The sequence below is a fragment of the Cornus florida genome, unplaced genomic scaffold, assembly GCF_030987335.1.
Source record: "Cornus florida cultivar Cherokee Brave unplaced genomic scaffold, ASM3098733v1 CherokeeBrave_3.0.0_Hap2_Chr08, whole genome shotgun sequence".
Taxonomy (NCBI): domain Eukaryota; kingdom Viridiplantae; phylum Streptophyta; class Magnoliopsida; order Cornales; family Cornaceae; genus Cornus; species Cornus florida.
Window position 1 is genome coordinate 35,163,422 of NW_026775578.1, and position 72,089 is coordinate 35,235,510.

The window sequence follows — 72,089 nt, forward strand, 5'->3', positions numbered from 1 at the left end:
TTCCCATTAAGAATTTGTGATTTCAGAGAAGCGAATGCGAAAGATTGGTTTGGAATGCCAGACTCTGATTCCAATTTGGTTGCAAACTTGCAATTCTACTGTAGCCTAAAGAATGAAGAGCTTGTATGATCACTCTTTCAAGTTCAGGTCTTTTAATTAGGCCTTTGGAACCCAACATCATTCTTTGATCATCCTCCATGTGTTCTTGGATTTCTTGAAAGATTGAAATTCATCAAACCAGTGATTCAGAGAGATTTTCCAAGACCCAGATGAGAAAAATCACTGATTTTTATCGAATTGAGCTAATCAACGCAAAGAACCAAAAAATCTTTAGAACCCTTGTAAGAAAAGGGTCTCAAAAAGCTGTGAGAGAAAAAAGGAAACAGGAAAACAAAACAAAAAGAAGAGAAAGAAGAAGATGCAGAGAAAAAGAGAGAAGAAACAAAGGCAAACAAAAAACAAAAAGAAGGAGGAGCAGAAGATGAAGGAAATCCTCAAAGTAGTTGCAGAGAATGAGAATGACAAAGAAGAAGAGTAAGAAATGCATGAATTGGGGAGTAAATAGTCGCAGAAAAATGGCACAAGGTGAATGAAAAAAGCTGAAAGAAAGCAAAAAGAAGCTGAAATAAAGCAGAAAACAAATTAGGGGCGAAGATTCTCAAAATATAACTGGTTCTTATAACATTGGTAATGGCCCACTCCCCAACGTATACACATGGCATGATATTATTGTTTTGGGCACGAGCTTACACGATTTTACTCTTAAATTTTATTCCAAAAGGTCTCATACTAATTGAAAATAACACCACCACCACACATATAATTACTTCACCTTTCCTTTTTTCTTTTTCAGACGATGTGTGATTATGCACCTGTAACTTGTCCAGTGTGGTAGCATGCTGATGTCTCGTATCTGCCCACGGCACACCTGCCTACAGGGTCATCACAATACATTGTGGTGACCTTGTGGGAGGGTGTGTGTGAGTGTGTGCAGGAAGCACCAGTAAGCTATCACACTGGGCAAACTACAAGTACATAATCCCACATTGCCTGGATGTGGATGGGGCAAGTACTATATGTAAATTTAACACTCTTCTATGACATAACGCTTTTTAAAGCCATGATGGCCGTGAACCCATCAGAACTCCAGAGTTAAGCGTGCTTAACCTAGAGTAATACCAGGATGGGTGACCCCCTAAGAAGTTTCTGTTCTGAGGTAGCCAAAAGCGGACAATATTATGTCTAGTTAAGGTGATGGTCGTTACAAGTGGTATCAGAGCCTGACCCAGCCGGAAGTGTGGCCAACTAGGACGTTGGGCCTAGAAGGGGGGTGATTGTGTGACATTGTGGGCAGGTGTGTGTGAGACTGTGCAAGAGGCACCAGTAGGCTATTACACTAGGCGAGTTACAGGTGCATAATCCCACATCGTCTGGACGTGGATCGTGCTTAACTTGGAGTAGTACCAGGATAAGTGACCCCATGGGAAGTCTCTGGTCTGGGGTAGCCAAAAATGGACAATATTGTGTCTGGCTAGTGTGAGGGTCGTTACAAGATTATTGTTACGACCTTATGGGCGAGTGTGCCGTGGGCGGGTACAAGACACTAGTAGGCTACCACACTAGGCGAGCTATGGGTGCACAATCCCACATCGCCTGGGTAAGAAAAAGGTGAAATGCTTATTTGTGGTGGTGTTATCTCCAATTAGTATGAGGCTTTTTGAGGTAAAGTCTAAGAGTAAAACAGTGGAGGCTTAGGCCCAAAGCGAACAGTATCATACCATATGGTGGAGTGGGTCGTTACAAATGGTATTAAAGCCTGACCCAGCCGGAAGTGTGCTGATGGGGACGTCGGGCCTCCTAGGGGGTGGATTGTGATGACCTTATGGGCGGGTGTGCCATGGGCGAGTGCGAGACTTTGGCAAGTGTAATACCCCTAATTTTAAACGGATAGTCTCGGCATTTATTTATTATTTTTATTGTATTTTTGCATGATTATTTGGTTTAATTATTTTATTTAATTGTTTACCTGTGTGACGTGTATTTAATTGGTTGCATTCTATTTATTTAATTGATTATTCGTGTATTTAATTGGTATCTATTTATTTGTTTAAATTGGTTGTATGTGCATTATTTGGTTTAATTAATTGCTTAATGGTTTATTTGTTTAATCAGTCATGTTACTTAATATGTTTTTGGTAACTGTTTATATAATTTTATTTATTTATTTAATTGTGTTTATTTAATTGTTTAATCAATTTTATGTAATGAAAATTTAAATTTAAGGGAATTTAGTTTTCTGGTTCTTTACGTGAATTTAGGGTTGCAATTTTACATAAGGTGGCCGACGTAGGTATTTATCTTAGGTCGGTTTATGGGCCGAGATGGGCTCTGGCTTTAAGGTTACATGGATTAGGGTTTAATCACTAAGCCTATAAGTATGTGTGTCACGGTGGTTTAGGGTTTGAAAAGAATTAAACGTAATTTCTGTAAAAACAACAGAGACCGTGAGATACAGAGAGAGAGAAACAGAGAGCAGTTGTGGGAAAATAGAGTGAGGCTTAAGAGGATTTGTACAGAGAGGACCAAGGAGGTTGAGTAAGGATTAGAGACAGAGTTATAGGAAGCTTGGCGGCGTTCAGAATTGCAGGAAAACTTAGAGACGACACAGGGATTTCATAATTGAAATCACAGGCAAGTTCTTTTCTTTCTCCTTCCCTTTGGCTCGTGTTCTGTGCACTTAGATAGTCTCTAGGGATTAACTAATTAGTAAATGAAACTTATGTGTTCAATGTATGCTTGTTGATGATTTGTTTGCATTGAATCCAAATCTGTTTATAGTTCGTGTATTGTTGCTTCCTGTTCTGTTCATTAAAGCATATTAAAAATCTGTTGAGTTTTGGTTATGATTCTTGCCTCTATCTTCTGTAAACAAACCCTAGGGATGTTGGTGGGATGTTATAAGACTCCTAAGATCAGTTTGTGAAGAGAAACAGAGAGGTTGGAATAGAATTATAATTTCAGTTTTGTTCCTAACGCAGGTTAGTTCGGTAGCAAATTTAGTCTCTGTAATTGTTTTTAATTGTTGTTATCAAGCCATTGGGATGCTACTGGGTATTAATAGGACACCTAAGTTTGGTTTTAAAAACTAACAGAGGGTTAGGAATAAGCCGGAGAAAGAGCACAAGAGCTGAAACACGCACCGGGGACGAAGGCTCACACAGGAGGTGAGAGCCGGCTCCATGGAAGTGGGAGCCGGCTCCCACAACAAAGTGGAGCCGGCTCTAGGAAGTCCTAGAGCCGGCTCTAGGCTGGAAAAGAGCCTGCTCCAAATTCTGGAGCAGGCTCCCTTGTTATTTTTAATTTCTTTTACGATTTTTTTTTATTTTCTACATACTATGTTCACTGTTGGAGCATGGAGACTGTTTGAATGAATTTGGAACTTTACAGAGGGATCAAGGAATGAATTTTGAGTGTTATTAAGACCCTAAATTGAGTAAAGTTTAATTCTAAGTTGTTGGGACAAACAGTGTAAAAATTAAGGCACTTAACACATGGAAGTTGAATTAATTGTTGAATTAAAATTCAGCAATTTGATGGAACATAATGTGTTTATAAAACTTGTTTTAGAATGCATTCAAGTGCATGATAAGGTCATTTAATTATTAATTTTGATCTATGCATGCTTAGGAGGCTAGTTGCTGAATTATTAATTTGTTTACTGCAACTATATGGTTAATGCTTGGATTTAAACTGCTGAAATATTTAAACAATCTTCTGAATTGTTTTAGCAATTTATTGGTTAATAATAGGATTATTTAACCTATTCACATGCATGATGGAGTCCCTGACATATTAAATTTGGTCTATGCATGCTCTGGATGTTAGTGTTGATTTGTTAAATCGTCTCCTGCAACTATATGGTTAAATGCTTGGAGTTAAATTGCTGAAGTTTTAAATAGTTTTCTGCAATTGTTTGGATGGTAGTTTTTGGTCTGTAAATTATTGAACTGTTATATATGTTGTAATTTACATGGATATGGAGGATGGTATGTACCGGCATGGGACGGTGACATACTAGGGACGGTTTAGCTCAAAACGCGTAAACCTAACCTAATGGATTAATGGAATGGATTGAAAGATATTAAATCCTAATTGTGACTAAGTCAGATCAGCTGTAAACAAGTTGGATGACTTCCTGGATTAACGGATGGTAGTTAAGTCATATCAACTGAATAAGTTGAATGACTAACTAGTTGGTTTATTGTATGACAGTTTAATAAATAGTTGAACTGCATATCCTGGATTTGGACGGACTTTATATATATGGTTATGGTACCACGAGTTGAGCTTGAGTCTCAGACTCGTTGGTTAGGGTGCGTATATGCAGTGGATGCGTAGCTGGTTATAATAGGTTGAGGTGTACCCTGTTAGGTCTAGGTACTCATGCCCACCTTTGGGTGCGTATTCGCATGTTGCCTTCTATTCAGGTTGAGACCCCTATTATAGACTGGTGAATGTCCCTTAGTGTGGATATATTTATACGTATGGACTAGATAGATATTGTGAGGTGTCTACGGTGTATCTGCGTATCGGGTCACTGTATGGATTGCAGTTAGATTAGAACTTGCTCGTGGGTCTGACCCACTCCTTTATTATTCTTTTCAGGTACAGGACGGTTCCAGCCTTAGAGCTTGATCGTGCTTGTCGAGGACAGTCTCACCTTCGTCTGATTACGTAGGACTTCTCTCGATATTTCTAGCATTATCTATTTTCAGTTTTCAGTTTCAGTTGAACTTTTGGTTAGGGGTCCATCAGTGGATTCCCAAGTTGTAACCTTGAAGTTTTGGAGGATTGGATTTTCAATTTTCAGTTATACATGGAGGATATTATAATTAATGTTACTTTCAGTTTTATTCCATCACTTTTGTTTCATTTTGTCATCTGTGTTCGCTTTAAAATACTTTAATTGTTTGATATTCCCTCGGGTTTGGGCCTGGGCCTGATCAACCCGTATCTCGGATCCGAGGGGTATCACAGCAAGGTACCACACTAGGCGAGCTACAGGTGCACAATTCTATATCACCTGGGTAAGGGAAAGGTGAAGTACTTATATGTGATAGTATTATCTCTAATTGAAGCCTTTTGGGGTATAGCCCAAGAGTAAAATCGTGCGAGTTCGGGCCCAAAGCGAACAATATCATACCATGTGGTGGAGTGGGTTGTTACAAATGTGGCGACCTTGTGGGTGGGTGCGAGGCACTGGTAGGCTACCACACTGAACGAGTTACTAGTGCACAATCCCACATCACCTGGGTAAGGGAAAGGTGAAATGCTTATACGTGGTGGTGTTATCTTCAATTGGTATGAGGTCTTTTGGGGTAAAGCTCAAGAATAAAATCGTGCGAGCTCAGGCCCAAAACGGATAATATTATACCATGTGATAGAGTGGGTCATTACAAATGGTATCAGAGCATGACCCAGCAGGAAGTGTGGCCAACGAGAACGTTGGGCCCAAAGAAGGGGTTATTGTGGCGACCTTGTGGGCGGGTGCAAGGCACTAACAGGCTACTACACTGAGCGAACTACGGGTGCACAATCACACATCACCTGGGTAAAGGAAATATGAAGTGCTTATATATGGTAGTGTTATCTCCAATTGGTGTGACGCCTTTTGGGGTAAAGTCCAAGAGTAAAACTGTGCGCGCTCATGCTCAAAACGGACAATATCATATCATGTGGTGGACTAGGTTATTACAAATGGTATCAAAGTCTGACCTAGCCAAAAGTGTGGCTAACGAGGACGTTGGGCCCCAAAGAGGGGGTGATGAGTGGGTCGTTACAAATGGTCTCAAAGCATGACCTAGTCGGAAGTGTGTCGACAGGGACGTCGAGCCTCATACGGGGTGAATTGTGACGACCTTATGAGCAGGTGTACCGTGGGCAGGTGTGAGACACTAGCAGGCTACCACACTGGGCGAGTTACGGGTGCATAATCCTACATCGTCTGGATAAGGGAAAGGTAAAGTGCTTATATGTGGTGGTGTTATCTCTAATTGGTATGAGGCCTTTTGGGGTAAAGCCCAAAAGTAAAACTGTGCAGGCTCAGGCCCAAAGCGGACAATATCATACCATGTGGTGGAGTGGATCTTTACAAGACGAGTAAGAAATGCATGAATTGGGGAGTAAATAGTAACAGAAAAATGGCACAGAGTGAATGAAAAAGAAGCTGAAATAAAGTAAAAAACAAATTCGGGTTTGCAGAGAAGATTCTCTAAATATAAACTGAATCGGACGCTTGAATCATTGAGCATGTAATGTCTAACAAACCCATATATATACAAACAACTATATATATATATGTGTGTGTGTGTGTGTATGTGTGTCATTGTGTATGTGTGTGTATATAAGCGATTTACAGAGAAAGCTATAGATGAATTTAAAGCATCCACAAAGCAACAAACCCTTTATAGAGAAAATGGGAAAAATGAGAAGGAAATGTTATACTAATATTATTATATTATATGTATTACATACATATATATATATATATATATATATATATAATATTTGTTTATTTTTTTCCATTAAATTCTATAATTTGGGGGGAACATCAAATGAGACAGATTGGACCTGTGAATTGTTCCCAAACCCACTATAATAAAATGAAGGGTAAATTACACTCAGACCTCTAAAGTTAGGTCAGTTTTCAGCTAGATTAACATTTTGGTTTTAAATTTCACTTTTGAGATATAATATGTATAGATAGATAGATATATACACACACATATAAAACAACTATATATATATATATATATAATATATACGCACACATACAAAACGGTCAAATAGGGGTCGCCTTGATCGATGATGGGGTTTAGGTTGTGGATTGTAAGTGGCGGTGGCCAGGCGAGCTCGGAATGGCGGCGACATCAACTCAGTCGACGAGGTCGAAGAGGTGTAGTCATCGACACTCAACTCGCCGAACTCCCAACCTCTCCGATTCACCTCCTAATCGACATCGATCTCAAGACCCAACTCACCTGATCTCTTCGATTCACCTCCTAACCCTCTCTGACTCGTTCTCTCTTTCTCAAAATCCCTCCACGATAGCGCTGTTCTTCGGTCGCCGTCAAAGACGAAGTCTGTACAAGTCAAGATTGGGACAATTGGGACGAAGAACTCAGCGATGGTGCAGCACGGGATCGTTCTGGTGCTTATAGATTCGAGCTCCTCACTGGTGGTTTATGTGTGGGTATGACGGTAGTTGTGGTGGTGCGTGTGTGGGTGTGACTGGTTGTGGCGGTGTCTTCTTTGACCCAGAGGCGGCGTCTTTTATGTGGCGGGATTGTGTGGGTGGTTATGGCGTGTTTGATGTGGCGACAGTGTGTGGGTGTTACGGTGTGGCACCATGTGGTTGAGGCGGCGTGTGGGTGTTGCAGTGTGTGGTTGTGGCGACGTCTTCTTTGACCCAGAGGCCGTGTGCTTGACATGGCGGCGTTGCGTGGGTGGTGTATGGCGTGGTTGCGTTGTGGCAGCGGTGTGTGGTGGTTGCATTGTGGCGGCGGTGTATGGTGGTTGTGTTGTGGCGGTAGTGTGTTGGTGGTTGTGCAATGAGGATTACGGTGGTGGTTGGAGGGGTGGGTGAGAGAGACCGCAGAGATGAAACTCAAAATTATAGAGAGGCGTTTTTGTCATTTAAGATGAAAGATATTTTGTATTAAAATTTTGAGGGTAAAAGAGTCAATTTGCATGTGTTTGAGGCCAAAAAGTAAATTGGGGTGTAAGTGAAAGTTAAAACCAAAATCTTCATTTAGTTAAAAAATGACCTAACCTCAAGGGGTGTCTGTATAATTTACCCTAAAATGAATCATTCCTAAAGCTAAAGAACTAAATAAATCAATTCTCCATGGGCTCTGTTTGGAACCAAATTCTTTTGGAATTGAAATAAGAATTGGGTTGTAATTAAAATAGGATTATATTTGTCCTTTGGAATAAAATGGAATTTTTAAAAAGAAATTTTAACAAATATAAATTTTGCACAATTTTAGGCTAAGAGACATTAAAGATGTGAATGAGGTGGTTTGCAGTGGAAGAGACATTAAAGCGGTTTCTAGAAGGGTAATTTTGGTAAGTAGTTAGTTGTCAAATTTCTTCAAAATTTTCCGAATTTTTCAGACAAAGTGAAATTCCTTTTGAAAGCCAATTCTCATGAAATCCTGTGTCCAACACAGTGTAACTCTCTACTTATAAATAAATAAATAAAAAGGCAAAATTGATATTAAATGTATATATTTTTTATACATGGAAAAAAATCAAATATATTGGAAAGCGATTTATAGCACAACAACAATTATTATGATATGGTCACGGACACTGTGGATTATTCCCAGGCCCACCATAGTAAAAATGTGTGCCCCATTCCTTGTTGTAGGTGCTCTTGATATTGTAACAATTGGTGTTCTCAGCAAGGGTTAATATGTCTTGGGCCGAGGTGAGGCTGTTATCCGAGTCCACAACCTCTAGGTTCCGAAAGTAGCACGCCTTCCCGAACCCGTCTTCGGCAAAGTGGCCCGAGCCCATTTGGGTGGACGTGTGCTCCCCGTTGACCCTTGAATTCACCACCTCACCTCCCCACTCTACCATGGTGGCGCGGTCCGCCAAATGCGTGAAAATCTCCGCTGGCCAATAACCGATTAATGTGTTATCTCCCAAGCCCAACCACCAATTTCCTAACTTTGGATCCTACATTCACAGAATTGTAAGTGTTATTGTGACGTATCTTGAAGAGGAATGCTAAGTGCAATTGTGACTCCACAATTAATGTCTTTGGATTAGTGACCCTCACTGTGGGACCCATAAGATCAAAAAGTTGTGCTTTTAAGATCGCGATATTGCTTAGCGCATCTTAATATTAAAGATTACTCAATAACTTTGAATAAAAAAACTTAAAAGAACCTTCCAAATGAGAATTGTAATGTCATATTGATTGCCGCCAAATGATGAAACCGGAGAAATTGCAGCTCCTATGGCTATTCTACTATTGGTTTGTACAAATCCTGAACATAAAAGGTTGTAACATCCTGTTGCTTGATATGAATCGCTCTGTAATATATAATAAAAAAACATAAATATGTTACTATTGGTTATAGTGATCATAATGAATGTTGAAATAAGATTAAAGATGATTATATACAAATAATATCATATAAAATGTGTCTAGCTGATTCAAATGAGTTTAGCTTAAGTGAGTTAATTAGAGAGCAATGAACACCTTCAGATTGAAGGGAGGTCGGAGGGTAACTATGCGAGTGGAATATGAGCCCACCACCTAATCTCAATGTGATGGGTTCACACCCGCCTACATCACCTTCATTTGATATTTTCGAAATTTGAGGATATACTATTTTCTCGGATCAAATATAAAATAAATGTAAGATCATGGAAATTTAAAAAAATTATTTTATTTATTTATTTTTGGCTGACACCAAAACTCACCTGGGCACCTCAGTCTACAAATCAAGAATGTTGTCGACTGCTCCCACACCTCAACAAAAATTATTTTATTTTCTTATATTATTTTTATTCAAAAAAAAATGTCTCTTTTAGAATGAGAATGTGAGTCACGATTCCCTAGAAAAAACATTTTTTTGAAACAGTGGAAGTAAATGCTAATCACGTGAAAAAATCAAAATCAATATTTTTTTTCGCTACACTTTCACATCATACAACATGCCATGATCACCTCAACAGAATGATACAATTAATTTTCAATATTACACACAATTAGATGATATATTTGAATAATCATATTATTTAAATCAAAGAATCGAGGGACACTAACTAAAGAAGAGAGAGATCTGACCGTCCAATAAGTGAATAATCTGGGCCTGCTATCACCATAAAGCTCCGGACTAACCTGACTAGTAAAAGGATCAAAGCTTCAGAAAATCCAACTTTCGCAAAATATATACATATACATATATACATATTTATAAACTATAAAGAGGTGTTGAATTCAATGAATATATTTTTATAATTTTTCTCGAAAAAATTTGAATTCAATGAATTATAATTTTATTGAAAAAATAATATAAAAAGATGTTGGATTGTGTGTGTGAGAGAGCAGAAAATGGAGGAAGTACCTGCCAGCCAGCTTCTATGCTGTTGAGATCAGAGCCGTCGAATGATCCCGAAAGAATCCAAATCTGGGAGAGACTGAACTCGTTGACTACTTGGATCAATGGGTCCCACACATTCAATGTCGCTTTTGCCCCGTACACCTCTTGCGATGTTCCCGTGTATGCTATCGCATGCTATATAATGATATGTATATTTCATATTATAAAAATAAAAATTAATCACTTGGTCTATATATGGAACAATATTTTTGCACTAAAATTTTGCACGTACTTTCCCCTTTTTTTTTTTTTTTTTTTCTTTATAAAAAGAAAATAATTTCAAAGTAATCCTACAATTGAAATAATAATAAAATTACTTTTTTTATTAAAGAAGTCAAGAAGATTGTAGTAGGTGTACAAAAGTAAATATTGGCAATAAATAAGTCAGTGACTTATCATGTTTCCAACCAATAAGCTTCTAACACGTGGAGGTCAATGGACTAGGAAAATTCATTGCTTTACCCATTTTAATTGATGATTCACCAATTTTCTCTATTAAACACATTTACTAATTTAAGGATATACCAATTGAGTAGGCTTGTGAAAAAATAAAAATGCAGCTAAGCTTTATTATTATTATTTTTTAATGATGTGAGAACCTTCACAATCACGGAGGTACGGACTTTTGGACTTGGGGTTATTAGGTAAATTTCGAATATATATAACCGCTCAACACATTTATCAGCTAGACAATTCAAAAAGAGTCAAACACAAGACCTCCTATGCATAGAACTCATGTGTCCAGCTCCTGAACCATTGGATCGAAGCTAACCCGTACAATCTAAAATGCAGCTACGTTTCAATCTAAAGACTCCAAACACTTGTAACGAACTTTTTCACTCCACTTTATTGCATTAGACAATTGTAAGTGATTCGACTTTAACGTAATATCTCTATGTATCAATATTTAATCTAATGATTATACCATATCATCGAATTTTCAAGAACATTAAAGTAATTTTTTTTATTTTTTTTGGTAGTAATTTGGTAGTTGTGGTGATATATATATCTGTCATGGGATGGGAAATGATAGCATACCTCATGGCCATTTTGGCTGACTACATCCGGTGCATCACTGCGTCTTGCAAGAGACGCTGATTTTCTCTGTTTCTTTCCAAAGTCATACAAAGACTTGGCCCTCAAAACATCATGCAGTGTGCTCCGCCGCAGAGGAACGGTGCCCTTCGGACACTGTTTTTCATCTTGTTGCCACGTTTGCCATGCACCACTACTTGGTACTCCCTCACCACCACTCCCATTGAATTTTCTCTCTACATTTTCTTCCATCACTCTCATCTTGGGCCTTTCTGGTGGAACCTTCTGTTACATATAAACCAAACACAACTAATATCATCATTAACACCAAACATAGCCCATATATAATATATATATACACATATAAACCAAACACAACTAATATCATCATTAACACCAAACATAGCCCATATATATATATATACATATGATAGAAGTTTGGATCGATTTTTGTTACTAAATCGTGTGTTGACAAAGATAAATAATTCCAAATTCTATTTTTATGTAGCATTATTCATATATATATATATAGAAGTGTACATATTTGTTGTTGGAGAAATTAATTAAGAAGTTGGTCGTTGAAAATTAAAACCATGCATGAACCATGTATTTAGATTTGCAGTTAGACTTCCTACATAAAAGAAAATGTAACAATACTTACCCAAAAAAAAGAAGAAAATGTAACAATTTTGTGTGTGTGTGTGAGAGAGAGAGAGTGAAGTTTGTTTATGGTTTAATTGTGTACCTGGATCTTGTGATTCTTTAGGAGGGGATGATCTAAAGCTGGTTGTTTTCTCTTATGGACACAATCTATGATATCTCCATCTGGGCTCTGATAAAATCAATCAAAGCAAGAAAAACACATATCAAATAAATAACCAAAATGTATATAAATACACAAATATACTGTATATATATATAGAGAGAGAAACACAAATACTTACCTCTATGGTTAAGACGGCTGGCTTGTTGATCTTCTCAAGATGTTTCTCAATCCTATCACGTCTCAACCTCCCAACATGTCTATATTTTGTGTAATTCAAACCCGAAACCGCGAAAAATTCTTGGAACAAAATCACAGTAAATATTAAGAGAATGAGAGATGTTGAGAAAAACAATCTTCTCTCCCTTGGAAAAGTAGTACCCATTTCATTCAGTGCCAAAAATGATCAACACTGAGAAAAACTACACCACCATTACTAGGTAAAAAAAAAAAAAAAAAAACAATTTAAGCACCAACACGGAAAGGAAAGTCAGAAAATGACTTGTAATGAGGATTTGCTCCCCTCCTTCTCTCTCTAGACTCTCTCTCTCTAGAATATGATCATCATTCATAGGATTTATATCTTACAATGAATGTTAATATATATATATATATAGTATTATTTTTTGTTTGTGTACGTGGATATTGAAAGCAATATTAAAAACTTAGACCTACCCATCTTTTATTACACCCCACTTGAATAGTTGAAAATATGTATCTGACTCTGCAACCACACGATCTTCGCCATTAATATTCCTTCAAACCGCCAAAACTTTTTATTGGTTTCTTTACTTCTCAGTCTCTCCACATTTTGCTCTTCTCGTTTGTGTTTTCTTTTCGTTGAATTCATTCCAGGTTGCACGCAATGACTGTGCTTCCTAACACGTCACTGCCACGTGCCTCTGGCGTCGCTATTCTTGACCTGAAATTTAAGAAGATATGTATATATATATAAAATGTAAACGCGTTGGACAGAAATGAGGTACAGGGAATCATATACTGGAATTTATTGTTGTATTTATTTCACATAGGGAATGAAATTGGGACAATCACTACTATGGTATTACTGCTACTCCCATTAAATTTATCTACATTTAAAAAAAAAAACATAAAAAAAAAAAAAAACAAAGTGAGAAAAATATGGAAGATGTACTAAGATGTCGTTTTGAAAATTAAATTTCTGTGATTATTATTTACAAGTTGAAATGATGTAGATTGGTCTCATTAATTACTTTTCAATTTATTGCAAAATTAATGAACCATAACATGCATTGAGAATAGAAAATGAATAAAAGGACTATTAATAATTAAGGTGACAAAATTTCAAAGAATAACAAACATAGTAACACATATTCCATTTAAAAGACATATTGTACTGCATAGAACGTTTTACATGTGTGGCATATATGATTACACGATAACTAATATTAATTTTATTCGAATTTTTTTGGAAGGTATTTTAATAATTTTTGTAATTATTACATTGCTCTAGCACGAAAATATTTATACCAAAACACAGTAAAATCTTCAATTTTTAAGTGACATTTTAAAATACCCTACCATTTTTCATATTTATAAGTAACAATTTGATCTTATTAACTTCTTAACACAACCAATTAAGCATCTAATGACATACAAGTTTTTTTTTTTTTTTTTCTTCTTCTAGTTAAGGGTAAGCTTGTATTGATAATCAGAATAATTAAATGACATATAAGTTTTGTTTTCTCACACAGACACACACATATATAATCATATATATCTCGCAGATGTAACTACTGGACCCACCAAATGGTATACCCTGATGAAAAATTAAAAATTGAAACCTGTTGAAAGCATCGAGTTAATGATTAAATTAAAATAATTAGCAATATATATGTGTGTTTGTGCGCGCGTGTAGGGTTTGGACTTTGAGGTGATGGATGAACCCAAGGAAGGTCAAGACTCAAATCTCAATAGCTATATATATATATATATATATATATTTGTTGAAATTTCAACGTATTGGGGAGGCTTCTATTCCGGTGTTTTTAAGTTATGGGTCATAAGCAATCCCTTGATCCATGCTACAATGCTAATCTCCATGTGGCTGCATTCATATATACTTATTACATATAATGTAAAATAATTGTGTGTTCTTGTGTGTGTGTGTGTATATATATATGATATTAAAGCTTCTATTCTCGAATTCCGGGCAGTTGCATGCCTCTTTGTCGCTGATTCAACTTAAAACTAGTTGCTAATTTCTTTAACTCTCCAATCTAAAACTATGTAATTGACTCGGTGGTTTATGTCTAATGACTCAAATAACCTTGCATTATGGAGAATACTTTTACATATAAGGAGAGGAACTTTCGGTTTTATAGATCTTAATCGATCCATGAACTACGAATTTCTTATTTATAAATTCGTAATTGGTGCGAATCTGATTGAAATGAATGAACGTTTGGCACATAATTTGAATATCCTTAAACGACTAAACATGAGTAATTTACCTAACCCAATTAATAAAAATTAATAAAAAAAGCTGGACTTTACGGGGAGATGAACAAGGCCAATATAGTCCTTGCAAACTGGACTTGCTTTTAAGGCAAGCAGTTGTAGCAATGGCGACTCTTCAATAAGATTTATTATGGTATCACCTAACTAGACGTATCCCATAAATCTATTGATGTCACACCCTCTAGAGAGAGTCTCTCTTTCTCTACATACATGTGTATATATATGTGTGTATCTAATAAACACAGTGGCGGGTATATATGACTTGGAGGATACTTGTATGACTATTGACAATTGTACTTGTGGGTTGCTGCATTATTGTATTTTTAACGGCCAAGGAAAGTTAACTATCCTTTTTCAGACATCACAGGTAGCTGAAACGTTTAGCTAAGCCAGAGACATCTACCACCATAAAATAGAATAAAAAAAAAAAAATGGGGAACATCATTAGCTAAGAAGAAACTTGGAAAATATTACAAATTCCTTGAAATTATGCAAAGTTCCTCTCAATATCAAAATATATGCATTAATAGATAAATAAAATTATTATGTCTTTTTCATGTTTTTATTTTCTTAGTTGTTGAATCCAGAGCTTTAATAGGCATAGGGGCAGAATTTGAATTTAGGGGAGCATGGTGGGAATTTTTTTTTTTTTTTTTAAATATAAGAATAAGAAGAAAGAAAAAAAAAAATGAACTTTGAGAAAACAAATTAGAGCATGATTAGATAAGAGAATTTTGACTTTTTTAAAAAGTAATTAAAAAAATTTAAAGAGAAAAAAGAAAAAATAAAAAAAGTTTAAAAAAATTTGAAAACTAATAATTTTAAGAGAATATAATATACTAATTTCTATATATACATGTAAAAAATAAAATAAAAATAATATATGTACATAGGGGGGCAAGCGGGCGGGCCAGGGGCATGTGCCCCCTCTTCTGGACACAAACTGGCTTCACCCCTGGTTCAACAGGTATATTCACGCGGACAGCGTCGTCATAGTTTAATTTTTGAAGAAAAATGCATGTTTTTGAAGTCTAGCTAGGATTTGTAGAGAATTTCACAACCTATTGTCAATCAAGAAATTCTGACCAACTTGTCCGCCTGGGTAGCACTTTCCATCTCTAAAACGCACATCTCAACATTTTTTCAAATCAAATCCCAAACTCTCCCCACGTGAAAGAAAATAAAGCAAATTTTAGCGATATTTGTGGGGATGTCACATTCAATGGAAGTTTTCGTTGTGTACGATTGCAGAAGATATTTTGGTCCTATTTATAACTTTCAAGTTTCATCTCTTGAATTGATGATTCTTGCAGTTGAAAATTAGTAAAATCCTCATTTACTCCATCTTCAAATGAATCATTAGTACATTCCTAGGAAATTGTTTCACTCTGTTTCATTTTTACTTTAATGTTCCTCATCAATTGGATACAGCCATGTGGCGTAGTACATTTGTACAGTAATATCCCGTCACACATACAAAACTTATTTGCGGTAATTTTGAGTATGAAAAGTCAATAATACCTTGAGTTTCATAGAAGAACAAAATTGTCATTTTATAAAATTTAGTCAACAAATTAGCCCAAAAAATACGGTGTAATTGACTACACGTCAAATTTCAATGAACGTCAAAATAATAAACGTTAAAATATTGAACGATCTTTCCGTGTATAATTTGTTCAAACCACAAAGAAGGTCAGTACAATTTATTCAATCTTATTTGATTGTTTGAAAATCCCAACAAGATACATGTTTTTCTTTTACACACTCATTAGAAATCTTTATATTAAAAATAGTTTTATTTTATTTTATATATATTTTTAAATTGACTCATTTTATATGTTTTCCAGTAACCCAAATTCTTGGCATGGCAACAAGAATTAACCTCCCAAAATTTCCAAGAATGAGACAAGTAAAGTCATTTTACCACCTTCATTCCTTCATAAGTTCCTAATTTTAGAACGAATTTAAAAAATTTGCCTTACTAATTAACTATTCAATTTTTTCAATTTCCAAAAGATGATGTCTCAAACTTCAATTGGTGTGGTTCTAACAATCTTTAATTGTTGTTCAATTATAGTGAATATATATATAATGATTAATTAGAAACATGCTAAAGAAAAGGGATACGAATAAAGTATATATTATACAGAATAAGGTTTCACACAAAATGGTCACTTAAAACTTTAGCTCACTCAACTTCTTCAATCTCGTCAAATGCATAGTTGTTAGTGGATACATTGGCATAGTTGACTTTGTTGAATCGAACCACAACTGGATACCGAGTCTTGGGGTCCTGTTCCCGCCAATTAATATGTATCAATATATTATAAATTGGAGAGAGAGAGAGAGAGAGAGAGAGAGAGAGAGAGAGAGAGTAATAATATACTAGAAATTGAAGAGAGACAAAACCTGATCAACTGCAACAACAGATCCAATGCCTTTGTACCAGTAAGATTCCTTCCTTAGAATTCTCACCTGTGGAAGCAGAATATCACACATTATAAACAAACTAGTTGCATGTTGACTTCAATATTTTGTGCATCATTTAATTTCTTATATTACACTCTGGTTTCGCCTAGGAGGCACTCGAAAGTGTCAAAACTTGTGTAACACAATTTGATTTATATTAGGTGGTGTTTATGTTTGGATACTCAATTCGTTTAACATGATTTGACTTGATTAACTACATGTGTTGGGTCAACACGAGACTTATTTTAACTTGAACCATATCGAAGTGGTTAATATTCAAGAATTAGACAGTGCGTTGCATATACGTACATTATGTTGGTTTATGCAAAATATGTTGGATATTACATTGTATGATTTGTGTGTTCGATACTAATTTGCATTTTACATGTTAGAAAATGCATTAATCATCATGACATTATATCTACAAGTTAAACAAGGGCATAAATGTGTTTCCAAGAACATAACGGGGTTGACAGGAATTCGAGAGGTAAATTCTTGAAATTTCGTTTTTGAATCGCACTCTTAACTTAAATAATGCGAATGTTATTGGGTGTACCTTAAGAAAGAAAAAGAAAAAAAAAAAAAAAGAAAGGATAAATGTAACAGACTGATCCTCATGTTCTATGTTGAAACTTTTAATCGTCTTATTTAATACATTAGACGAGTAATGTTAATCGGTAGGTTGTGTTTGTATTAAACAATATTTACACTAATAACGTTCGAGTCACTGTTAAAGATTTAAGTCTTCTCAAAAATATTGTGGAAGTTTTTTTTTTTTTTTTTTTTAAGTAACTTCTAATTAATGTTCGAGTGACTTTTGAAGATCCTCAAGGATATTGTGGAATTTTTTTTTTCTTCTTAACAATAACTTTTTTTCAACCTAACAAATAACTTCAACATTGTGGAAGTTATTTATTAGGAGGAGAAAAAATAAATAAATAAAAATAAAAATAAAAATAAAAAATCCTTAGCCCGAACGTTAGGATTTTACACTTCAACACTATTGTACTTGTACCCTTTATTAGAGGCCACCAACTTTTAAAATACATACATATATAAATAAATAAATAGATAAAAGATCATATTGTTTGAGAAGAAACGATCATGTCCACACACTTTAAGTGTAATATGGGTATCAATTATAATAATTTGAGTGAAAATTAATTTTGAATTAAACAATTTATCTATAAATGGAATGTGCCAAATTGTGTTTGAATTGAATTCAATCCGTACACTCTAAAAGTTTAAAATGTTAGAGGGTGTAATTAAAATATTTATATCCTCCAACAATTGACCCTAGTCCAAAAAGTAAAAGCAAGAAAATTATATATAAATACCTTAGTGCCCCTTTTGGGCCCAATTGGTGGTGGCTTAGGAGCAGCCTTGGGAGGCGCCTCCGCGGCCTTGGGCGGTGCCTCCGTGGTGGTTGCAGCCGGCGGTGGTGCCACTTCCTCGCAAGCGCGGACCACAAGCCTTCTTGAACTAATGTTATTGTTCTTAACAGAGAAGCTTATACTAGTTCTAGTAGAAGAACTTGATGTCAAAGCAGTGGATGTGAGCACAAGCCCAGCTGCAGCTGAAGCCATGTTACAGGTAGCCATGGCCACTCCTCTCTTTCACTCTCTACCTTCTTCTTCTTCTCTCTCTCTCTAAGTATGTATTATTTTTTCAGTATCAGAGTAGCAAGAAGGTGGTGGCTTAATTTGGATGAGTCAGAAAGAGGATAACATTTTAGAAGACAAAATAAGATCCATAGGCTTTCATCAAATGAAATCTTTTTCTTGTTGTTCAATAAGTCTCCACCAATTAGGTGATGCCAAGTAAGCACAATATCCAACACTTGGAGATAAGCCCATCCAAATTTCAACACTTGGAGATATACATGCCAAGTAAGCACAATATCCCTCTGTCTCAGTTACAATTAAGATGCCGTTAAAAAAAAAAAGAAGTTTCAATTCAGATGTGTTAAATTCTTCAATTAAGACAAGTATATTTCATTTGTAGTAGCGCCATAGCGGCAAACAGGGACGGAGAGAGAATTGCCCCCTGAATATTTTTCTACTAACATTGAGGCAACGTTTGGTATAGTTGGAAAGACAAAAAAAAAAAAAATAACATTAGTTAAAAAAACAAAAAATTAATAATAGAATAATATTAATTAAAAAAAATAATGATAATATTAATTATTTAATATAATAATCATGTTTGAAAAAAGAAAGAAAATGAAACTATTTTAATGAATATCAAACATATTTTTTTATTTTCTTCCATTACTATTCTTTTATTTTCCTTCCATTTCTATTCTCCCAAACTGAAAGCAAAAGTTCTAATAACAAAATATACCTTCGCATCTAATACAAGGCTAGTGATACCTTCGCATCTAATATGTTTGTAGTTATACCAACCAATCTTAGTAATTCATTGGCACAAGGTTGGCTCTACCGTATATAATTTAGTTGTAATGATCTGGTCATTTTTTTTTTTTTTCCTTAAATTTTACGGATATATATATTTTTTTTTCCGTTGATTTTTCTTTTTCGAATTCGGTTTCTTATTACTTGGTGTCGTCTCGAGTGTTCGGGAATGGTTTCCGAGATTCCTTCCTTTGAATTGACAACTTCCTTACAAGGATCGCGTCATTTTAATATTTTCTTTTTTCGACATTATTCATTTTTCGTCATTTCCACATTTTTTTTTTTCGACATTATTCACTTTTGATTTTTGCCTCGATGATTAATACTTTATTGTTGGGCTGTGCGAGATCTTCGTTTTTCCTCTATTAGAATCCGGTTTCGACCATTTTTTAGTTCGGGTTCGAGTTCGGGTTTGGATTTTGGTGATGCCTCAAGGGTGATAGTTGCTTCCCTCGTTGTCCCCAACATAACTCCGAAGTATCGTCGAATTCGGAACGGTTTCCTTTAGGCGGCTTTTGAGATTTTCATCTCAAATGGAGGTAGAAGAAGTTTTAGGTTTATATATTTGTTGTATTGAATGTTTTCCAAACTTATACAACTTGTATGCATGCTTTTGTATTTATTCTAGAATTTAATTTAATTATTTTATTTGTATAAAGTTTAATTCACATAGTTGTATATAGTGTGAAATTAACTTTTAGCATGCTAGCTATTAAATCAGACCTTGATATGTTCATTAACATATATTAAATTGAGAATATTCGGATAAGTTTTGAGACTTTTATTTAATTATTTTCTTTGTATGAAATTTAATTCACATGGTTATACCTAGTATGGAATTAACTTGTAATGTGATATTAAATTAGGCTTTGATATGTTCATTAACGTATATTAAATTGAGAATATTTAAATGAGTATTGAAAATTTTATTTAATTATTTTCTTATATGAAATTTTAATTCACCTAGTTGTATCTAGTATGGAATTAACTTGTGATATGCTATTAAATTAGGACTTGGCATATTCTTTAACATATTTTAATTTAAGAGCATTTGGATAAATTTTAAAATCTAGAGATTTTAATTAAACGAATTAATTAAAATATATTTAATGGTTCCATTGATTTGATTAAGTTTTTAACTTGATATTTGTAATGACTAGAACTTGTTTACTAGCATGTATTAAATTGGGGCCATTTGGAGTTGCTTTAGAATTTAGAGATTTAATTATCATGTTTTAATTAAATTCTATTTTGTTGTTTCAAGGACCTAATTAAGTTTTGATTTGATAAATGTAATGATCATGCTATGATCTTGACATATATGTTAATTAGGGATTAATTGGATGAGATTTGAAATATAGAGAAATTAATTAGTTTATTTAATTAATTTCCGATTTTATTGTATTAATGATTTAATCATGTATTTGACGTTAATTGTATGTTTAAATCATGATTCTAGGCTTGTATTATTATTCATGAGATTATGTTTTCAATATTGAATAATATTGTTATAGCGTGTAACGAATCGCACACTGAAGATTCAACATTTTTCATGACATAGTAATTATGGACTTAGAGCATGTGTTCTGTGTTTTCAAAATTGAATTGTGCATGGTAGATAGCTTTTATCTTGTAAATACATGATGATATATACGTTGTTGCACAACTTCTTGATTTTGGAAACTTGGGATATCAAATGTTTAACTACGGCTAGGACATGGTTCTAGTACGGGGGATGAGAGCTCTCCCTATGAGTCTAGTGCGCACGTAGGGTAGGCTGCCCATGGGTTAGTAGCCCTGTGTGATTCGATCGATGTCCAAGTATTCACCTTTGTTGATTTTGTTTTTCGTTACAAGTTAATAGAACTAAATTGTTATAACTTGTTGTTTTCGTATTTTAGATTTCAAGTTGATAACTTTGATAATCTATGTCTTGATGCGTTGTATTAGAAGTTCCAATTATAAATTGTTATATTTAGTTGTTTTCCGTATTTTAGATTTCAAGTTGTTAACTTTGATAATCTATGTCTTGATGCGTTGTATTAGAATTTCTACTTTTACTAAATTGTTTACGCACTTTAGGTTTCAAATGGATCACTTTGACAATCTATATTTTGTTGCGTTGTATTGGAAGTTCCAATGTTAGTTAAATTGCATTGAAATTGTAATTTATGTTTTAATTGTTCAAATGTAACATAGGTAGGGGTGCACAAAAGAACCAGAACCGTGGAACCGGAACCGTTTTTCCTGGTTCTCACAGTTTTGGTTCCGGTCCCGGTTCTTAATTTCGGAACCATGAGTGTATGGTTCCAGTTTCGGTTCCAGCCCGTGGGAACCGGTAAGAACCGAAACTCTGTGTGTGTGTGTGTGTATATATATATATATGTAATTATATATTTAATTAGTCATTTTAAACTAAAGGCCTACTACAATCAGCCACGTGTATGAACTTGCCTTTCGTTCTCACTATTCTCTTAGATTTGAACTTCTCCTCCATCTCTATTCTCTCGACTCTGAACTTGCCTTTCATTCTCAAATCTGAACTTCGCCTTCATCTCTATTCTCTCGACTCTGAACCTGCCTTTCGTTCTCAGATCTGAACTTCGCCTCCATCTCTATTCTTTCGACTCTAAACTTGCCTTTCATTCTTAGATTTGAACTCCCCCCCCCTCTCTCTCTCTCTCTCTCTCTCTCTCTCTCTTTCTAACAAGTTTAACAGAGAAACCTTCAGGACAAGTTGAAATAATGTTGAATCTTGGCAAATTTGGAACCTAAGGGTCTGTCCATACATTAACACTATCACCTGTACCCACCCTCCATCGCAAGTGTGATACCTCTCAGATCCGAGACGCGGGTTGATCAGACACAGGCCCAAACCCGAGGGATATCATACAATTAAAGTATTTTAAAATTAACACGGATCACAAAATAATAAAGAAAATAAATAATAACGCTGAAAGAATTCTAAATTAAAAATCCTCAAGCTAAAATTATTAAAATCCGATAATCCAAAACTCCATAAGTTTAACAACTCGGGAATCCATCTTTGTGGACCCCTAATAAAATCTCAAACTGAAACTGAAATAACTGAAATGAAACATAAAGCTAAACATAGAGAGTAGTCTTACGTAAACGGAGGAGTGAGTGTCTGTATCTGCTCTGCACGTCCAAGCTCTAACCCTGGAACTGACGAACACCTGGAAAATAAAGAGTGGATTAGGCCCACATGCAAGTCCTATTTTACTACGATCCAAACAGTAATCCGATACGCAGATACATCCTAGATAACTCAACAATATCTATCTAGTCCATACATATATATATCCACACTAAGGGACATTCACTGGACTACAGTAGGGGTCTTAACCTGAATAGAAGGCAACATGCGAAAACGCACCCAAAGGTGGGCATGAGTACCTAGACCTAACAGGGTACACCTTAACCTACTTTAACCAGTTACGCATCCACTGCATATACGCACCCTAACCAACGAGTCTGAGACTCAAGCTCATCTCGTGGTACCATAAACATATATATAAAGTCCATCCAAAACCAGGGTATGTCATTCAAATACTTATTAAGATAACATACAATATACAAATTAGTTAGTCACTCAACTTATTCAGTTGATATGACTTAACTACTATCCATTAATCCAGGAAGCCATTCAACTTAGTCACAGTTGATCTGACTTAGTCACAATTAGGATTCAATATTTTTCAATCCATTCCTTTAATCCGATGGGTTAGGTTTAAGCGTTTTGAGCTAAACCATCCCTAGTATGTCACCGTCCCATACCGGTGCATACAATCTTCCTTATCTTTGTAAATTACAACACATGTCCCATACCGGTGCATACAATCTTCCTTATCTTTGTAAATTACAACACATGCATAATAAGCTAGTAATTTACAATCTAAACCATTATCCATATCATTACAGAAAAGTATTTAAAATTTCAGCAATATACATCCCAGCATTAATTCATGTAATTGCATTAAAGAATTTGATATTCTAACAATTAACATCCAGAATATGCATAGTTCAAACTTTAAACATAAAATGATCTATGATGCATCCAAATATAAGATTTATAATCTTATTACAATCCATTATGTTGCCCAAAATTTAACTAAGCAATTTGGTTCTTTCCATCCCTTATCAGTATGCTAAGCTGTATGCTTTTATACTGATTCATTCTTAAATAATTTATAAAATTATTTTCAAATCCATTTTGTCCAATTCCTTAGACCTAAGAGATATATTATACACTCTAGAACCTTCCCTACTCCATTTAACCCATTTGATTTAATTAAAATAGGTTTTAAAAAAAATCTAGGTGTTTGAAACCAAAAATCCCAACTCAGCCGCCTAAGTTACAACTAAGCAGCCTAAGTTACCAACTCAGCCCCCTAAGTTACAAACTCAGCCGCCTAAGTTAGTGCGGAGGTCGTCTTCTTCGTCTGTTCAGCCTTTGTAAACCCTAAAACTCCATTGTTAAGGTCTCCAAACTTCAACCTATGTCCCATACGTCCATAATAAATTATTTTAAATGATTTAGCAGACAAATATTCAAATTAAACCACAATTCATGCATAAAGATCTAAGAAATAAAAAAAAACATGAAGAAGCATATAAAATCTGAAACTCTCTATTTTAATCCAATTAAACATGTATGATTATTATATTTTAGCATTAACTAAGCTCCTGGTGTCTAGCTAGGCATGCACAGAACACAGATTAAAGGGAAAGAGAAAAATAGAAACTTGCCTTTGAGTTTCAGATTTTAAACTCTAATCTACGTCTCTGAACTTTCCGTCAATGTCCTAGGATGTAGTTCTATACCTCCAGTGCTTTGGTTCCATCCAGAAACAACCACGTTCCTTCCTCCTTGAATTGCTTTGTTAATTACCTAAGTTCCACTCTCAGTTCCTTTTTGCCTCTCATAACCTTACTCTGTTTTCTCTCAATATACTAAGTACGTGAATAGGGTTTTTTCTAACCCTAGCAGACTTATACAAGCTTATATAGAAGCCCCAATGAAAACCTAATCCTAATCCCAAGCTAATTAAAAGTCGGTTATACAAAAACGTGATATCTAAGACAAAACCCTAAAACAATTAAAACATTTAATTCATCTAAATTGAATAAAGAATATAATAAACCATTAACTAAAAAAAACACATAATTTAATTAAATAACACAAATACCATTAAGCAAATAAATTATTCAATTAACTAACATAATTAACACAATTCACTCAACTAAGCAAATAAATAAGCAAATACACAATTAAATAATTAAAACAAAACAATTAAACAATTAAAAATACAATTAAACAATTAAAAATACAATTAAACAATTAATTAAATATCAGGATTATCCTTTTAAAATTAGGGGTATTACAGCAAGCCTCTCTTGAGAACCTCTCTGCAACTACACATGCTTTTCCAATCCCAGCAGGAGCTCTGTCTTACTCTAGCCTCCAAAAAAGAAGTCTTTGAAAAATATTTACCTTTCAAAACCCATATATTTCAGATTTGTCGGCATATCATTTCAAATTGTTCAAAAACATCAACACCCATATCTTTCAGTTTCCATCGCTGCTGCTCTAGTTCAAGTTCGCAAGCTTCAGACGCTCTCAACTGATGGTTAAAGGTTCTCATGGAACCGAACCGGAACAGAACCGTATCTACGGTTCGGTTCCAATCCATACGGTTCCAGTTCTGGTTCCGGTTCCGACCGGAACCATGTGCACCCCTAAACATAGGATGATTCTTTGGACTCATTTGGAATATAGACGTCAGGTGGCATGAACTGTTTTAGTTGCATGAACCTTATAAATTATGATGATCTACGAGTCTCATTTATGACATAGACGTTAGGTGGCATGAACCTTATAAATTGTTTCACCTTAATGTGATAAACTTGTAAAATGTTAGGTTTATGCATGTTGACATTAAAATCAGCTCCTAAGATTCGATTTGGAATTGATATGATACGGGCGTGCCATAACCAATTGTATGGTTCGAGTGTAAGTAATCAACGCTAGTCTCTTTGAGAATATTGACTATCAGGCGATGCGAGGATAAAGAGAACAGCAAAACTCCTCTTTGATTTCAAGAATTGCCTTAATTAAAAAGACTTTATGTAATACCCCTAATTTTAAAGGATTGTGTCGGTAGTTTATTTTGAGGTTTTATTTGTTTGGTTGTTTTGTTTGTTGTTAATTAATTGATTAATTGCAATATTTTGTTTTATTTAATTATTTGATTTAATTGATTAATTGTGTTATTAAATTAAATTATTTGATTAATTGTATTACTGGTTAATTGTTTAATTGGGTAGGTTTCTATTTGTTATTTTTTCTTTAACTGGAATTGGTTTTATTTATTTTAATTTAGGGTTTGTTATTCATAGTCACGTTTTTAGCCGCCTTAGACATAGGTTTAATTGGCCGTCTTTATCTTATATTAGAATTAGGGTTAGTGTTTTCTTAAACCTATATATATATATATATATATATATATATATATATATATATATATATATAAATAAAGGTTCTGCCTAGGGTTTTAGAACCCTATTCACGACTGTGGAGGCAGAGAGAGAACAAGGGAAGATTACAGTAGGAATCACCGGAAAACTTAGAAAGACGACGGTGCAAGGCTAAAGGCATGTTCTAATCCTAGCTCTTTTTCTTTGACTCGTGTTCTTTGCATGTCTAATACAACTCTAGGAATAAACAAAGATTAACGATTAAACTGAATTGCATGTCTTTGATGTTTTTTTAAAACTGAGAGTATTCTTATATTATGAACTATTTGTTTTATATTCTTTCTTATGTAACTCATAATCTAATTCATGTAAATTGATATAAAAGGATTTTAGTTTAGTTTGGAACACGTTGATGAAACATTAAAATAGGTTTGAATTTCATGGTTGATTTACTTAAACAGTAAACATGGAGGAACTGTAAATTGCTCGTTTTGCATTTTTATTGCACAGTTCGGGTTTTAATTGTTGACGATTACTAAACAAAGGGTTTAATTGATTCTGGAACACAATGGACCTAGTATTAGACACCTAAGAGCTTTGGGAATGGAGGACAGATGATTAGAAAGTCAGAAAACAGTCGGCGTCGGAGAAGACGGAGGCTGGGGAAGAATGGAGGCGGCTCCACCCTTCAATGGAGGCGGCTCCATTGAAGTGGAGCCGGCTCCACACTTTAGTGGAGGCGGCTCCACTCGTTTTTGGAGCCTGCTCCATTGTTTTCTTTAGTTTTTTTATTTTTTATTTTTTTTTATTTTCCTGTGATGTTTCAGCGAGGTTAGGCTACTGTGTATGGATTTCTTGGGTTTCAGACTTCAGTTAGGGACTGTGATGGTGGATTTTAGATGGTTTAGAAGTGTAGGTTAAGGAACAGAAGGTGGTGTTCAGTTTTACATTGTTAGAAATTTGAATATTCGGAATTTTATAACAACTAGCGTATACTGAATCGGATTATGGATTTTTAAATTACCGGGACTTATTTTAGCAATTCATTGTCACGGATTATACGTCTTTAATCATGTATCAATGATATAAATTAAGCATGTCAAATACTGTATTTTTACTATGCTTATTGGGTATTAATTTATGTGTAGACTTGATTATATCTCACATCAATTGTTGGATTGGTATGGTATAAGCATGATAGTTTATCTATTTCTTTTATTATGCTCGTCATGGAATTAATTGATGTATCTCTTTCCTTAGATTTATCAATTACTGGAATAAACATGTCAATTTTTATATCCTTATTTATGCTTATTATAGATCAGTTGATAGTTACATGTATTAACCGTTTAATCAACTGTTGGATGGTTGGATGGTATGCACCGGTATGGGACGGTGGCATACTAGGTTTGGATTAGCTTAAAACACTAAGTCCTACCTATATCGGAATAAAGGAATGGATTATATAAATAAAATCCTACTTATAATTAAGTCAAAGAAGCTGCACAAGCTGAATGACTAATTGGATTACTTGCTATTTAGGTTAAGTCAAAGAAGCTGCACAAACTGAATGACTAACTGGACATATCTTGGACAGATAGGATGAACTTTAAATATATTTTTATGGCACCGCGATATGAGCTTGAGTCTCAGAGTCGTCGGTTAGGGAGCGTATATGCATTAGGATGCGTAGCTGGATATGCTAGGTTGAAGTATACCCTGTTAGGCTTAAATACTCATGCTCACTCAGGTGCGCTTTGCATATTGCCTTCTATTCAGGTTGAGACCCCCTGCATAGTCCATTGAGAGTCATGTAGTATGGATATGTAAAAATATATACGGATTATATAGCTATTGTTGAGTTGGTTAGAATGTATATGCGTATCGAGTCTCTACTTAAATTGTAGTAGGATAGAACTTGTTCATGGCCTAACCCACTTCTATTTTTCAGGTAGTCATCAGTTCCAGACTTAAACCTGATCGTGCTGAGCAGAGATTACTACGTACTCTTCCGACGACGTAGGACTTCTCTCCATGACTTAACTTTGGATGTTTTAGCTATTTATGTTTCAGTTTGGATTTTCGTATTAGGGGTCCAATTGATGGATTTCCGAGTTGTTTAACTATTGGAGGTTTTATGGGGGATTAGTTTAAGGATTTTTAAACTTAGAATTCTTTTCAGTGTGTTTATTTATTTCTTCATTAATTCTTTTGTATTATGTGTTTGTTAAATATTAATTGTTTGATATTCCCTCGAGTTTGGGTTTGGGCCTGATCAACCCGTGTCTCGGATCCGAAGGGTATCAAACTTTAACAGTGAATAATATATAGTAACATTTTGAGAATAGAAAAGGGAAAAAATAGATATAGAAAGAAATCTAGAAAGAAAGATTGAGAGAGAGAAAGACAGAGATAGAACGAGATATTGGGAGAGATAGATAGAGATAGAGAAAAAATAGCAAGGATTTTATTTTAGGAAAGGCTTGAGAAAGTAACCAAATAAATATAATGATTCTGAGGGTGCTGGACCTCTATCACATCATGTCTCTTTGATTATTTATAGAATAAAACTTGAACAAAATCCTACACATAAGCATTCTAAATACATCAGAACTCTATCAGATAACTAATTACAAATTCAAAACATAGTAATCCTAGAGATAACCCATAACTATGTAACTGAGATCTACTAAAAGATAAATACTGAATATACTATCCATATCTAGTATTTAATTCAAATATGTCTTCCACTTTTGTATGCAATTTGAATCCATGTAAAAATATAACCTTATTTCAATTCAAACAATTGTTGCATCAATGCCCATGTATTTGTCGAATATTCCATTTCAGTTCAAGCTTACTGCCACGTCACCTCCTAGTCACTGCCCACAAAATTTACCAAAAAGGGTGTTAACAATGCCCCCCAATTTTAAATGTCTTATTGGTTGTCGGCCACCTAAGCCGATAAGATATTTGAAATTTAAAGTACATTAGAAAGAAATTTTGAACAAAGGCTGCGCTAGTCACTTGGAATCAGATTGCAAATCAACGAGTTCCAAAATATTATTTCTTCTGAATCACCTCTAAGATGATCTTTATTTCATATTAGCTAAATCTGCCGATTTAGGCTTCTTCCTACATTCTCAGAAAGTTTGCCGATATTGTCAGCCCATAAACCAATAAAGGGCTTGCCCCCCATGTATTTTCCAACTCCGCTAGCAAATCATGATCATGATTGGCAGGAATTAAATTATTGTGAAGCGTCATTCTAGCCGATCTGCCTATTATCTCTATGATATTTTGCCAGGAAGGAGTTTTCTTAACTGATTTCCTTTCAACCGATTATTTTTTAGCCGATTTTGCATTTAGCTCTATCGGTAGGACTGCATCATGCCCAAAAGACCATTGATCAGCAAGTAGCAAGCATGACCTCACTATAATCGGCAGGCTGAAGTGGAGTGTATGGATCGACTAACTTTTGTTAGGGGTTTGCAATCACATGCCCCTGCAGCCACTGGTTTTTTAACAAATTTTCTTTTAGCCAATTTTTTCTCAGCCAATTTTCTCAACTGAGCTCTAAGTAACCTTTTGAAATTAACATTGGCTAGTCCTATTTTTCTTTTCTTGAAATTGGGATGAGGACAACGATCTAAAACAATTCTTTCAGTTGATGATTGTTTTTGCCGATTATTAGATATTGCAATCGGTAAAGAATTCTGGTACATAGGCCACTTTACTTTCAGCCGCTTTTCCAACTTTGTTATTGATAAGTCATCTGTTTTGACTGATTTACCGTCTGTTGATAATCGGCTGCTGGAACTTGTTGATAATCGGCAATCGGTAACTGATAATATTCTGGCAAACTTTGCTGCCGATTTTCTAATAAAATTTCCTGTCGAGATCGACAGGACTGGCCAATTTCGGTACTGGTTATTGACAGCCCCTTATGTTACAGAGGTTGTGATACAGGGGTGACATGCTGATTTACCACCTGGTCAGGATAAGGTTTCTTGTACACAGGTTGAGCACATTTAAGCCCTTGAGCTACCTTGGCTTGGATAAGCTGAGCCATCAATTCTTTAATCTCCCAATTAATCTCCCCTATTTCTTGTTGTTCTCTCTGAGGGGGAATCGACATAACTGGTGGGCGTTGTAGAATAACCTTTGCTAATTTTACATTTGGCTTAATCGGTATCAATGGTATTTCTGTTATTATTGGCGGATTACCGATGGGCATATCAAAAGTTGTGTTTGGCGGGACAATTCCTGTCGTAGTTGTTTGTGGCCCTTGAGAATTGTTTGTCAACGGTAAAGAAAGAAGTTGAAAAATTGATTCAAGAGATGTTGAGTTTTCAGCTTGATGACGACTTTAGATAGTCGATATCTAAGCCTTCATTGCTTTCAAATCCTGAATAATCTCCTACCAATCGGCTATCACTTGCCGATAATCGGCTGTTGGTGACTGGTTTGCCACTTGCGGATAATCGGCTGCTGGTCGCTGATAACTTTCAGTCTAACCATACGACTGATTGGCCATCGGCTGCCCCTCGAGTACCGAAGATTATGATACGGGGGTGACATATTGATTTATCACTTGCCGATAATCAACTGCTGGCGTCTGGTTTGCACTTGCTAATAATCGGCTACTAGAACTTGCCGATAATCAGCAGAACTTGCCGATAATCAGCGACTGTTGGCTCCTCCCATAATTGAGCCATTAATATTTTCATCATCTGCTTAAATTCTGGCCAACTTTCTTGCTGAAATCTGATGCTAAAACTTGCCAATAATCAGCGAGTGTTGGCTCTTTTCGTATTTATTGATTTACCACCTGCCTATAATCGGCAAGTGCTTCCTTAAATTCTCCCATTTGGAAATTTAGTTGGGATCTTATTTATCCCATTTGTTGATTTACCACCTACCGATAATCAGTTGTTGGAACTTGCCGATAATCGGCTGTTAAAGTCTGCCAATAATCAGCAACTGGTTGCTGATAATTGACTGCTGGAACATGCCGATAATCAGCGGCTGTTGACGTCTGCCGATAATCGGCTTCTGTTGGAACATGATAATCAGCGACTTCTGGAACATGCCAATAATTGGCTGCTGGAACATGCCGATAATCAGCGGTTGTTGGCGTCTGACGATAATCGGCTTCTGTTGGAACATGCCGATAATCAGCGACTTCTGGAACATGCCGATAATTAGTTTTTGGAATAGAAAGGGGGAGAAATAGATATAGAAAGAAATATATGGAGAGAAAGATTGAGAGAGAGGTACAGAGATAGATAGACATAGAGAAAAGAAATAGCAAGGATGCTATTCTAAGAAAAACTTAAGAAAACAAACAAATAAATTAAAGGATTCTGAGGGTGTTGGACCTCTATCATAGCATGCTTCTTTGATTATTTATAGAATAAAACTTGAACAAAATCCTACACATAAGCATTCTAAATACATCAAAACTTTATCAGATAACTAACTATAAATTCAAAATATATTAATCCTAGAGATAACCCATAACTATATAACTGAGATCCACTAAAAGATAAATACTGAATATACTATCCATATCCAGTATTTAATTCAAATATGTCTTCCACTTTTGTATGCAATTTGAATCCATGTAAAAATATAACCTTATTTCAATTCAAACTATTGCCGCATCAATGCCAATGTATTTGTTGAATATTCCATTTCAGTTCAAGCTTACTGCCACGTCACCTCCTAGTCACTACTTACAAAATTTACCGAAAAGGGTGTTAACAATGCTTGCTCATTTCCTACGAGTAATACAAGTTACTCACCCCGTTGAATGCGACTTGCTTCAGATACAGGAAATCATGATTTGAGATTCATACTATGCCTTGGATGTTTTGTAGACTTGAAGTATTTAATTTATGCAATTGTTAGCATGAAATGCTATTTTTGATTCAAAATGTCAAAACTTTTATGTTTGGTTTTAAATATGTAATGAGCACATAAGTGCGTCTTTTAAGATGTATTTGACATGTATGTAATGAGGTCATGGGTTAAGTACTTTTATTTTGTATTCAAAGTACTTTTATTTTCAAGTGATTTTATTGAAAAAATAGAAAAATAGCATGCTTTAGCTTCACTGCATTTGTGTGGGTGGTGGGAAGTGGGTTTTGGCATTTCCATAGGGTCTCTTGATTTATGCATGAAGTGTGGCCAAGGGTCAAATGGTCTTTTGATACCATTATATGATTTTAAGTTTCAAGTTTTGCTTTTAAGAGTCATTTTAGGCAAATATGAGGTTCGAATAGGTCAAATTTTACATCGGGCTTTTATGGGGCCCACGGGTCATTTCCGCGCACTTAAAATCACTATTTACGTTTGCATGCTTGATCGTTTTAGTACACAACACCATTTAGAGTCAAATGAACACTTGGTGCAAAGTTGTATTTTCATTATTTTTGACCTAAACTGATCTAGGGGCATTTTGAAATTTTTCTTTGAAAAATAAATTCCAGTCTTGACATAGTTACATAGAAAACGCGATTTTGGGGGGGGGGGGGTTCTTCATAATATTTTTTCAAAAAATGTCGTCTCGATCTCGAAAACCCCGCGTCAAATATGATTTTCTGGTGCGCGCATGCATTTTCAGAAAAAAGTCTGATATAAGGGCATTCTGGGCATTTCACATCGCATTTTAAAATTTTCTTTCGACATGGTCAGCCTGAAAAATTATTTAAAGGGGGGTTTCTTCTTTATGTTTTTTCAAAAAACGTTATTTAGTGTCTCAAAACGGCACACGATTTTCAACATTTCTGCCCAGGTTACTATTTACGGTTGCCAAATCACTGTTGATGGCCGCGACGACGTCAAAACTTTGTTTTGACTTTTCTCTTCCATCTAGAATTCGAATCAAGTGATTCTTGAGTCTAAGTTCATTAATTTTTCGCTGTCTATCCAATGGTGTGCTCGGTGGCACCCAAATCTTGCTAAAAATTATCATTTTGCCCTTGGGGCTAAACTTGTCCGATTATTTATTTATTTTTTATTTTTTATTATTGCTTCCATCGTGCTTTCTTTTGAGTTCCGTGACTTCATGGGAAGTCACAGATATGTCTTAGGAATGATGTACATTTCTAAAGATGTTGTTTCCATGTAAAAAGACTATTTTGTCTTTGGGGGCTTATTTGCTCTTTTCTGATCTTTTTCTTCCCCGTTATTTTCGTTGAGTTTTGTGACCTCATGGAAGGTCACTTTGACGTCTTAGAAATACAATGCATCTCTAGAGATTTGGTTTCTATTTTCGCTTCCGCATTCGGATCCGTTATCAGGTCAAACTTCAGTTCATCACAGTGCATACTGGCTTGAACAACCAGGGCCGTCACATTAGTGATATAGTCACTAAATCATTGATTTGCCATGTGGAGATATATTACATTCCTTTCCTAATTTTTGTTTCAGATAGCATTATTTAATTTATGAATTTATATCATACACAATCCAATCTAATTTTCTAATTTTTCTTTCATATCCAAACTTGACCTTAACTGATTTTACAAATGAAAATGTCTCCCTTTATACTCCAAAACTCTTTACATAAATATATTTAATATTTTCAAACTCTAAAAATATTAAAGTTTAAGAATACTTTCACTCTCTCAACAGTCCGCAATTATTTTAGAACCCAAAGCTCTACAACCTCCAATCAAATTGCTTTAACTAAAAAAAAACCTCCTATCAAATTGGCAAAGTGTGACAAAGGACTCATGCATATTCATATATACTCACAACAATATTAGAGCAAGTGGTATAAGGCCTTTGTTGCTAGCTAGGAAGTCACTATTGTTAGCCATTGGCTTGGTACAAGGCTGGCAATTTGTGGGACCCAGAGAAAGAATAACAAAGTACATAGCAACAGATAGCAATGGTGTTGCGAGCATGACTGGACTCACATCTGTTGCAACGGCTCCTTTTTTTTTGGTTTTTTTTTCTTTACTATTTCCTTTTATATAATTTATTTTTATTGTCAAAAAAATATTTATGACTTTGATTATTTTATTTTATTTTTTATTTTGAAATAAATATGTATGATTTCTATTTCTTTTATATAGGAATTTTTTAAAAAAATTCATATTGTTAGAAATGGTTTTTTTTTTTTTTTTCTTTACTATTTCCTTTTATATGTAATTTAATTTTATTGTAAATTTTTTTTTTATGATTTATGATTTTGATATTTTTTTTCTTTAAAATTTGTCAACAAATAGATAAGAAAAAAAAAAAAAAGTAATATTTTATTCATCACAAACATACAACATGAAGAAATACATTTTACTCAATATTATCGTTAAACTTTTTCATTGCCAAATTTATTTCACAAATGCTCTATGAGATCTCTCCTGAGATCCCTATTGTTTTCAGCATTGCGAACTGCACTGCGAATCCTGCTGAGGCGAGTGGAAATGTGTGCTGCCAAAAATGATCGGTCTCGATTGTAATGTGGAAGGTAGACTGACTCATCCGTTGGATATAATTGTGAGAAAATATGTAATGTATTTTTGATTTATTTAATTATGAGAAAATATATTAATTTAAATGTATTAAAAGATGTATTTCATTCAAATATATAATAAAAAAAAAATTCAAGTGGTTGAAAAAGTAGCTGTTTTAAAAAATACAAGCAAACAAAAAAATAAATATGTTTTTAATTTCTTTTACTCAGAATATTATATGTATTAAAAAAATAAAAAAATAATAGATATCAATTAACCTATACCGATAACAATACAGTGTCATTAGCTATATTAACACAATTGCTAATGTGAGTAACAATCCAACAAAGCTTTACCAGCCGGTAGAGCTAGTACTATACCGACTGCCCTTATGCTTATCAATTACAAGATAAGGTTATAATCATATTTCTCTTTATTCAAGGAAAGTGAATCAATAGAATATCTAGCTATACCGGCTGCCCTTATGCTTATATTACAATATAAGGTTAGAATCATATTTCTCTTTATTCAAGGAAAGTGAATCAATAGAGTATATATATATATATATAGAGTTATGGAAAAAAACAAATGAAGATCCCTGTAAACTGGACCATGTGACAAAAGATATATATTGTTGATGTTAAAAATATATACTATCATATCTGTATGATTGATCCTTGAATGACACCCTTTTATATATATATATATGTGTTTAGAGCACAAATTTAATACCATCAAATCTCAGAAATTTTAGTTCGAAAAATAATACCATCAGATCTCAGAAATTTTAGTTCGAATTAGAGTTTAGTAGACTTGGCATTTTTATAGGTTTAGAGCATACAAAAATTTATTTAGTTGATTGGTTTTTATAAATGTTTTCTGAAAACTCTTAAGAAATGCTTATTTTCAAATAACTATTTTTTATTGTTCTGTGAAAATTATTTTGTATTTTCTGAACTATTTTCTGAGCAATAGACTAAGCAAGTCCTTAGCTTTCTCCTTGCAAAACACTCATATTTTCTTTAAAATGACTTGCAGTAGAAGTCCTTCTAAAACCTTTCAAAAGCTCCCCAAAGACCATAACCTAATATTTGATTTTTGATGTGGAAAAGCTCCCCCGAAACACCATCTTAAAACTTTGCATTTCAAAAGTTGTTTATGATATTATGTTGTCGGCTAAATAACAAACTAGGCAGGCCTGCCAAATAGGTTTGGACATGCGCAACTTTGGCAAAGAGACCAGAGACAAAATAAATTGCTCAAAAGGTGGAAGCACCAACCAACTAACAAGAGTCTAAGGGCTGAGGAAAAAGCCCAAGCCCAAGACCAATACCAAGACCTAACAATTAGAGAACAAGGTGAACAGCCCCAACACAGATAAAAGATGGGCTTATCATGTCAATGAATTGATATGTTTCATATTCACTATATATATATATATATTGATGAGGGTCTGAGCACCCTACAATCCTTCGATGGTAGTATTATAAAAATATTTATATCGAAATAGTAAATATAAAATTAAAATATTGATGATAATAATCATAATATATTCTTCCATCACTATTTAAAAATTGAGTTCATATAATCAAAATTTATTTAAGAATTCACATAGTTTACTTAAATTTGAGATAGTAAAAGGTGACTCGACCATATCGGTGGAGGCCTTTGTGTGCTTTCTCCTCCGATCATTGTCCTGGAACGCAACTGTAGGGACGGACCTAATAGCAAGTGAGGGGGCACCCTGAATTTTTAATTTTTTTACTAATATACCATGTATTTTTTTCTTTTTTTCAATATATACTCCTAAAATATTGCTAATGCCTCTGAAATTAGTACAAAATTTCAGCCTTGCCCCCCTTACCCAAAGTTCTAAGTCCACCCCTACGCAGTTGTGTCATCAATCAAATCGGAAAGCTACAAAAGAAAAAACAACTCATCGCTTCCCACAGACGACGCCAAATGTGGATGCTCAGAAAATTCCTTTCTATTGATGGAAAGTTTTTTTCAAAACATTCATCACTTTTTTATATTTCTTACCCTTTTTATCATACTTAGTTAGTCACTCTAATTCCTATTTTGACTCCAAGTTAGGAGTCAATGGGCCCGCTCTTCGTCTTGGGTCTGCCCATGTAAAGGTTGGGCTTGATATATGTGGTGATGGACTGAGCAGTTGGATTTATATTTGATAAACACTTTCATCTGGTTTGGTGCTTTAATCTTCACAAATCCCGCCAATGATCCCAAATTGTGACTTGCACATGGAAAATGGCCCAAGCAACCTTGATAGACAAGTTAGGCCATTTGCATCAGCTTCCCCGGATTTTAGCTCTCTAAAAAAGTCACTTCAGCTTTTCCAAGAGTCACGTCAGCAATTCCAAGAGCCACGTCAGTAGCTTTCGCTCTCCAGAAACATGCACTTCATTAGGCTCTCCAGATTTTCGCTTTAACAAAAATAAAAATATATTAAAGTATTAAAATTAAATTTTTATTTTTATTTTTCCTAAACAGCTATATTTCTAACGGCTATATTCCTAACGGCTATATTTTTCATTTTATATAATGAATACTCATTTACTCATTTGAAAATCATCATTACATTCATCTCTCTCCATTGTAGCAAAAATATCATTATCCATCGTTTTCAATTTTGAAATTCCAATGGCTTCATCATCACAAGCTTTTCCTGTGGCAGACTCTAATTCTTCATCTTCCTTGTCATCCTCTACAAAATCCTATTGGAATAAGTAGATGAATTTGTAATTTTAATTGTTTTTTTTAAAAAAAAAATTTATACTTTTTTTTTTAAAAAAAATCTATAGCCGTTAAGGCACTATTTGTGTTAGCCAAACAGTGCCTTAACGACCAAATGCATTGTTTGTGGTTCACATTTAAAATTTAAAGCAAAAAAATAAATAAATAACAAATTTTAAGGAAAAAAAAGGTTTCTAAATTTATTTTTTGGACAAATAGCGCCTAAAAAATATATTTTTTATTTAATGAATTTTATTTTATAAAAAAAAAGTGCTCAAAATAACCTATTTTTAGGTTTTTTCAAAAAAAAAAAAAAAAATTATGCCAAACAGTGCCTTAAGGCACCATTCAGCCATTGTTCAGTAGCGTTTGAGGAAAAAACAAAAAGGGCTCAGGCAAAACGGCACTGTTTTGTATTAGGGAAAAAAAAGAAAAAGAAAAAAAATAGCGATCGCAGGTCGGCTCGTGAGGCAAAGTGAGCCCCGCCTATTTAGCTAGCCCACTGCGCGGCTAAAAGACCTAACTCTTATTGAATTTGGGCTTCCGCGAGCCCACTGCGGCTGCTCTTTGTGTAGCACCTACTAATACAGGAGTTCGGAAGTGTTAAAAACATGTCAACATGGCATATGTGGGACCATCATTAGAAGGGCAAGATGATTTAATGTTTTGACATTAAATAGTCAAATATTAGGACATAGACTTAGTAGATGCTCGTGTGATCCGACCAATGACATCTATTTTATTTTTTTGGAATCATAAATTAATTTTGTTTGTAGTAATAACAAAAAAAAAAAAGATATTTACTTTGTAATACAAAATATTAGAGGCGATTAAGTTTTGAAAAGCTACTGTTATTTTCAAAGGAACTCTAATTAGTGTTGAAACAATTATAAAATTATGAATTCATGCTAAACAAAGGGTTAGAATGAGACCAAATTTTGAGAATTCATTCTAGTTATGTCTATCTTTTTAGAATCTTCTTGTTGTTAATTACTAAATAGGAAATAAAGGAAATTTAATATAAAAATATTATTATTTATATTTTCTCTTAACATATGTGTTTGGGATGAGAGTTTTATTTTTTTAGGGTTAAATGCAAAAAACCCCCTGATATATAGGGTTTGTACAGAACTAGTTACTACTTTTTGAAAATGTGCATGTTAGTGCATAAAATTTAAAAAATGTGCAAATAGGCCCTCTGACCACTCTTTGACAAAAAGTAAATATGAAAATCCGATTTTACCCTTTTTCTTCCCATTTTGCTCCTCTCACATGAAGCCTTCAAATTTGCATCCAGATTGTTCTATGTCTAAGGAATGTAGGTCTAATGACCCGGTCATTTTTCTTCTTTTCCTTTTTCCTCAAATTTTACAGATAATTTTTTTTTCGTTGTCTTTTCTTTTCTGAGTTTGGTTTCTCGCCACTTGGTGTCGTCACGAGTGCTCGGGAATGGTTCTTGAGACTCTTTCCTTTGAATTGAAAACTTCCTCATTAGGACCGCATCATTTTCACATTTTCGTTTTTCGACACTATTCACTTTCGTCCTTTTCCCGTTCGTCATTTTTTTGGCATAACCTCACTTTTCGTGTTCGGAGTTGAGTTTTGACTTCATGAGTTTTCATTCCAGTTGTTTTCCTCGAAACACATAACTTTACTTTTGGAGAAAAGCTCGCCGGTTGTTTCTTTCTCCCGTAGGGGCGTGGATGAAAGGATTCTTCAGAAACATTCTTGTTTGTTGGGGTGTTTTTCATAAATATTTTTTGAAGATATTTATTTTAGGAGTTTTAAAAAAAATATCTTTTGGAAGATATTTTTATTCTGGGCCAGTTTTGCAGTTATCCCTTTTTGTAGGGGCCATTGTGCAATTAACGAAAGTTATTGCAAAATGCCTCGTTTTGAGTCTGGATCCTCGTACGGGATTCATTTTCACTTTTCGTCGAGTCGCGTACTCTTTGAATTGTCTTTGGGTCGTTTTTCCCAGTTTTAGGGTTTCTGACCCCGGTTGACGCCGAACTTATTCGGGGCATATCTTTCTGCACGGGACTAGATTTTTTATGCTATTTCTTCCGTTCATTTTTTCTCATTTTGGTTCTTTTTCATTCACGGTGTTTTTCCGTTTGAGTGCGTTTGCGCATATTCCACTTTTCCAGACCCGGCGGGGCCCGTTCGGGGTACTTTTAGGGTTTTTTTTTTTTATAAATACGGGGACTTGAAAAGAAAATTCAAACTTTCTCATCTCTTTCCCCTCTTGGCCAGCAGCCATGGCATCCCAAGGGGCCCCCTCTCTTCTTTCTTCTTTTCCACCTTCTTCCCCTTTGATTTTTGCCTCGATGTCTAAGGCTTTATTGTAGGCCTTGGCGAGGCCGTCCTTTCCCCTCTATTAGAATTCGTTTTTGACCATTTTTGAGTTCGGGTTTAAATTTTGGTGGTACCTCAAATGTGTTTGTTGTTCCCCTCGTAACCCCGAAGTATCGTCGGATTCGGGCGGTTTCCTTTTGGTGGCCTTTGAGATTTTTTGATCTCAAATTGAGGTAGGGGATATTTTAGGATTATATATGTGTTGTATTGAATGTATTCCATACTTATACAACTTGTATGCATGGCTTAGTATTAAATCTAGAAATTTAATTTAATTATTTCTTTGCATAGGATTTAATTCACATGATTGTATATAGCTTGGAATTATATTGTGGTATGCTATTAAATTAGGCCTTGATATGTTCATTAACATATATTAAATTGGGAGGATTTCAATAAGCATTGAGACTTTTATTTAATAATTTTCTTTTATGAAAATTTAATTCACATGGTTGTAACTAGTATAAAATCAACTTGTAATGTGATATTAAAATAGGCCTTGGTATGTTTTTTAACCTATGATTTGAGGACATTTGAAGTTGTTTTAAAATCTAAAGAAAATTAATTAATTTTATTTTAAGTGTACTATTCACTTAATTGGATAGTTGATGTTATATATGTGATGACTATACTATGTCCTTTAACATATATTAATTTGAGGTTATGTGGAATTAATTTGAAATGTAGAGAATTTAATTATTTTATTTAATTAAATTCTATCTACTTGCTCCATGGATTTAATTATGTTTTAGAAGTTGTTTCTATGTTTAAATCATGGATTTGGACTTGTTGTATATTCATTTGGTTATGTTTTAAGCATTGAATAATATGATTGTTATATTTATATTCATGAGAACATGTTTCCAATATTGAATATATTGTTATATTTTGTAATAAATTGCACATTGTATATTTGACATTTAATATGCCATTGTAGGTTGAATGCCTAGGGCATATCTTATGTGATTTCCATGACTTGAATGTGTATGGTATTTGGCTAAGTGCATTTAGTATATATGATATACATTTGTTGCACTATTTGTTGATTTTGGATCCTTGGGGCATCGTTTGTTTTTATATGGTTAGAGTAAGGCTCTAGTGCGGGAGATATGAGTTCTCTCTAGTTTATAGTGCGCACTTAGGCAAGGTACCCACGGGCTAGTAACCCAAAAGTGACCTTTGTATACGGTTCTATTTCGGTTGGTGTCCAAGAATATTCACTTTGTTTGATTTCGCAATTTCGTTTTCAAATTGATAATATCGAATATTTATAACTCGATGTTTTATATTGGAGGTTCCAATTATGTTTAATTATAGCACTTTGGTTAATTTTGCAATTTTGATTACAAGTTAGTAACTTTGATAATATATACTTTGATCTGCTATATTAGAGATTACAACTATGTTGCATTGTTTCATTTTGTTGGTTTTGAGTTTTAAACTTCAAGTTGATAAATTTGAGAATATATATATTGTAGTATTGTATTGGAAGTTACAATTTTGTTGAATTGCATGAATGATGTGGTTTCATGCTAGAAATGCTCTAAGGTAGCTTATGATGCTCCCTGAGTCTCACCTTTGACATAGACGCTAGGTGGCATGACTGTATAAATTGATTTTTATCAACTTAATAAATTTGTAAAACGTTAGGTTTTTGCATGCTCATCTCCTAAGAGTACCTTTATGTTACTCACCCACGAAATGGGGACATTTTTCAGGTACAAGAATCAAGACTTAGGGATTCACATTATGCCTTGGATGATTAATAGATTTGAAGTTCATGATTCATGCAAATGTTAGCATGAAATGCTATTTGCAGCTTTATATGTCAAAACTTGTATATTTGGTTCTAAATATGTAATGTGTACATAAATACACATTTTGTGATGTATTTGACATGTATGAGATGAGGCTATGGGCCAATGACTTTTATTTTGTATTCTAAGCACTTTTGTTTTCATGATATATTATGAAAAAATAAAAAAAATGACACGCATTAGCATCACTAAATTTGAATGGGTGGTGGGAATTGGACTTTAGCACTTCTATAGGATCTTTTCAATTATTCATGAAGCTATTTTGTAATTATTTTGTAAGTTCAAGTTTCAAATTTTCTTTTCAAAGTTCATTTGAGGCATTTTTCAGTTTTGACCGGTCGTATTTTGCATCGGCCATTTTTGGGAGCCGCAGACCATTCCTGCTCGCTTAAAATCACTTATTACATTTGCGTGCATAATCGTTTTAACACACAACACCATTTAGGGTCAAATGAATAGTTGGTACAAAGTTGTATTTTTTTTGTTTTTTTGCCTAAACTAATCCAGGGGCATTCTGGGCATTTCACAGCGCGTTTTAAATATATTTTTTTCAATATGGTTGGGTAGAAAACTTGATTTTAGGGGGGGGGGGGTTGTGTTTTTCCAAAAAAGTCCATCTTGATGCCCAAATTTGCTCTCAGTTTCAGAAAAATCTATGCTGTCAGCCATGCGTGCGCCCAAGGCGCGCACGTACAGTCCTTGCGCACGCACGATGTTGTCCTTGCGCGCGTGGTGCGCATGCATGAGGGGCTGCTTGTTCTCCATTTGCCGCTTTGACGTCGAATTTTCAAACGATTATTTCTCTTTCACCCAGACTCCGTTTTTGGTGATTTTTGAGCCTGACTTGCTTAATTTTTCGTCGTCTATCCAACGGTGTACTCGGTTACAGTTGGATATTTCTAAAAAATTACCAGTTTTCCCCTTAAGGCTTAAATTGTTCATTTTTAGTTGTTAGGCCATAACTTATTCGTTCGGATTCCAAATTAAGCAATTTTTAAGTCTAACTTAATTAGTTGTTCATTGTCTTTCCATTGGTGTGCTCAGCAGCACCCAAATATTTTTAAAATTACCATTTTGCCCTTGGGGCTAAACTTTTCCGTTACCCTTTTTAAATTGCTTCGGCTTTGCTTTCTTTCGAGTTCTGTGACTTTATGGGAAGTCACGCTCGTGTCTCAGGGATGATGTACATTTCTAGAGACGTTGTTTCCATGTAAAAAGGATATTTTGCCCTTGGAGGCTTATTTGGTCTTTTCTCTGATCTTTTTTCCTTCCGAGTCGTTCTCGTTGAATTCCGTGACCTCATGGAAGGTCACTTTGGCGTCTTAAAGATGCTATTAGAAACTTGATTTCTGTTTTCGCTTCCTCATTTGGATCCGTTATCGGGTCAAACTTTGGTTCATCACAGGACGCACTGGCTTGAAAAATCATGGCCGTCATAGGTGGTATCAGAGCTCCTAGATTCGAAAACATATGAACGATGGGTTTTTGGTGCATATCATGCTTGTGTTGCCATGCTTTATGTGTTTATATGCTTCAGGATAACATGTTTTAGCTTAATAACATGTTTATGTACCTATGTGCTATATGTGGTATGCCGTTTGATTAACATGATTTTATTTTAATGTAAAGAGCATGACACGTGATGTATGCTAGATTAAATTTGTATATGTATGATTATTTTGCAATTTTGGCAGGACTTGGGATTAGTCATAGGATGTTTGAGTTGAGGTTGGTATGTTTGGTTATGTTTAGGCATTCTCCTTTGAGGTTATTGGTGATTGTCAGCTGGTTTCATGGTAGTTTAGGTCGTTGTTGGCCTAGCGTTGGCTTTGGATAAGTGGAGGGACACCTTTCATTTTGGCTCTCGTGAGGTGAGTTATTAGGCGTAGCCGTTGTGCTAGATTTGTTGGTTTTAGGCCATGAGGAGGTTATGTACCTCTTAGGCTCCTTGTTTGTTTGGGGACCGATTCCTCTGAGATTATAATTTTGTGGGCGAGTACGTTGTGGGCGGGTGTTTGGCATTGTTATGCTACCGTACTGGGCTTGCTATTGTGTAGCTCAGACAGGGTTAGTGTTGTCTTTTGTTCCGATAGGCGTAGTCCTTTTGGTCGGTGATTGACGGTCATTTTGGGGATGATTCTTGAGATTGATTCAGTTGCTCGATTGTGTGGCTAGAGTAGCCATTTCGTTTGAGTTCTCCTTGCGTGATGACGTTTTTGGGATCAAGTCGATTGATCGATGTTTCGGGTTAATGAGAACATTACATTGTTAGTGCCACTTGTAGTGTCACCTTCAGATTCGGAGATAGATTGTGGTAAGGGCTCACGTTTGCTTTGAGACAGGTCGTTGTCGCAGTGGTTTTTTTTTTTTGGTCAGTTTATAGCTAGGATTGGTCTTTCTTTTTACTTAGACACTTTAGGACACGATGTCCATAGGGTTCATTGTTGCATCGTTTTATTTTCTGTAATTTCGTTTACTAACATGTTAGGAGTATGATTTATGATATTGCGATGCATGAGTAGGTGGAAGTCTGTCCACATTTGTCTTCTTGTTGTGTGGCATTAACATGCCTTATTTATATACTTTGAGATGCCATGTTGTTACTGTGCTTTAGTAATATGATTTTGTGCTTACGTGGAGACGTGTTGCATGTACCTTTTATTTTATCTATGTGAGTAAATTTACTTACTTGGTAGTTATATTCCTTGTTATATGCATGACTTCCATGTTTAGTTTTCCTTTTGTTCCCCTCGGTCACGCGTAATGTGTATGCAGGTTTCCGCAATGGTTTCGTTGTGAAATTCCGTGTAGAGGAGTTGTCATATTTGTTTTTTCTTGAGATGTCCACTTCCCTAAGGTGGGAAGAATGCTCCATCTTCTTATTTGTCGTGTTGACACTTGTGGGAGAATAGGTTTCTCCTCTTTTTCTTGGTTCATGTTAGGGTCTTCACAAGGAGTGAGTCTCTTCTCTTCGTCGCCTTGTGCACGGTTTTGGGGTTGGTCGATCCTATGTTTCGGGGACCTTAGTGGTCGTTTGAGGGATGATTCCTTTCCTCGTAAGGAGAGATTGGACTCATCCAGGTTCTGTTGTACATTTTCTGCTTGGTGTCTCTTGAGAGGCATTCCATCCCTTTCTTTTGACTTTGTGAACTTGCCATTTGTATGATCCTTTTTTACATGTTTATGAGCCCCATTGTTTTCAGGCATGCCTTAGGAACATGTTTAGGATATATGACTATGTGATAGTTTGTATGAGAATATAGATGATACGTTTTCATATACTGTATCCGTTCAGCATGCTAGTGCCATTAGTGGTATATAGCTTGTCGTTATTTATTTGACTCCTATATGATAGGTGGCTTTTTTGATTTACCTTATGTGTACTGTGTGCTCATTACGAAGGTAGTATTCGATTTATGCAATTTAATTTTGCGAGTATATACTATATGAGTATCTGGTTTATACTGTTTCATTTTTCCTGCACTTATGTTGGGGTTTTGTAACCTTGGTTGTCAGGATTGTTATGATTGAGCTACGTAGCAAACTTTCATTTTGAGGATTTAGTTGTCCATGATAGGGATTTTGATCCAGCATTTTGTTTCCGTTTGTGACCTTGGGATAGGTCCGCTTCAGGACGGTATCTTTTGGTTTCGTGGGTCCAATCCATTGGCTTGAGGGCACAAACTTGTTAGGCTGTGAATTCGTGATTGGTGTTGTTGTTGTAGCGTTTTCAGATGTAGGAATTGTTAGTTTCACCAGCGTTAGGGATTTGTGGCCTTTAAGCATAGTGGTGCCTATGGCATTGTTGTCGGAGTTTTGGGATTGGCGAAATAGTTCTACAGGATGATTTTGGACTATAGTTTGACTTTCACAGATGTTTGGTTCCCACTATGCTTTTGGCAGTGTCTGCAGTGACATTGATGTTACTTGTATCAAAAAGTTTTTCCGGGTTGACTTGTTGGGGGCATACTATGAACTAGTTCCTTATACTGTCATGCTACCGTACAAAGTTGTGTGTTGTGGGCGAGTGCCAGTTGCCGTCGATGCTACCTTACTGACGAGTAAGTGCGGGTGGGCACTAGATGCTGTCATTACTACCACAAATTTGAGTACGTCGTGGGTGGGTTCTGGTTGCTGTTCGTACTGCCATGTCATTCTTGCTATTTGTCTTGATTCGACGTTTCGTTGTCTTGGGATTCTTAACATTGTGTTAATATGCTGATTCGTTCGGGGAGTTATCTTTCAGTTCTTGGTTTCATGTTCTTTGGACGGTCTTAAGGCTTTTGGAGTTATCCTTTAGCACTTTATGATTTGTCATTTGGTTTGACTTTGTGCTCGGTCTCAGTTAGGTTCTCCTCAGGATGTTCCTAATTTTGGGGTCGAAATTCCTTTAAGGAGGGTAGGTTGTAATGACCCGGTCATTTTCCTTCCTTTCCTTTCCTTTGAATTTTCTTTTCTGAGTTCGGTTTCTCATCACTTGGTGTCGTCATGAGAGCTCAAAAATGATTTCTGAGACTCTTTCCTATGGATTGACAACTTCTTTAAAGGACCGCGTCATTTCTACATTTTTATTTTTTAGACACTATTCACTTTTCGTCCTTTTTCCCGTTTGTCACTTTTTTGGCACAACCTCACTTTTTGTGTTCGGAGTTAGTTTTTGACTTCACGTACCTTCATTCTAAGTAGTTTCCACGAAATACGTATCTTTACTTTTGTAAGAAAGTACTCTGGTTGCTCCCGGTGTCCATAGGGGCATGGATGCAAAGTTTCTTCGGAAACATTCTTCTTTCTTAGGGCGTTTTTCATAAATATCTTTTGAAGATATTTTTATTTTTGGGGTTTTTAAGAAAATATTTTTAGAAGATACTTTGCTTCTTGGCCAGTTTTGTAGTTACCCTTTCTTAAAGGGGCCATTGTACAATTAATGAAAGTTATTACAAAATGCCTCATTTTGAGCTTGGATTCTCGTACGGGATTCATTTTCACATTTCGTTGTATCATGTACTCTTATAATTTCCTCCAGGTCATTTTTCCTAATTTTTGGGATTTCAGCCCCGATTGCCACCGAAATTGTTTGGGGCATATCTTCCTGCACGGGACTCAATTTTTGATGCCGTTTCTTCCGCTGTTTATTTATTTTCATTTTGGTTCTTTTTAGTTCACGGTATTTTACCGTTTCAGTGCGTTTGCGCAAATTCCACTTTTTCGAACCCGACGAGGCCCATTCGGGGCACTTTTAGGGTTTTTCTATAAATAGGGGGTCTTAAAATGAAAAATCTGATTTCTTCATCTTCTTCCCCTCTTGGTAGGCAGCCATGGCAGTCCAAAGGGCTACCACCTTCTTTTCTTCTTTTCCACCTTCTTCCCTCGTGTAAAATGCCGTAGTGCCATAATGTTTATCGTAGGCCATGGCGAGGCGATCCTTTCCCCCTTATTAGAATTCGTTTTCAACCATTTTTGAGTTCGGGTTTGGATTTCATGGTGCCTCAAAGATTAAAGTTGCTTCCCTCATAGTCCCCGACATAACCTAGGAGTATTATCGGATTCGGAGCGGTTTCCTTTCAGTGGGTGTGGAGGGAAATATCCCCCTCTAATAAAAGTCATCCACGTGGCTATAATTGAAGCTTTATTTTTATTTTTTTAACGGGTTGCAAGAGCCCAGCCCTGTTCAAATCCGGATAGAGACGCCAGTAGCCCAAGGTCACTAATATTGAACTTCCAGCCCATTGGAAGAGTCATTTGGACTAAGCAACACTCAGCCCAACTTCATTTAAAGGCGGGACCAATCCTACTAAACAAAGGATTCAATAAAGAAGGGAGATTCTGTGCAAGAAAAGTTTGGTATGGAAAGAATTATAAAAAAGAAATAACTCTATTTGTAAAGAATGTTGTATATGGAAGGAATTGGAGGACAAGCAACGCGAGTCCTACCATAATTCCACCACCTTTTTGTATATAAATAAAGGCCTAGACCTCCAATAAGATCCATTGAGCAATATATACTTTTCTCTGAGTATTCTTATTACTAGCTACTATTGTTTTGAGTGAGTTGTATTCTTTCTTTTTATTTGTTTTAATAGAGAGAAAATTTGCACTTACACTTTCGCGCTGTCCATGGGAAGCGTATTGAAATATACTCCCACTATTGTTTCAAATTGTTTATGTTACGACGGTCTGGAATGTCAACTGGAGGATCTGCAGCAGCGGTTGATCAACAGATGGAGTTAATGCAAAAGATGCGAGAAAATTTTTTACACCAGTTCGAAACGCTTTGTCAGGCAAATAAAGTCAGCGTAGCCCGGATTGCATTGCTTCAACATCAAAATGATACCCTTCTAACGGCGATGGCTCAGTTAAAACCACAGCCACCACCAAGTGATGCGGTAGCACCTCCCCCCAACCAAAACGTTCCTCCAGTTAACGAGCCTCAAGCCAATAGGGCACAACCTAATGAAGCTTGGCCTAACGAAGTTCCGCAAGAGGAGGGGACAGAAGAAAGGTTCACACTTCTTTGTACCACCTTGGTTAGGCTATTCCAAGAAAACAAGGTGAGATTCGTAGCCCCTCAGCCAATGAGGCAACCCTTGGAGCAAAAGGATAAGAATAAGCACTGCGCCTATCATAGGGATTACGGGTATACAACCAATGATTGTAAATCCCTTTGGCGGCAAGTGGAGAACATGATAACCAAGGGAGAGTTGGTAGACTACCTCGCACCAAAGGAGTACGTGAAGCCTCGGGAGGTCAATCCTTGGAAATTGGAAGGCACTCAAGTAAAAGGTCATCCATGCAATACTTGGGAGATCTGAGGATGACCAAGAGTTGGAAGAAGTATATCGATCTAGATTGAGGGCAGCCCACAAGCAAAAGAAGTTATCCTCGGTGAATACTATCACCTCGGGTAGCATCAATATTGGGTTTGGCAATGGAGATTTATCCAGAGTTCAACTTCCCCACGAGGATCCATTAGTCATCAATCTTCTGGTGCCAAATTGCATGATCAAAAGGGTTTTGATAGACCTAGGTAGTAGTGCCAATATTATCACAAAGGCGGTCTTTGAGCAATTAGAAATCCCGTCATCATCAATTCGGCCCACCTCTAGTCCTTTGATGGGGTTCGATGGCACGAAGGTGGACACCCTTAGGGTGATTGATTTATTTGTCACTGCGGCAAAAAGGACATTAAAGAAGAACTTTGTTCTAATAAAAATCCATCATTCATACAATCTCATTGTGGGAAGAGGTTGGATTTACCGAATGAATGGGGTTTCGTCTACCCTTCATCAGGTGATGCGATGCTTGTCTCCGAACGGTAAGGAGGTTATTAATCTTTGGGGAGATCAGGTCGCTGCCAAAGAATGCTACATATCGACATAGAATGAAGCAAAGAAGATGGTCAAGCAGCCCCAACCAATTGCGACTCTCGAAAGTATGTCCAAATAGTAATTACAGAACCCTTTGCCAAAGTATTTGAAGGTGGAGGATGGAGCTGAAGCTACAAAGCCTACCGAAGAATCCCTTGAGGCTGTTGAAATTATCCTTATTGACGCCCAGAAAATCACCTATATGGGCTCTTCCCCCACAACAGAAGAGAAGGAAGCATTAGTTGCTGTCATTCGACGGAACGCCGATGCATTTGCTCGGTATCATTCAGACATGGTAGGATTAGCTCTTCAATCTCCTGCCATAGCTTAAAGGTGGATCCGGTATTCAAACCAGTTAGGCAAAGACACAGAAGGTTCACTCCTGAGCGCAATCGAATCATTGCTGAAGAAGTGAACAAACTCCTTCAAGTAGGCTTCATCCGAGAAGTGCACTATCCACAACAGCTCTCGAATGTGGTGGTAGTTCAGAAGAAGAATGGAAAATGGAGAGTGTGCATAGATTTTACCAATTTTAACAAAGCTTGCCTTAAGGATAGCTTTTCGCTACCTAAGATAGACTAGATAGTCGATGCTACCACTGGTTATGACAGACTCACATTCCTTGATGCATATTCCGGGTATAACCAGATCCCTATTAATCTAGAGGACAAAGAGAAAACTGCCTTCATAACAGATAAAGACACCTACTGTTACAGAGTCATGCTCTTCGGACTCAAGAATGCTAGGGCGACTTACCAGCGTTTCGTTAACAAGATCTTTGACGAGATACTGGGAAAGACGGTCGAAGCCTACATCGATGACATGGTGGTTAAAAGTGTGAAGAAGGAGGATCATCCCAAGCACCTCCAGGAAGTCTTTGACACTTTGAGAAAATATAGCTTGAAGTTGAATCCTTCTAAGTGTTCCTTCGCAATTTCTTCAGGGCAATTCCTCATCCATGTTGTCAACAAGAGAAGAATAGAGGTAAGCCCGGCTCAGGCTCAGGCCCTTATACAAAATCAGGAACCAAAAACTCGCAAGGAAGTACAGGTTCTGACTGGCCGAATCGCAGCTTTTAGTTTCTTCATCTCTCAATTATCAGATAAGTGTAAACCGTTCTTTGATGCAATAAGATCCAAGAATAAGGATATATAGGGACCTCAACAACAAGTGGCTCTCAATCAATTGAAGTGCTATATGGTTGAACCTCCATTTCTATCCGCTCCGAAGCCTGGTAATATTCTCATTTTGTACTTAGCAATCTCCAGCATATCCACAAGTGCCATACTGATTAGAGAAAAAGGGAAGAATCAGTATCCAGTCTTCTACACAAGTAAGACAATGATAGATACTGAGACATGGTATAACAAAGTAGAGAAGATCATACTAGCACTGGTGTATGCAAAGAGGAAGCTTCGGCACTATTTTGAGTCTCATTGTATCATAGTCATAACCAACTACCCTATATGAGTTATTCTTGCCAAGCTCGACTTGTCCGAAAGAATAACTAAGTGGGCCATCGAACTTAGTTCCTTCGATATATCTTATGAGCCAAAGGTGTCACACAAAGGTTAGGCATTGGCTGACTACCTCCTTAAGCCAGATCCTTCCGAACCACAATGGGAGCTCGAACTTAACGAGTGCTAGGGCTAAGATCGTTATCACTACCCCTGATGGCACCAAGCTAAAACAGTCAATCCGCTTGACTTTTCCTGCCACTAACAACGAAGCCAAGTATGAGGCCTTGCTCGCCGGGCTCCGGTTAGCAAACCAGCTCCAGGTAAGGTGTCTGAAGGTTTTTAGTGACTCCTAACTTATTGTGAATTAGGTGACATGCAAATACCAACCTAAAGAAGAAAGAATGAAAGTATACAAGGAGGCTGTAGAGAGTGCTACACGTGGATTTGATCAAATCAAGTTCCATCAAGTACCTCATGTTGAGAATTCTGAAGCAGATCAACTGGCCATAGCAGCAGCTTCCTCAGACGAAGATTTGGTCCAGATAGTGCCAATAGACATCCTAAACGAACCTAGTATAGGTCCTCCACAGGAGATAATTATGATCCCGAATATTCCACGAGAGCCATGCTGGATGGATTTCGCTGGAAGCTTACCTCAAGTATGTGACTCTTCCGAACCAGAAAGCCGAGGTAAGGAAACTCAGGATCACAGTAGCCAAATATTTCATCATCAATAACCAGTTGTATCGGAAGTCATTTTCAGGTTATTACCTGAAATGCTTGAGCCCCACTGAGGCCCTCTTGATATTGAGGCAAATCCATGATAGGGATTGTGGTAACCACTCCAGCGACAGATCCCTGGCACATAAGGTCTTAACTCAAGGTTATTTCTGGCTATACCTGGCTCGGAACGTTGAAGAATATGCTAGGAGATGCGACAAATGCCAGCAACATGGCCCAATGAAACATCAGCCTGCTGAGTATTTGCACGCAATGGCAAATCCATAGCCATTCGCATAATAGGGAATTGATATGGTCGGCCCTTTACCAAAAACTGTGGATCAGAAAGAATACGTGTTATTAGCCACGGATTACTTCACAAAATGGGTAGAGGCAGAGGCATACTCAAGCGTAACCCATGAACAAGTAAAGAGTTTTCTATGGAACAATATAATCTGCCGATTTGGAGTGCCAAAAGTTATCATGATGGATAACGGTCCGAACTTGGACAACAGAAGCACAAGGAAATTCTTCGCTGAACATGGGATTAGGCAGAAGTTGGTTGCGGTGAGCCATCCGTATGGGAATGGTCAGGCTGAAATAACTAACCCAACTATTTTCAGCTGTCTGAAGAAAAAATTAGAGAAACTCAAGTCAAAGTGGTACGAGAATCTACCTCAGGCGCTTTGGGTATATCGAACCACCCCACGATGGCCAACGGGGGAAAGCCCCTTTGTCATGGCCTATGGGTCTGAAGCTGTCATCCCCACGGGGTTAGCACTGCCTATGTTTCGGACGCATGTGTTGCTCGAGGGGAACAATGATCAACAGCTCAAGCATAGCCTCGACCTCTTGGAAGAAAAAAAGGGAGGCTACAACAATTAGGCTTGCTTCATACCAACAACTGTTATGGAATAGTTATAACAAGCGAGTCAGGTTCAGAAGCTTTGTGAAAGGTGATTGGGTGCTGAAGCAAGAAACAGCCCACGTGAAAAAGCTACAACCTAATTGGACTGGACCCTACAGAGTCACAGAAGTGGTAGGGAAATGAGCTTATCATCTATCTGAAGCTGATAGGCGTCCAATCGCACGTCCATGAAATGCAATACACCTCAAAAGGTACTATCATTAGACGATATAGTCCGTTTATTTTTCTTTTTCAACTAGACAATATATTTGTTTTTCTACAAATACGGCTAGTTATGGCCTATATAATAAACTCTCATATTGTTGAGTACGTCCTCTTTCTTTTGAGTTTGTGTTGCTTTCCATAGTCGATGACGTTGGGTACACGTGTGATCAGCGGTCCAGTGAATTCCATAGTATTCGGTGCGGGATGCCATTTATTTCATATTTTTATAGTTTTTTTTTCTTTTCGTAAAAAGGGGGCAAGACTAGTACCTTACTATGAATTGATGTTACGACAGGAAAAAAAAAAAAAAAAAAAAAAAAAAAAAAAAAAAAAAAAACAAGAACAACAACAACAACAAAAGAGAAGATAAAAACTGGTACAAAGTCAACGATTGTTTATGGAAACTATCGGGTGTTTGTTTGTGGAAACTATCTTCAGTTGGACTCAACAGCTATTCATATTTTATAAACTACTTTGAGTTTTTACAAAGTATGGAGGGAAAAAACCCCACCAGTTACAACACACCACGTGGCGGCGAAAAGCAGCCCACAACCAAATTAAGATAACCAGAAGCCCATAATCAATTGGAAGCCCAACAGAAGAAGCCTTACGCATGTACCAGTTCAATCCAATTAAAGTGAAGGAAGTTTTACTTAATATAAAGGCTAAATATGCAACCCAATCTTAGCAAGGCCAGAATTCCATAACGTTTGCCATAATGATGAATGCACGATATGCATGTGTAATTACCCACGTTTGGGAATAAAAGCCAAGAAACGGTTCCATGTAAATCTCTGAGGAAAAACTTATAAATAGAGCCTGAATGAGAATGAAGAGGCATCGAATTCCCAATACTGTTACTCTCTCAAAGATTTATTTGTTCTCTTCTTGATTGTTCTGTGTGTTCTCCATAATTTATTTCCTTGGGTGTTCGGGTGTGAGAAATTGTACCAACACTTTGACGCCGTCTGTGGGAACTCTGATATAAGAAGTCCGTTCTCTATCTCTTGTGTGCGACATCATTCCAGAATGGCAACAGAACCAGATGCCGTTCAACCGCAGTAACAGGAGACCATGTAGAAAATACGTGAAGAAATGCAAGTGCAACTTGACGTCCTTCGACAAGCAAATGAAGCCAGCACTGACCAAATCAATATGCTAAGGCAGGCTCAGGAAGCCAGCGTAGCGTAAATAAGTACTCTTCACAGGGAAAATGAAAGACTTCAAGGCAACACTCGGCGGGACGATCAGCCGATCGACCCTTGGCTCGAACGTCAGAACGAAGATCCCCCTATGGAGCCGGGCACTGATAATCCACCTCACCAGTAGAAGGTTCCATGCCAACAGCTCAATGGAATGCTGGAGGATGTCAATAGTGCCGCAAGTCAATCCCGCACCTTAGGGAACTCCAATGTTAGGGGATCTCGAGCCACCAAAGCCCATCCATCAGATGAAGCGGACTCGGTAGAAAAGAAGTGTGGACCCCGGCAGCTTATCAACCGTCTTCAGGGAATGACTTTATCACCAGGCTCTGGAAAGAAATAGACAAGCGAATCAAAGGGTTGAAAGCCCAAATGTCTGAAGACATGGCAAGAGAATTCACTGTGTCAATAGTGAAGACCCCTTTCACCGATGAGATAGAACGGGTCGCAAGACCCAAGAAATTCACAATTGTGATACCCCTTGATTCCAGAGCCACGGGTGATCAAGTCCGACCACAGATCCGAGGGATACCAACTGTCAATGTATAAACAAGCAGGAATAAAAACTGAATTAAGAATAAAATAATAATGCACTGAAAGAAATCTAAAATTAAAATCCTTAAACTGTAAATAATGAATTAATATTATTTAAATCCTTCAAATCCGTATAACTCGGGAATCCATCTAGTGGACCCTTAATAATTCCAACTGATAAATAAATTTACAGAATAAAATCCAAACTAAAATAAGAAAGAAAATTCTATGTAGTCGGAAGAGTGAGTGTCTGTATCTGCATCAACACGATCAAGCTCTAATCCTGGTACTGTCGAATGCCTAAAAAATAAGAGTGGGTCAGGCCCACATGCAAGTTCCATCCTACTACAATCCGTATATAAACTCGATACGCAGATACATCCTAGATAGCTCGGTAATATCTAAAATAGTGCATATAGATATAGATACACACTATAGGATATTCACTAACCTATAGTCATCACACCTGAGTAGAAGGTAACACGCAAAACGTCGTAGCGTAGTCATGCACACCTAGACCTACCAGGGAACATTGTTAGGTCTAGTTATCCATCCACGCGATATACGCACCCTAACCGTGATCAGGAGACTCAAGCTCGTATCACGGTACCGTAAGTATATATATAAATTCCTTCCTAGTGCAGAAAGATAAAACAAATATCCATTATGTCGTTCAACTGTTTTAGTTAACAGGACATGCATCCATGTAGGATTTAACTATTTTAGTTAATCCATTCCTTATTTATGAAGGGGTAGGACTTAGCTTTTTGATCCCTGATATGTCACCGTCCCATACCAGTACATATAATGCAAATGATCCACAAATGATGCACATTCATTAGAACATCAAATACATCCAGAGTCTGACATAACAGCAATCAGATATAAGTAAGATTCTATTATGCATACAGTACATGATTAAAATCACGAAACATTCGTTCAAATTGCTACAGTAATGATAAACAATTTAAACCATCCATTCCTCATATAATTGACAGAACAGGAATTATATTAGTTCAGCAATTAACATCCATAACATGATATAATGATTTTCAGAATTTTAAACTGACCACATTATATTAGAAATCCCAAACCATACTCTCATAATAGTTTATTAAAATCACTAAAATGAAGACTAGTAATGAAATCCTCCACAATCCTTGACGGCATGAAAGTTAACATTTACATCACATGACGTTCATTTGACTCTCCACTCCAAAACATGTGCTTGATGTGATATGACACTCTGAAGTCCAAACTGCACAGTATATGAAACCCCAACAGTATTCCCATACAAGTCCATTTAGTTCGCTAAAACAAAACTAGCAACTAAAATTCCTACCACTCCTGACAACATGCCATTTAATATCTAAGTTCATGAAGTCTGTGACCATGTCCTAAAATGACCTTTTTGGCCTCCTTTAATTTATATATATAATTTATATAATATCCCAAAAATAATTCAATACCAGTTAGTTTAAGTTATTAAAACAAACTTAGTAACTTAAACCTTCTTTCTTCCTTGACAACATGTCTATTCTACGTTTCCATTTCATGATGCGCCTTAGGATTAGCACCCTAGGATAAACCAACTATTTGAGAGGGTCTTAATAGGTTAATTTTTACACATTTGGAACCCCCTTTATTTTCCAGTAATTACCTTTAAGCCCCTGAAATCAGAAAAATATCCGAAACCTAAAAAAACCACTTACTGAGCAATTTCAAAAGAGGAGCCGGCTCCACAAAAGTATGGAGCCTAGCCACCTCCACAAAAGTGTGGATCCTGCTCCACTTCAATGGAACCAGCTCCATTGAAAAGTAGAGCCTTCTCCACTCTCTTAGCCTCCGTTTTTTCCTTCTCCGTTACCTCTGCTTGCCTTCTCCGCTTCTGGCAAAGCTTCAGTCCTCTGTCCCACCTTTGTTAAAGATATTTAAGGTTCAATTTAAGTCCTAAAAATCCTAGAAACTTCTCCAATTCCAGTATGAATTAATTGACAAAAATATAAACCATAATCGAAACAGTTTATGCTTTCTCTGTTTGCCTTCTCCGCTTCCGGCAAAGTTCAACCTTCTGCTCTAGATTTTTTTTAAAGTTCTTAGGGTTCAATTAAGTCCCAACCATCCTAAAGACTCCTCAAATATCAACAAGCATTGCTTACCAAAAATTTAAAACCGAACAAAACAGTTTATGCAAGGAACACAATTTCAGTTCACCTAAACATACGAACAGTTTAAAGTCTATTACCATGCATCAAAATTCCGTTTTAAAGTTTAATTAACTTCTTGGAGACTATATAGAATGCATAGAACATAAGTTTACAGGAAGGAGATAGAATGAAACTTACTTTTAGGTTGCCTTTCGGTTTCGGTTTGAAACTTTTCAATTCCGTCTCAAGTTTCAGAATTCTCCAAGATCGTTCCTTCCTCTGATCACTGTTTCATCCCTCTGTTACTTCTTAATTCCATCCCAAAGCAACCCCTTCTTTCTTCTCTAGCCTTACAGGTGATCTCTCACGACCCTCTTTGATTCCCTCTGCAGCTTCTCTCTGTTTTTTCCTCTCAAGATACTATGTCGTGAATATGGTTTTCAACCTAGCAGACCATACTGTCTTATATATATAGGTTCCTGCTAAACCCTAATCCTAATTCCACGACTCATTAAAAGTCGTCTAACTAATCTTCAAAACCCTAAACCTACACTATATACACTACCATCTTTTAACCTACTTTTAATTAACTAAATTACATCACAAATAAATCATCCAATTAAAAACAAATAAATAATTATAACTACATAAGTCACTTACAACACATAAACAATTTCAAGTCAAATAAATAATTAAATAAAAACACAATTAGACAATATTAATTTAAATAAACAAAATTAATCAATTAAGAAAACAAAACAACTAAGTCACATAATTAAATCAATTAATCAATGAAAAATAAAATAAAATTCCTAATTCTATCCTTTTGAAAACTAGGGGTATTACAACAATGCCAAAGTTCATCAAATTCAATGGGATTGGAGATCCCCTCCAACACTTGAACCACTATACTCAGGAAATGACACTAGAGGCGCACAACGATCTATTCATGTATAAAATATTTCTATCCAGTGGGACAGCGGTGGCCCTAGAGTGGTTTAAGAATCTCCCGTGCAAGTCAATCCCAAACTTCAAGTCACTATGCGTTGCGTTCTTGGCCCAGTATTGTGGAAATAAGAAGCAGAAAAAACCATTACCAGTCTCTTCATGATTCGACAGATGAAGGGAGAAGTCCTGCAGACCTTCCTTACCCAATTTAACATGGAGTCTTCGGGCATTCCAGATTGTAATCAAGACACAGCCATAGAAGCATTCAAGATAGCTATGGTGTAAGGCTCACGTTTCCACTCTTCTCTGGTGAAGAAAACCCCAACTAACATGTTAGAGTTGAATTCGCAGGCACAAAACTACATCAGACTCGAAGAAAGTATAGTAATTAGACAGTAGAGAGTGACCCTGGTTACAGTAGAGAATTGACCAAGGGAACGATCGAGCACCTCGATGGTCCATCGGGAACCCCCGGTAATTGAGGGATGAGGCTCTGAGAAGAAATCCTGAACGGCCAAAAGAGTCACACTTCTCAAAGTAACGCTGGCCTGACTGTACTATGAGACCATGGAAAGAAACATTTTCCAGATCCCACCACCAATCAGACAGCCAATGAAGTAAAGAGACCAAAGTAAGCACTGTGCATTCCACAGTGATTTTAGCCACCTAACCAATGATTGCAGGAGCTTGAGAAGACAAGTGGAGGCGTTAATAGCCAAGGACGAATTGACTGATTACCTGATTACCCCGGGACAACAAAGGCAACAAGATTGAACCCGGGCAATTCCAAAGGCCACGGTTGAAAACCATCCTGTTCGAGTAATCAATACAATTCATGGCCGTCCGAAGGAGGACGAGTAATCGGGAAATTCCTACAGGATCCAGCTCAAACAAGCCCATAAGCTGCGGAGGATTGGTGAAATCAATGATGTTGTCTGTAAACCCAATCCAGTACAAGTTTCTTTTCATAAAGGAAATCTCAGAAGGGTACAACACCCGCATGAAGATCCATTAGTAGTTAGCCTACTAGTGGCCAATTGCCTGGTCAGACGAGTATTGATTGATCCTGGCAATTGTGCCAATATCATAACAAAGTGGACGTACAATCAGTTAAAATTGGCCACAGATCAGATTCGCCCCACTAGACGCCCTTTGGTAGGATTCGATGGAAGAAGAGTGGAGCCCACAGGTGTAATCACACTGTCAGTCACTACTATTAAAAGATCTCTGAAAGAGAACTTTGTTATTGTGGATATTCACCCTACCTACAATTTACTAATGGGCCGAGGATGGATCCATCGCATGGAAGGAATCCCATTAACCCTGAACCAAGTCATGAGATGCGTGAGCCTGAACGGTTAGGAGGTCATCGATATCTAGGGGGACCAAGTAACAGCAAAGCAGTGCTACCACATGACAATTTATCCCTCTGATAAGGGCAAGAAATTGCTAAAATAGCAATTACCGAGCTCTTCCTCTCTCGAAGAGAGGGAGGAACCGGAAGAAGAGCATCCTACCGAGGAACCCCTGGAGGCCGTGTAGATAGTTGCAGGGGATGAGTGCAAGCTGACCTACATAGGGACTCTCCAGTCAGTTTAAGAGAATGAGGAGCTGACAGAAATCATGAGGCGAAACGCCGACATCTTCACTTGCAATCACTGGGACATACCGGGAATTGACACGGACGGCCTATCATAGCCTAAACGTGGACCCTAACCACCATCCGGTGAAACAAAAGTAGAGAAGGTTTGCCCCCAAAAGAAATAAAATCATTGTTGAGGAAGTCAATCGACTTTTAGAAGCAGGATTCATTAGAGAAGTCCAGTACCCTCAATGGTTATCAAACGTGGTGGTTGTCCAGAAAAGAATAGCAAATGGAGAGTATGCATTGATTTCACCAACCTGAACAAAGCATGCCTGCAAGATAGTTTCCCACTCCCCAAGATCGATCAGATGGTAAACGCTACGACCGGGTATGAAAAACTAACTTTCCTTGATACTTACTGAGGCTGCAACCAGATCCTGATGAGCCCTTCGGATGAAGAGAAGACTTCTTTCATCACTGAATGTGGGACCTACTGTTACAAAGCAATGCCCTTCGGGTTAAAAAATACAGGGGCAACTTATCAATTACTGATCAATAAAATGTTCGAAGAATAGATTGGCCGAATGGTCGAAGCTTACCTAGACGACATGGTTGTAAAAGCAAAGATAAAAAATATCATTGGCAACATATGTAGGATGTATTTGATACTCTCGGGAAACATAGAATGATGTTAAACCCAGCAAAGTGTTCGTTCGGAGTATCTTCGGGTCAGTTCCTCGGTCGTCTGGTGAACAAGAGGGGAATAGAGGTAAGTCCCACTCAGTTGGCAAAACTGCTACAGAGCCAAGAGTCCCGAACCATGAAGGAAGTCCAAATCCTCACCGGGAGAGTAGCAGCTTTTAGCCGCTTTATATCCAGACTATCAGACAAATGTAAACCATTCTTCGACATAATCAAAGTAAGAAAAAGAGATATTTGGGGGGTAGAACAAAAAGAAGCTCTTGTGAACCTCTACCTAATGGTATCTCAGTCAGCAACCAGCTCGGCCCTAGTAAGAGAAGTGGGAAAAAAGCAACACCCGATCTTCTACTCAAGCAAGGCCATGACCGTCGCCGAAAGTCGGTACTCTGGCAGCAAAAATCATCCTTGCTCTAGTTGAGGCTAAAAGGAAACTTCGACACTATTTCGTGTAATACCCCTAATTTTAAAAAGGATAGTCTCGGCATTTTCAACATATTTATTGTATTGCCTTTTAATTTATTTTATTATCTTTATCGCATTTTTATTTAATTGGTTATTTGAATTGTTTTATGTGATTATTTGGTTTAATTGTTGTTTACCTATGTGTCATGTGTTTTAAATTGAATTAAGTGTTTTAATTATTTAATTGGGTTTTTAATTGAAATTAATTAGTTAAGCGGATTTAATTATTTAATTGTTTTTTATTTAATGCTGTGTTAAGTTACAGTTAACTTTGGGGTTGGAAATTTCACATTTAGGTAAGCCGTAACAAAGGTAGTTTCATGGGCCGACTAGGTTTAGAATTAGGGCTCTGTCTCTGATTAAACACGGATTAGGGTTTATGTTTTTACACCTATATATATATGGTTACTCTGTATCAAGGGTTGGAAAAAACCCTATTCACGTACCAAAGATACAGAGAGGGAAACAGAGAGCAGTTGTGGGGAAAACAGAGTGAGGCTTAAGAGGAAGTGTACAGAGAGGACCAAGGAGGTATTAGGAGGCTAGACAGTGTTGCAGTGGTTACCGGACGTTGGGAAGATGGCGACAAGTTTTGAGTCCAAAACTTCAGGCAAGTTCTTTTCTTCCTCCTTCCCGTTGGCCTGTGTTCTGTGCACCTAGATATACTCTAGGGTTCTAATGGATCAATAATTGAATTAAGCATGTTTTTATATGTCAATTTAACCTTATCTTTGCCTTGAATAAATTCGGTGATGGTTCTTTAACGTTCATTACAGTAGTTGTTTTCCTAAGTGTGATTTGTCTGTGGAACTTGTAGTTTTTGTTTTTGATTTCAACTGTTGTAAACACTCCATGGGGATTATACTAGACATAGTTAGGACCCTTGGGAACAGTCTAAAACTAAATAAAATGGATGGGAAGCGGCCGGCGTTGAAGAAAAAGGTCGCAGAAGTCACAGACGGACAGACGGCTCCCAGAGAAGGAGAGAGCCGGCTCCCCCCTAGTGTAGAGCCGGCTCTAGGAAGTGTAGAGCCGGCTCTACCCAAGTAGAGAAGGCTCCAATAAAAATTGGAGCCGGCTCCCCTTTTGTTCATAACCTGTTCTCGCTCAGTTTGCTTCCAGAAGGTGTTTAATGCACTGTTTGAAACTGTTGTGTGTGGGAACTATTTAAAAAAAAATATTGGGACTTGCCATAGTGATTAAGAAGTTAACTTTGGGTACTAAGAGGTCTTTTAATTGATTAAAGTTTACCTCTAAATTAACAGAACAAACTGTATAAAATTTATGCATATTGTACACGATTAAGGGATGGAAGAAGACTTAATTGCTCAAGCTTATTTTGGAGCATTCCAGTGGGATCTAATATGTTTATAAATTGTTCTAAATACATTATAGGGTCATTGATGTATTGAAGTTGGCCTATGCATGCTTTGGAGACTAATTGTTGAAATAGTAAATACTTTCTGCAATGATATGGATTATCGTTTGGATTTTTAATTGCTAGAACATCAAATATCTTCCTGCAATTATTTGGATAATGTTTTGGAATATAATTTACTAAATTATGATTTCTATATTGTAATTGGTATTGATATGGAGGATTATATGCACCGGTATGGGACGGTGGCATACTAGGGATGGTTTAGCTTCAAAACGCTAAGACCTAACCTAATGGATTAATGGAATGGATTGTAGGATATCGAATCCTAATTGTGACTAAGTCAGATCAGCTGTAACCAAGTTAGATGACTTCCTGGATTAACGGATGGTAGTTAAGTCATATCCACTGAATAAGTTGAGTGACTAACTAGTTGGTTTATTGTAGGTCAGTTTAATAAATTGTTAAACTGCTTACCCTGGATTTGGACGGATTTTATATATATGTTTATGGTACCACGAGTTGAGCTTGAGTCTCAGACTTGTTGGTTAGGGTGCGTATATGCAGTGGATGCGTAGCTGGTTATAATAGGTTGAGGTGTACCCTGTTAGGTCTAGGTACTCATGCCCACCTTTGGGTGCGTATTCGCATGTTGCCTTCTATTCAGGTTGAGACCCCTATTATAGACTAGTGAATGTCCCTTAGTGTGGATATATTTATACGTATGGACTAGATAGATATTGTGAGGTGTCTACGGTGTATCTGCGTATCAGGTCACTGTATGGATTGCAGTTAGATTAGAACTTGCTCGTGGGTCTGACCCACTCCTTTATTATTCTTTTCAGGTACAGGACGGTTCCAGCCTTAGAGCTTGATCGTGCTTGTCGAGGACAGTCTCACTTTCATCTGATTACGTAGGACTTCTCTCGATGTTTCTAGTATTATCTATTTTCAGTTTCATTCTCAGTTGAACTTTTAGTTAGGGGTCCATCAGTGGATTCCCAAGTTGTAACTTTGAAGTTTTGGAGGATTGGAGTTTCAATTTTCAGTTATACATGGAGAAGTTTATAATTAATGTTTCTTTCAGTTTTAATCTATCTTTATTGTTCGTTTTGTTATCTGTGTTCGTTTTAAAATACTTTAATTGTTTTATATTCCCTCGGGTTTGGGCCTGGGCCTGATCAATCCGTGTCTCGGATTCGAGGGGTATCACAGTTGGTATCAGAGCACTCCAAGTTCAAGTGTCTCTAGGACGTTTCGTATTAAGACTTCCGCGTAGCGTTTTTTTATAGAGCTCATGTTTAGGATTCGTTGAATTCTTTTACGGTTCGTTTAAACTCGTACTGATGTCTGTCTTTCTATGTTAACAGCATGGTTAACACTGGAAGAGGACAGAACATGAACAGTCGACAGAGGAGAGCGGCACGTAGACAGCAGGAACGTCTGCAACGTCGGCAAATGGAAGAAGAGCAGCAAATGCCAGGGTTTCAGGAGGAGCAGAAGGAAGTTCAACAGACTCAGGGTTGGGACAGAGATTCAGAGATTCCTCCATAACTCAATGACCTTGTTGCTCGGGCTATAGAGGCTGGGGTAACAGCTGCACTCCGGAACCAACCACAGGTTCAGCAGGCACCTGTACCAGCACTAGTAGTTCAGACGGATTCTTGGGGAAAGACTAGGAGCTCTTTCACAAAGGGGAGTCCACCTGTGTTCTCAGGCTCCACCGATGCGAGAGCAGCTCGCCAGTGGAAGCAGGACATTGAGCGTCATCTTCGTTTGGTTCAGTGCACGGAGGTTCAAAAGCAGATGCTTGCTACTTTCAAGTTAGTTGGAGATGCACTACAGTGGTGGGAGTCAGTTACCACCCCAGAGGAGAGGATGACATTGACTTATGATGAGTTCAGTGCTCGCTTTGAGGAGAAATACTTTCCCTATGCAGTCAGGGCAGCTATGAAGACTGAGTTTCTAAGTCTACAGCAGGGAAACATGACAGTGGCAGAGTATGAGCAGCAGTTCACACGCTTGTCTCTCTTTGCACCGGAGGAGGTGGATACAGAGGAGAAGAAGCGCAACAGTTTTGTCAAGGGACTGATGTGGTCTATCAAGAGAGCTATTACAGGTAGTCCAGCCTATACTACCTATGCTCAGGTGGTAGACGCCGCTCTACAACAGTATCAGTTGACTGTGGACATCAGACAGGCTCGTGGTGAGAAGCGGGGTGATAAAGACTCTACTAATCAGTCAGCTTAAAAGGGGAACGGCAATGGTCACCGGCAGAATGACAAAGGCAAGTTCCAAGGACAACAGCCTTGGAAGAAGCACAAGGGTGGTTCAGATGCTCACCGGAATGGGGCACCTATTCAGAGGCAACAGAATGGAGGACCACAGGCAGGACAGGGTCAGCCACAGGCTAACCGACAGAGGAGGCCATTTGGTACTTTCCAGGGTAGTTGTTACACTTGTGGAGAGTATGGTCATACCACCAGGCAGTGTCCTAAAGCAGGACAGGGACAGGGACAGTATGTGCAGCAGGGACAGAGGGCGCCAGTGCCTCTACCAGCTCCACAGGTTCCACGGATTCAGGGACAGACACATCTGGCTTTACCGGCACCGCCGCAGACTCAGGGACAGGCACCACAGCAGTTGCATTATGGCAGGGTGTATAACCCCAAGCCACAGGATGTTCAGGCACCTCAGACTATTGAGGGTAAGTTTCCTATTCATGGTTTACCTGGACGTGTTTTATTTGATACGGGTGCTACACACTCATTTGTAGCTAGGACTTTTGTTGCTTGATCTGGGATGAGGACGAGGGTATGCACTAGACCTCAGGGTATTTCTACACCATTGGGTGATACAGCTATTATACATGAGAGTGATGGGCCTGTGACACTAGATATTGGCAGACTCAGGTTTCTAGCCAATCTACTGGTCCTGGACATGCACACTTATGATGTGATACTTGGGATGGATTGGTTGTCTCACTACTATGCCCAAGTTGATTATTTTGATAGATCTATTATTTTTACCATACCTGGTCAGGATATGTACGTAGTAGCTATGCCACGTTCTAAAGGAGGCGGTAGCACCTATTTGTTCCATGTGGAAGAGGAAAAGGATGAGAGGATTACTGTGTCATTGGATAACATACCAATTGTACAGGATTTCCCGGATGTATTTCAGGAGATTCCAGGGTTGCCACCTAGTCGTGAGATCGATTTTGTGATGGACTTAGCTCCAGGCACTGTGCCTATTGCTAGGGCACCCTATAGGATGGCACCGGTAGAGATGAGAGAGCTGAGGGATCAAATTCAGCAGTTACTCAGCTAGGGTTTTATTCGTAGGAGTACATCACCTTGGGGAGCACCGGTTCTGTTTGTGAAGAAGAAGGATGGTTCGCTTCGTTTGTGTATAGATTACAGGGAGTTGAACAAGGTTACGATTCGTAACAAGTATCCTTTGCTCAGGATTGATGACTTGTTTGATCAGTTAAGGGGAGCCACATACTTCTCCAAGATTGATCTGCGTTCTGGGTATCATCAGCTGAGGGTTAGGGAGCAGGATGTTCCTAAGACAGCGTTTCTCACGAGATATGGTTCTTATGAGTTTCGTGTTATGCCGTTTGGGACGACTAATGCACCTGCAGTGTTCATGGACTTAATGAATCGAGTCTTCCGGGCTTATTTGGATTAGTTTGTTATTGTCTTTATTGATGACATCTTGATCTATTCTCGGTCGGAGGACGATCATGCTAGACATCTTCGCATAGTCTTGCAGACGCTTCGTGAGCACCAGTTATATGCCAAGTTCGAGAAGTGTGAATTTTAGCAGTAGGAGGTGAAATTTCTGGGTCACGTGGTGTCAGAAAAGGGGATAGCAGTGGATCCGGCCAAGGTTTCAGCGGTGGTTGAGTGGGGACAGCCTACATCACCTACTGAGATTCGGAGTTTTCTCGGCCTGGCAGGATATTACAGGAGATTCATCCAGGGGTTCTCCAAGATAGCAGGACCACTCACTCATCTGACCAAGAAGGGTGTACAGTTCGTGTGGGATGAACACTGTCAGTGAGCTTTTGATGAGCTGAAAAGGAAGCTGACTTCTGCACCGGTTCTGGCTACTCCGCAGAGCGGGATAGAGTATCTTGTTTACACGGATGCATCGTTGCAGGGTCTTAGATGTGTATTGATGCAGGAGGAGCGACCGATTTCTTATGGATCTCGGAAACTTAAGCCTCATGAGCTTAATTATCCAACACATGATTTGGAATTAGCAGCAGTAGTCTTTGCCTTACGTATTTGGAGGCATTATCTGTTGGGTGAGTCCTTCAGATTATTCAGTGATCACAAGAGTTTGCAGTACTTGTTCACTCAGCGGGAGCTGAATATGAGACAGCGCAGATGGTTGGAGTTTGTAAAAGACTATCATTTTTCTATACAGTACCATCCAGGGAAAGCGAATGTGGTGGCGGATGCACTCAGTCACCGACCTGTTGGTAGTCTTTCTGCTCTATTCACTACTGAGTGGAATGCTTTGAAGAATGTAGATGAGTTGTCAGATGCTTTTATGGCTTGCATGGTAGTTATACCTTCCATCATTCGCAAGGTTTTACAAGCACAACTCACTGATCAGCAATGTGTCGACAAGGTCACAGAGATAGCTTCCGGAGAGGTTCCATGCTACTATGTTGGGGCTGATGGAGGTTTAAGGTACAAGGGACGGCTAGTGGTACCTTCTGCTGATAATTTGAGGAAGGATGTGATGACTGAGACTCATCACTCTGAGTTCTCTGTTCATCCAGGAGACGATAAGATGTATCAAGATATGAAGCGGCAGTTTTGGTGGGCAGGTATGAAGAAGGACATTGCTCTTTTTGTTTCTCAGTGTAGTACTTGTCAGATGGTTAAGATTGATCATCAGAGGCCGCCAGGAGCTCTACAGTCACTACCAATTCCGGAGTGGAAATGGGAGAGCATATCTATGGATTTTGTGGAAGGGTTGCCAAATTCTTTCAAGGGGCATAATTCCATATGGGTCATTGTGGATAGGTTGACCAAGTCAGCTCATTTCTTGCCTATTTGCACTGACTACACTTCGGAGCAGTTGGCGAGGCTTTACATTTCAGAGATTGTGAAGCTACATGGCATTCCATTGTCTATTATATTGGACAGGGATTCGAGCTTTGTATCTGGATTTTGGAAGAGTTTTCAGCAGGCTTTAGGTACGGAGTTACACCTTAGTACTGCTTATCATCCTCAGACTGACGGACAGACTGAGAGGGTGAATCAGATTATGGAAGATATGCTTCGGTCGTGTGTTCTGGATTTCAAGGGCCATTGGGAGGAATATTTGCCACTTGTGGAGTTTGCTTATAACAATAGTTTCCAGAAGACTATTGGGATGGCACCTTTTGAGGCGTTATACGGTCGACTGTGTCGATCACCTGTTTGTTGGATGGAGGTTGGAGAGAATCGATTCTTAGGTCCTGAGTTCATCAAGGATACCTCTGAAAAGATTGCTCTTATTCGAGATTGCATGCGTACTGCCCAAAGTAGGCAGAAGAGCTATGCTGATCGTCGCACTCGTGCTTTGGAGTTTCAGGTTGGGGATCAGGTTCTTCTTAAAGTATCTCCCATGAAGGGTGTTATGCGCTTTGGGAAGAAAGGGAAGTTGTCTCCGCAGTTTGTCGGTCCATTCATGATTACGGATCGGGTTGGAGCTGTTGCTTATCGGTTGGCACTGCCGGATAATTTGGATCGCGTACACAACGTATTCCATGTGTCCATGTTGCGGAAATTTCTGCGCGATGAGGATCGGTATCAGCATATTGATGTTGGGGAGATTGAGTTGCAGCCGGATGCAACTTATTTGGAGCCACCATGTCGTATTGTTGACCGTCGGGATCAAATCCTTCGCAATAAGGTTATCCCTTTGGTTCGTGTGCAGTGGAGTCATCACAATGAGGCTGAGTCCACTTGGGAACGGGAGGATGTCATTCGCTCGCAGTTTCCTGAAATATGGGAATAAGGTCAGAGCGAATTCTGAGGACGGAATTCCTTTTGTTAGGGGGGAAGAATGTAATACCCCTAATTTTAAAAAGGATAGTCTCGGCATTTTCAACATATTTATTGTATTGCCTTTTAATTTATTTTATTATCTTTATCGCATTTTATTTAATTGGTTATTTGAATTGTTTTATGTGATTATTTGGTTTAATTGTTGTTTACCTATGTGTCATGTGTTTTAAATTGAATTAAGTGTTTTAATTATTTAATTGGGTTTTTAATTCAAATTAATTAGTTAAGCGGATTTAATTATTTAATTGTTTTTTATTTAATGCTGTGTTAAGTTATAGTTAACTTTGGGGTTGGAAATTTCACATTTAGGTAAGCCGTAACAAAGGTAGTTTCATGGGCCGACTAGGTTTAGAATTAGGGCTCTGTCTCTGATTAAACACGGATTAGGGTTTATGTTTTTACACCTATATATATATGGTTACTCTGTATCAAGGGTTGGAAAAAACCCTATTCACGTACCAAAGATACAGAGAGGGAAACAGAGAGCAGTTGTGGGGAAAACAGAGTGAGGCTTAAGAGGAAGTGTACAGAGAGGACCAAGGAGGTATTAGGAGGCTAGACAGTGTTGCAGTGGTTACCGGACGTTGGGAAGATGGCGACAAGTTTTGAGTCCAAAACTTCAGGCAAGTTCTTTTCTTCCTCCTTCCTGTTGGCCTGTGTTCTGTGCACCTAGATATACTCTAGGGTTCTAATGGATCAATAATTGAATTAAGCATGTTTTTATATGTCAATTTAACCTTATCTTTGCCTTGAATAAATTCGGTGATGGTTCTTTAACGTTCATTACAGTAGTTGTTTTCCTAAGCGTGATTTGTCTGTGGAACTTGTAGTTTTTGTTTTTGATTTCAACTGTTGTAAACACTCCATGGGGATTATACTAGACATAGTTAGGACCCTTGGGAACAGTCTAAAACTAAATAAAACGGATGGGAAGCGGCCGGCATTGAAGAAGAAGGTCGCAGAAGTCACAGACGGACAGACGGCTCCCAGAGAGGGAGAGAGCCGGCTCCATGGAGGAGGGAGCCGGCTCCCCCCTAGTGTAGAGCCGGCTCTAGGAAGTGTAGAGCCGGCTCTACCTAAGTAGAGCAGGCTCCAATAAAAATTGGAGCCGGCTCCCCTTTTGTTCATAACCTGTTCTCGCTCAGTTTGCTTCCAGAAGGTGTTTAATGCACTGTTTGAAACTGTTGTGTGTGGGAACTATTTAAAAAAAAATATTGGGACTTGCCATAGTGATTAAGAAGTTAACTTTGGGTACTAAGAGGTCTTTTAATTGATTAAAGTTTACCTCTAAATTAACGGAACAAACTGTATAAAATTTATGCACATTGTACACGATTAAGGGATGGAAGAAGACTTGATTGCTCAAGCTTATTTTGGAGCATTCCAGTGGGATCTAATATGTTTATAAATTGTTCTAAATACATTATAGGGTCATTGATGTATTGAAGTTGGCCTATGCATGCTTTGGAGACTAATTGTTGAAATAGTAAATACTTTCTGCAATGATATGGATTATCGTTTGGATTTTTAATTGCTAGAACATCAAATATCTTCCTGCAATTATTTGGATAATGTTTTGGAATGTAATTTACTAAATTATGATTTCTATATTGTAATTGGTATTGATATGGAGGATTATATGCACCGGTATGGGACGGTGGCATACTAGGGATGGTTTAGCTTCAAAACGCTAAGACCTAACCTAATGGATTAATGGAATGGATTGTAAGATATCGAATCCTAATTGTGACTAAGTCAGATCAGCTGTAACCAAGTTGGATGACTTCCTGGATTAACGGATGGTAGTTAAGTCATATCCACTGAATAAGTTGAGTGACTAACTAGTTGGTTTATTGTAGGTCAGTTTAATAAATTGTTAAACTGCTTACCCTGGATTTGGACGGATTTTATATATATGTTTATGGTACCACGAGTTGAGCTTGAGTCTCAGACTTGTTGGTTAGGGTGCGTATATGCAGTGGATGCGTAACTGGTTATAATAGGTTGAGGTGTACCCTGTTAGGTCTAGGTACTCATGCCCACCTTTGGGTGCGTATTCGCATGTTGCCTTCTATTCAGGTTGAGACCCCTATTATAGACTAGTGAATGTCCCTTAGTGTGGATATATTTATACGTATGGACTAGATAGATATTGTGAGGTGTCTACGGTGTATCTGCGTATCGGGTCACTGTATGGATTGCAGTTAGATTAGAACTTGCTCGTGGGTCTGACCCACTCCTTTATTATTCTTTTCAGGTACAGGACGGTTCCAGCCTTAGAGCTTGATCGTGCTTGTCGAGGACAGTCTCACTTTCATCTGATTACGTAGGACTTCTCTCGATGTTTCTAGTATTATCTATTTTCAGTTTCATTCTCAGTTGAACTTTTAGTTAGGGGTCCATCAGTGGATTCCCAAGTTGTAACTTTGAAGTTTTGGAGGATTGGAGTTTCAATTTTCAGTTATACATGGAGAAGTTTATAATTAATGTTTCTTTCAGTTTTAATCTATCTTTATTGTTCGTTTTGTTATCTGTGTTCGTTTTAAAATACTTTAATTGTTTTATATTCTCTCGGGTTTGGGCCTGGGCCTGATCAACCCGTGTCTCGGATTCGAGGGGTATCACATTTCGAGACTCATCGGATAGTAGTCCCCACGATACACCCTATCAAGGCAATTCTCTGTAAACCAGATATTTCAGGTTGGATCACCAAGTGGGCAATCGTGTTGAGCTCTTTTGACATTCGGTACGAATCGCGCACCGCAAAAAAAGGGCAAGTGATTGCAGATTTTCTCTTGGACACTGACTCAGGGGAAGAACAACAAATCACAGAAAACCCTTGCTGGGAGTTATACGTCGATGGTTACTCGAGCCAAAATGGAGCCGGAACAAGGCTAGAGATAAGAATCCCCGAGGGGCCTAGAATCCAACAGTTAATCCGACTAGAGTTCCCAGTTAGAAATAATGAAGCGGAGTATAAGGCGCTATTGGCAGGGCTCAGATTAGCCAAAGAACTCCAAGTAAAGCACCTCAGAGCCTATAGTGATTCGCAACTCATCACCAAACAGGTGACAGGAGAGTACACCTCTAGAGAGAGCAGAATGAATACATACCGAGAAAAGGTTAAAAAATTAGCAAAGTACTTTGATACAATCAAATTTTAGTAGATCCCTAGGGATGAAAATCCGATAGCCGATCGCCTGGCGAGTGCAGCATCCATAGCGGATGAATCACTAACCAAGGTCATCCCCATTGATATCCTAGATACGCCAAGCATCACAAGGGGAATGCAGGTACTGGTCATCCCATGGGAACCAAGTTGGATAGATCCAATATTGACCTACCTTGAGATAGGAGAACTCCCCAATTCTATGGAAGCGGCCCGGCAGTTAAGAATGAAAGCAGCCAAATATTCAGTTGTAGGAGGATAGCTCTTTAGGCGATCGCATTCCGGGCCCTACCTCAAATGTTTAACCCCCACGGAGTCTCGAAAAGTTTTATAACAGATACACGAAGGGGAATGTGGGAATCATTCTGGGGGTAGGTCATTGGCTCATAAAGCTCTCACTCAAGGTTATTTCTGGCCTTACAAGGCAAGGGAAACAGAGGAATACTCCCGCAAATGCTACAAATGCCAAAGGTATTCCCCCCTCGTCCATCTACCCCCAGAAGAAATATACACCATGAGCAATCCATGGCCGTTCGCACAATAGGGAATGGACGTGGTAGGACCCTTACCAATGGCTGCATCGTAAAAAAGGTACGCCTAAAGGAAAAAGTTCACCAAATGGGTAGAGGCAGAGGCATACGTAAATGTGACTAACTCCCAAAGGAAAAAGTTCGTTTGGAACAATCTAATATACAGATTCGGAATCGTAAAGTCCATCATCATGGATAACGCGCCAAATCTGGATAATCAGTACACTCAGCGTTTCTTTGACAAGTACGAAATCAACCAAAAAGTATCAGCTACATATCACCCCCAAGGCAACGGGCAAGTGGAAATAACTAACAGAACAATTTTTGCCTGCATCAAAGAGAAGCTTGAAGATAAAAAAGGGGAAGTGGTTGGATGAATTGTCAAATTTCCTGTGGGCATACAGAACCACCCCAAGACGCCCCACCGGTGAAACTCCTCTCTCTTTAGCTTACGGTACCGAAGCCGTAATCCCCACTGAAGTGGTAGCAGCCACCATCCGAAGCTTAGCTTTGGACCAAAAGTCAAATAATCAGCTTCTGGAACACAGTCTGGATCTATTGGAAGAAAAAAGAGAAGCTGCGGCAATCCGGCTAGCAGCTTACTAGCAGAAGATAACAAACAGTTACAATAAAAGAGTCAGAAGGAGAAACTTCAATCCAGGAGATCTGGTACTCCTAAAATCAGAGAAGTATGTCAGCAAATTGGAACCCAACTAGGAAGGACCATACCGAATATCAGAGTGATTGGAAAAGAAGCTTACAGACTTCGAAAACTGGATGGCAACGAAATGACCAAGCCAACGAATACAATGAACTTAAAACTCTTTTTCCAGTACTCTACTTTTTTGAATAAAGCTGTTGACACTCTTTTTCGAAAGTCCCACATTGGATAAAAACAAAACTTCTGGCTGTTATTTAAAGTAGAATAACACGAAATCAAAACAGTGGAGTGGACCCCCTGATGGTAGGCAACTTATAATGGGACCCACCATCAGGGGTCTCCACTTCACACTTTTTATATTGTCATAGATGAGGCTTCGTCATCTACAAGAAATGATGTCCCACATCGTTCAAAAAATGAATTTTTAAGCTTTTTTTTATAAAATCACTCACTTGCTTATCTGTCAGTGTGTGGACCAATTGACAATGAGATCCCATCCATGACATCGAGATGCCTTATTATCAGAGGTCTCCAAACACTCCCCACATTTTTTTAACAAAAAATTGTTTTTTGTTCTTAGAACTTGGGGTCCCACATCGATAAAAAAGGAAAAGAGTCCTTTATTATTAAAATATGACCTGCTAGAAGTACAGTCAACGGGTGTGGGCCCTGAGTTATCGGATCCATCGGTAGATACTGCCCATTATCGGAGGGCCCATAATTCATAGCCTTCCCCACTTTTCTCTAGGAAAGATCTTTTCAAGACGATAC

The 72,089-nt window shown here is 37.4% G+C and overlaps 2 protein-coding genes across 2 annotated transcripts; both read right to left on the bottom strand.

Moving 5' to 3' along the window:
- Window positions 1-8,255: 8,255 nt before the first annotated feature.
- Window positions 8,256-12,724, bottom strand: LOC132271267 (protein neprosin-like). Its single transcript, XM_059772593.1, has 7 exons — window positions 12,158-12,724; window positions 11,959-12,045; window positions 11,217-11,498; window positions 10,143-10,313; window positions 9,863-9,916; window positions 8,956-9,102; window positions 8,256-8,742 (listed from the first exon to the last, which is right to left on the bottom strand). Exons 1-7 carry the CDS (start codon window positions 12,359-12,361, stop codon window positions 8,365-8,367), a joined length of 1,323 nt encoding a protein of 440 aa, XP_059628576.1. The 5' UTR covers window positions 12,362-12,724; the 3' UTR covers window positions 8,256-8,364.
- Window positions 12,725-16,597: 3,873 nt separating this feature from the next.
- LOC132271268 (photosystem I reaction center subunit IV, chloroplastic-like) lies at window positions 16,598-18,689 on the bottom strand. The gene is made up of 3 exons (XM_059772594.1): window positions 18,282-18,689; window positions 16,885-16,950; window positions 16,598-16,768 (listed from the first exon to the last, which is right to left on the bottom strand). The coding sequence occupies exons 1-3, from the start codon at window positions 18,543-18,545 to the stop codon at window positions 16,664-16,666; spliced, it is 435 nt and encodes a 144-aa protein (XP_059628577.1). The 5' UTR covers window positions 18,546-18,689; the 3' UTR covers window positions 16,598-16,663.
- Between the last annotated feature and the right edge of the window lie 53,400 nt (window positions 18,690-72,089).

What these genes read in the sequence shown, in the direction of transcription:
- LOC132271267 (XM_059772593.1), bottom strand. Translation starts at nt 12,361, where the DNA reads ATGGGTACTACTTTTCCAAGGGAGAGAAGATTGTTTTTCTCAACATCT. An exon ending in GATTATTCACTTATTGGACG is followed by an intron (nt 9,103 to 9,862) that starts GTCAGATCTCTC and finishes TATATATTACAG; the next exon opens with AGCGATTCATATCAAGCAAC. An exon ending in TTACAATTCTCATTTGGAAG is followed by an intron (nt 8,743 to 8,955) that starts GTTCTTTTAAGT and finishes CTGTGAATGTAG; the next exon opens with GATCCAAAGTTAGGAAATTG.
- LOC132271268 (XM_059772594.1), bottom strand. Translation starts at nt 18,545, where the DNA reads ATGGCTACCTGTAACATGGCTTCAGCTGCAGCTGGGCTTGTGCTCACA. An exon ending in GGCCCAAAAGGGGCACTAAG is followed by an intron (nt 16,951 to 18,281) that starts GTATTTATATAT and finishes CTGCTTCCACAG; the next exon opens with GTGAGAATTCTAAGGAAGGA. An exon ending in CTGTTGTTGCAGTTGATCAG is followed by an intron (nt 16,769 to 16,884) that starts GTTTTGTCTCTC and finishes TGGCGGGAACAG; the next exon opens with GACCCCAAGACTCGGTATCC.